The following is a 70577-nucleotide window of genomic DNA, read 5'->3' as shown; positions in this document are numbered from 1 at the left end:
GTGGGACTCATGGATAAATTCACAGGGCGAGGGGGAAAGAGCAGGGGAGTGGGACTAATGGATAAATTCACAGGGCGATGGGGAAAAGCAGGGGAGTGGGACTAATGGATAAATTCACAGGGCGATGGGGAAAGAGCAGGGGAGTGGGACTCATGGATGAATTCACAGGGTGATGGGGAAAGAGCAGGGGAGTGGGAATAATGGATAAATTCACAGGGTGATGGGGAAAGAGCAGGGGAGTGGGATTAATGGGTAAATTCACAGGGCGATGGGGAAAGAGCAGGGGAGTGGGACTAATGGATAAATTCACAGGGTGATGGGGAAAGAGCAGGGGAGTGGGACTAATGGATAAATTCACAGAGTGATGGGGAAAGAGCAGGCGAGTGGGAATAATTGTACAGCTTTTCCATGGAGCTGGCACAGGCACAATGGGCCGAATTGCCTTCTTTGCCCTCTGATTCTATGATGCAGCACCAATGACATTCAACCAGTGGAGGAGCAGCACAGGAGGAGGACTGACTGTCCACTGTGGGCAGGCAGACAGGGGAAGTTGTGGGAGAGTGTTGGGAAATGCTCATTGTTGGTGGCCTCCGCTTTCTGTGCTTTCCCAACGTATTGCAATGCCGTTGAGATCAGTCAATATTTCTTGATCAAGAACCGTCACTGAGCCTGCAGCAAAACCAGCTCTGCTGTGTCTCACCTCCTCGCGGGTGTGTATGAACAGGCTGGTGAGGGTGATGAGCAGCCCGCCACTCAAACCGGGGAGTTTGCTGCTGCAACAGCAGTCTCACCAATTGTATTGTGCATCTTCCAGCCACCCGCTCGCGAGTCAGAAGGGCCCTCCCTGAGAGGGAGGAGAAATGACCACCCTCAACTGAGGGGCCCACTCTCCAAAGGAGCATTAATTAGGGAGAATCAAACGAGTGGCAACGGTTTCCGCACATCTGGTGTAAGATTAAAGATTACTTCTGTCTATTGCTTATCAGTCCACCCCATATGGACCACCGATTACAGGGAGTGAGGTAAACGGACGGTACTTTGTCGGTTTCTCCAGAATGTTACCAGGGGTCCAAGGGATAGATTGTGAGGAGAGATTACATAAACTCGGCTTGAATTCCCTGGCATGGAGAAGGTTATGGGGTGATTCGATTGAGATTTTTACGATTTTGAAATGAATTGAGAGGGTAAGTAGAGGGAGAAACATATTCTGCTGGTGGAGGGAGTCTCGGACAAGGGCACATCACCTTAAAATCAGAGCCGGGACATTGAGGAGAGAATTTAGGAGACACTTCTTCACGCAAAGGATGGTGGAAGTGAGGAGCTCTCTCCCACAAAAAGCAGATGCGAGCTCAATTAATCATTTTAAATCTGAGATCGATAGATTTTTGCTAGCCGACGGTATTGAGAGATATGGAACCAAGACGGGTGGATGGAGTTCGGATATCGATCAGCCACGATCTCACTGAATGACGGAACAGGATCGAGAGGCTGAACGGTCTCCTCCAGTTCCTCAGTTTCTAATTCAAGATTAACTGTATTAACAAAGCCTCCACTCGTTACACAAGGAATGAATGAGAGTAATACAACCTTAACTTGGAGAGTGGTACGCCAGACCTGGGGTGATCAGATGCTCAGTCTCGGAAGCTGGCCGGAGGTATCGACATAGAATTATAGACTGGTTACAGCACAGCAGGAGGCCATTTGGCCCATCGAGTCCGCGCCAGCTCTATGCAAGAGCAATCCAGTTAGCCCCACTCCCCCCCACCCCCATTCCCGGAACCCTGCAAATTTTCTCCTTTCAAGTACTTATCCAGTTCCCTTTTGAAGGCCACGATTGAATCTGCCTCCACCACCCCCTCGGGCAGTGCATTCCAGATCCTAACCACTCGCTGTGTGAAAAAGTTTTTCCTCATGTCACCTTTGGTTCTTTTGCCAATCACCTCAAATCTATGCCCTCTGGTCCTTGACCCTTCCGCCAATGGGAACAGTTTCTCTCTATCTACTCTGTCTAGACCCTTCATGATTTTGAATACCTCGATCAAATCTCATCGCAACCGTCTCTGTTCCAAGGAGAACAACCCCAGCTTCTCCAGTCTGTCCACTAACTGAAGTCCCTCATCCCTGGAATCATTCCCTTCTGCACCCTCTCTAAGGCCTTCACATATTTCCTGAAGTGCGGTGCCCAGAACTGGACACAATACTCCAGTTGTGGCCAAACCAGTGTTTTATAAAGGTTCATTATGACTTCCTTGCTTTTGTACTCTATGCCTCTATTTATAAAGCCCAGGATCCCGTATGCTTTTTTAACCGCTTTCTCAACCTGCCCTGCCACTTCCAACAGTTTGTGCACATATACCTCCAGATCTCTCTGTTCCTGTACCCCTTTTAGAATTGTGCCCTCTAGTTTATATTGCCTCTCCTCGTTCCTCCCATCGAAATGTATCACTTCGCATTTTTCTGCCTTAAATTTCATCTGCCACGTGTCCGCCCATTCCACCAGCCTGTCGATATCCTCTTGAAGTCTATCACTATCCTCCTCACTGTTCACTACCCTTCCAAGTTTTGTGCATTCTGCAAATTTTGAAATTGTGCCCTGTACACCCAAGTCATTAATATATATCAAGAAAAGCAGTGGTCCCAGTACCGACCCCTGGGGATCACCACTGTACACCTCCCTCCAGTCCGAAAAACAACCGTTCACCACCACTCTCTGTTTCCTGTCACTGAGCCAATTCTGTATCCATATTGCTACTGTCCCCTTTATTCCATGGGCCGCAATCTTGATGATAAGCCTACCATGCAATACTTTATCAAATGCCTTTTGAAAGTCCAAATACACCACATCAACTGCATAGCCCTCATCTACCCTCTTTTATCTCATCAAAAAACTCTTATCAAGTTAGTTAAACATTGATTTGCCTTCAACAAATATGTGTAGGCTTTCCCTAATCAATTCACCCTCGTCCAAGTGACTGTTAATTCTGTCCCGGATTATCGTTTCTGAAAGTTTCCCCACCACCGAGGTTAAACTGACTGGCCTATAGTTGCTGGGTTTATCCCTACACCCTCTTTTGAACAAGGGTGTAACATTTGCAATTCTCCAGTCCTCTGGCACCACCCCCATATCTAAAGATGTTTGGGAGATTATGGCCAGTACCTCCGCAATTTCCACCCTTACTTCCCTCAGTAGGATGCATCCCATCTGGGCCGGGTAACTTATCTACTTTAAGTACAGCCAGCCTTTCTAGTACCTCTTCTTTATCAATTTTTAGCCCATCCAGTATCAACTATATCTTCCTTTACTGAGACTCTGGCAGCATCTTCTTCCTTGGTAAAGACAGATGCAAAGTAATCATTTAGTACTCATGCCCACTACTTCCATGAGCAGATCTCCTTTATGGTCCCTAATCGGCCCCACTCCTCCTCTTACTACCCGTTTACTATTTATATGCCTGTAAAAGACGTTTGGATTCCCTTTTATGTTGGCCGCCAGTCTATTCTCATACTCTCTCTTTGCCCCTCATTTCCTTTTTCACTTCCCCTCTGAACTTTCTATATTCACTTGTATTATCAACCTGACATCTGTCATATGCCCCTTTTTTCTGCTTCATTTTACTCTCTATCTCTTTTGTCATCCAGGGAGCTCTGGCTTTAGTTGCCCTACCTTTCCCCCTCGTGGGAATGTATCTAGACTGTACTCAAACCATCTCTTTAAAGGCCGCCCACTGTTCAATTACAGTTTTGCCTGCCAGTCTTTGATTCCAATTTACCCAGACCAGATCCGTTCTCATCCCATTGAAATTGGCCCTCCTCCAATTGAGTATTTTTACTTTAGAGTCTGTGTCCTTTTCCATAGCTATTCTAAACCTTGTGAAACTATGATCGCTGCTCCCTAAATGCTCCCCGCTGACACTTGGCCCATCTCATTCCCTAAAACCATGTCCAGCAATGCCTCCTTCCTTGTTCGGCCAGAAATGTCCTGGTCAGGAAAGTTATCCTGAACGCATTTCAAAAATTCCTCCCCCTCTTTGCCCCTTATTATTATCCCAGTCTATATTAGGAAGAGTTGAAGTCCCCTGTTATCACTATTCTATAGCTTTTGCACCTCTCTGTAATGTCCCTGCCCAGATTTATTCCTCTATATCCTTCCAGTAGTTGGTGGCCGATAGATTACACCCAGTAGTGTAATGGCACCTCTTTTTTTTCTTAATTCTAACCAAATAGATTCTGTCCTTGACCCCTCCAGGGCATCCTCTCTCTCCAGCACTGCAATATTCTCTTTAATCAATACTGCCACCCCCACCCCTCCTTTCTTCCCTTCCCTATCTTTCCTGAACACCTTGTATCCAGAAATATTTAATCCCCAATCCTGCCCTTTTTTGAGCCAGGTCTCCGTTATCGCCACAACATCATATTCCCATGTGGCTATTTGCGCCGACAGCTCACCAACCTTGTTTACCACGCTTCGTGTGTTTACACACGTGCACTGTGAACCTATCTTAGACTTTCTTGTACTCTCTCTTAGTCTGATCCCACCTAATGCCATACTATTACTTGCTCTAGTGCTATATTTCTCTCCCGATCCTTTGTGTCCCTTGTTTCTCCTTTCCAATGCTACACCCTAGTTCCCATCCCCCTGCCAAATTAGTTTTAAACCCCCCCTCCCACACAGCACTAGTGAACATCCCCGTGAGGACATTGGTCCCAGCTCCGTTGAGGTGCAACCCGTCCGGCCTGTACAGGTCCTCCCCCAGAACTGGTCCCAATGCCCCAGGAATCTAAAGCCCTCCCTCCTGCACCATCTCCCCAGCCACACATTCACCTGCTCTAGCCTCCTATTTCTATACTCCCTAGCACGTGGCACCGGGAGTAATCTGGAGATTGCTATCTTTGAGGTCCTGCATGTTAATCTCCTTCCTAACTCCTAAAAATCCGCCTGCAGAACTTCCAAGAACTTCCGTTCCTTCTTTACCGATATTCCTACACCTCCCCTTGAACTCTCCTCCTCTCCAGAGCCTCTTGATTCTGGATGCACACCTCAGCTTAGATGCCATGTCTTCTTTACACCTCATCTCTGCTTTCATGTTTACATCAAACAAGCTCCGATTAAGACGGGATTAGATTTTTCCAATCTAGTGGAGTGGTGTCAATTTAAAGACATGACTTCCCCACAGTCCTGGGTTTGATGACACAATTCCTGCTAAGTGTCGTATGTCCTACACCTATTTGCTTTGAATTCTCAGCTCACTGATAATGATTTTGATTTGAATTCTCAGCTACCTGATAATGATTTTGATTTGAATTCTCAGCTACCTGATAATGATTTTGATTTGAATTCTCAGCTCCCTGATAATGATTTTGATTTGAATTCTCAGCTCCCTGATAATGATTTTGATTTGAATTCTCAGCTCTTTGTTACTGATTTTGATTTGAATTCTTAGCTCTCTGTTACTGATTTTGATTTGAATTCTCAGCTCTTACTGATTTTGATTTGAATTCTCAGCTCCCTGATAATGATTTTGATTTGAATTCTTAGCTCCCTGATGATGATTTTGATTTGAATTCTCAGCTCCCTGATAATGATTTTGATTTGAATTCTCAGCTCCCTGATAATGATTTTGATTTGAATTCTCAGCTCTCTGTTACTGATTTTGATTTGAAGTCTCAGCTCCCTGATAATGATTTTGATTTGAATTCTTAGCTCTCTGTTACTGATTTTGATTTGAATTCTTAGCTCTCTGTTACTGATTTTGATTTGAATTCTCAGCTCCCTGATAATGATTTTGATTTGAATTCTCAGCTCCCTGATAATGATTTTGATTTGAATTCTCAGCTCCCTGATAATGATTTTGATTTGAATTCTCAGCTCTTTGTTACTGATTTTGATTTGAATTCTTAGCTCTCTGTTACTGATTTTGATTTGAATTCTCAGCTCTTACTGATTTTGATTTGAATTCTCAGCTCCCTGATAATGATTTTGATTTGAATTCTTAGCTCCCTGATGATGATTTTGATTTGAATTCTCAGCTCCCTGATAATGATTTTGATTTGAATTCTCAGCTCCCTGATAATGATTTTGATTTGAATTCTCAGCTCTCTGTTACTGATTTTGATTTGAAGTCTCAGCTCCCTGATAATGATTTTGATTTGAATTCTTAGCTCTCTGTTACTGATTTTGATTTGAATTCTTAGCTCTCTGTTACTGATTTTGATTTGAATTCTCAGCTCCCTGATAATGATTTTGATTTGAATTCTCAGCTCCCTGATAATGATTTTGATTTGAATTCTCAGCTCCCTGATAATGATTTTGATTTGAATTCTCAGCTCTTTGTTACTGATTTTGATTTGAATTCTTAGCTCTCTGTTACTGATTTTGATTTGAATTCTCAGCTCTTACTGATTTTGATTTGAATTCTCAGCTCCCTGATAATGATTTTGATTTGAATTCTTAGCTCCCTGATGATGATTTTGATTTGAATTCTCAGCTCCCTGATAATGATTTTGATTTGAATTCTCAGCTCCCTGATAATGATTTTGATTTGAATTCTCAGCTCTCTGTTACTGATTTTGATTTGAAGTCTCAGCTCCCTGATAATGATTTTGATTTGAATTCTTAGCTCTCTGTTACTGATTTTGATTTGAATTCTTAGCTCTCTGTTACTGATTTTGATTTGAATTCTCAGCTCCCTGATAATGATTTTGATTTGAATTCTCAGCTCCCTGATAATGATTTTGATTTGAATTCTCAGCTCCCTGATAATGATTTTGATTTGAATTCTCAGCTCTTTGTTACTGATTTTGATTTGAATTCTTAGCTCTCTGTTACTGATTTTGATTTGAATTCTCAGCTCTTACTGATTTTGATTTGAATTCTCAGCTCCCTGATAATGATTTTGATTTGAATTCTTAGCTCCCTGATGATGATTTTGATTTGAATTCTCAGCTCCCTGATAATGATTTTGATTTGAATTCTCAGCTCCCTGATAATGATTTTGATTTGAATTCTCAGCTCTCTGTTACTGATTTTGATTTGAAGTCTCAGCTCCCTGATAATGATTTTGATTTGAATTCTTAGCTCTCTGTTACTGATTTTGATTTGAAGTCTCGGGTCTCTGATGTTACTGCCCGACAGGGTGGTGGAAGCAGATTCATACAATCTTACAGCACAGAAGGAGATCATTCGGCCCATCGTGCTTGTGTCACTCTTTGAAAGAGCTATCCAGTTTAGTCCTACACTGTAGCTTTTTCCTCATATCCCTGAAAATTAGTCCACTTCAAGTACATGCCCAATTGCCTTTTGTTAATTCCAATGAAATCTGCTTCCACTGCCTTTTCAGGCAGTAATATCAGCGAGCTGAGACTTCAAATCAAAATCAGTAATATCAGCGAGCTGAGACTTCAAATCAAAATCAGTAATATCAGCGAGCTGAGAATTCTCTACACAGAGGTAGTGCATTCCAGAGCTTAGCAACCCTCTCTGAGAAAAAAATTGTCCTCATTTCCACTCTCGTTCTTTTGCCAATTATTTTAAATCTATGATCTCTGGTTACCGACCTACTTGCCAGAGGAAACGGTTTCTTCCTCCTTGCTCTATCAAAACCCCTCAGAATTGTGAACACCTCTATTAGGTCTCCCCATAGCCTTCTCTGCTCTAAGGAGAACAATCCCAGTTTTTCTAATCTCTGCACCCCATAACTGAAGTCCCTCATCCCTGATATCATCCCGATAAACCTCCTCTGTACCCTCTTCAAGGCCTTAACAGCAACAACTCCCATTAATACAGCACCTTTAACGTAGTAAAACCTCCCAAGGCACTTCACAGGAGCGATTATCAAAAAAAAATTGACACCAATCCACGTAAGGAAATATTAGGACAGGTGACCAAAAGCTTGGTCAAAGAGGGGTCGAGGGAGGTGGTGGTGAGGTAGAGCTGGGTGTCATCAGCGTACACATGGAACCTGATGTTGTGTTTTCGGATGAAGTCGCCAAGGGGCAGTGTGCAGATCAGAAATAGCAGGGGGCCAAGGATAGATCCTTGAGGAAATCCAGAGGTAACAGTATGGGAGCACTAAAGCAACCAGGGAGAGATAAAGAGACTGAATCATATGAGGGAGAGATAGACAGAGAGACAGACTGAGAAAATCAGGGAGAGAAAGAGACGGAGTAAACCAGGGAGAGAGAGAAAGAGACGGAGTAAACCAGAGAGAGAGAGAAAGAGACGGAGTAAACCAGAGAGAGAGAAAGAGACGGAGTAAACCAGGGAGAGAGAGAAAGAGACGGAGTAACCCAGAGAGAGAAAGAGACGGAGTAAACCAGGGAGAGAGAGAAAGAGATGGAGTAAACCAGAGAGAGAGAGAAAGAGACGGAGTAAACCAGGGAGAGAGAGAAAGAGATGGAGTTAACTGGGGGAGAGAGAGAGAGAGACGGAGTAAACCAGAGAGAGACAGAGACGGAGTAAACCAGGGAGAGAGGGAGAGAGATGGAGGAAATCAGGGAGAGAGAAAAAGAGACTGAGTAAACCAGGGAGAGAGAGAAAGAGAGAAACGGGGTAAACCAGGCAGAGAGAGAGAGAGACGGAGTAAACCAGGGAAAGAGAGAGAGAAAGAGATGGAGTAAACCAGGGAGGGAAGGAGACAGACTAAACCAGAGAGAGAGAGACGGAGTGTAAATGTGTTCCCTGTTGTGTGAATGTGTTCCCTGTTGTGTAAATGTGTTCCCTGTTGTGTCAAGACGTTCCCTGTTGTGTAAATGTGTTCCCTGTTGTGTTAATGTGTTCCCTGTTGTGTTAATGTGTTCCCTGTTGTGTGAATGTGTTCCCTGTTGCTCTCCGTGTCCTCCTCACTGTCCATTCGCGAAGGTTGAACTGTGGCCAACAGCACCACCTGCTGGTGGGGTGGGGGTGCTGCCGGAATGATTTGAATGAAAGGGCGAAAGTCGAGGCTGCTGTGTGTTTGCAGCATTTGCAGCTTGTGTTCCTGTGCGAATAAAAGTAATTGGAAAGTTCAGTCTCAGATAGAGCTGTTAATTGAAAGAAGTATAATGTGTGTGAAACAGTAAATGGTTGAGAGGTAAAACGTTGAGCTTAAGAAAAAAGTAAATAGCAGAGGATGGTTTCGATCCATCGACCTCTGGGTTATGGGCCGAGCACGCTTCCGCTGCGCCACTCTGCTGCAAAATGCCCGATCTCTATTAGTGCTGTGTGTTAGCGAGAGCAATGTTCCTCAGAATGCTGCTTCTTTTGGAAAGGCATTGCACTGAAATAGCTCACAGTCCCGTGTTGGGAGGCTGACCCTGGCTGCAGAATACGACAAGGATACTGAGTAACAGCACAGAGAAAGGGAGTGACAAAGAAAGGCACTGAGGAAACCAGGGAGAGACAGAGAAAGAGACTGAGTAACATAAGGGGGAGATGGAGGGACAGAGAAACATGAGGTGGGGAGTGGTGGAGAGAGACAGAGAAACAGATTGAGACTGAGGGAGAGACAGGGACTTTATGCAACGGTGGTCTCAATTGTGTAAGTATGTACTTTGCTATTGTGTAAATATGTTTATTTGTTCTTGTGTAAAGATGTTGCCTGTTGTGTAAAGGTGTTCCGTGTTGTGTAAAGATGTTCCCGGTTGTATAAAAATGTTCCCAGTTGTGTAAAACGTTCCCCGTTGCACAAAGATGTTTCCCTTGATTCCCAGTGATGCAAAAATCTATCGATCTCAGCCGTGAATATATTCAGCGACTCAGCATTCACAGTCCTCTGGGATAGATAATTCCAAATATTCACCACCCTCTGAGTGAGGAAATTCTTCCTCATTTCAGTCCTAACTGTCTGACCCCTTATCCTGAGACTTTGTACCTCGTTCTACACTCTCCAGAGTCCACTGCTGTGTAACGATATTCCCTGTCGTGTAAATTGTTCCTTGTTGTGTGAAGCTGTTCCCTGTTGTGCAAAGGTATTCCCTGTTATGGAATGTGCTCCTTATTGTGTGAATAATTTCCCTGTTTTGTAAAGATTGTCACCGTTGTGTAAACATGTTTCCTGTTATGTAAACATGTTTCCTGTTGTGTAAAGGTGTTCCCTGTTGTTTTAATACTTTCCCTCCCGTGTAAAAATGTTTTATGTTGTGTGAATGTGTTCCCTGTTGTGTCAAGACGTTCCCTGTTGTGTAAAGCCGTTCCCTGTTGTGTTAATGTGTTCCCTGTTGCTCTCCGTGTCCTCCTCACTCTGTCCATTCGCGAAGGTTGAACTGTGGCCAACAGCACCACCTGCTGGTGGGTGGGGGCGCTGCCGGAATGATTTGAATGAAAGGGCGAAAGTCGAGGCTGCTGTGTGTTTGCAGCATTTGCAGCTTGTGTTCCTGTGCGAATAAAAGTAATTGGAAAGTTGTGTTTCAGATTGAAGTGTTTATTTAAAGAAGTATAATTGAGTGTGAAACAGTAAATGGTTTAGAGGTAAAACGTTGAGCTTAAGAAGAAAGTAAAAAGCAGAAGATGGTTTTGTTTTTACGACTTTTGGGTTATGGGCCCAGCACGCTTCCACTGCGCCAATCTACTACCAAATCAGAGGTCTGTCCAGCTGTCTATTAGTGCTGTTTGTTAGCGGGAGCAATGTTTCTCACAATGCTGCTTCCTTTGGAAAAGCATTGCACTGAAGAAGGTCACAGTCCCGTGTGGGAGGCTGACCCTGGCTGCAGAATATGACAAGGATACTGAGTAACAGCACCGAGAAAGGGAGGGGCAGAGAAAGACACTGAGGAAACCAGGGAGAGACAGAGAAAGAGACTGAGTAACATGAGGGGGAGATGGAGGGACAGAGAAACATGAGGTGGGGAGCGGTGGAGAGAGAGAGAGAAACAGACTGAGAGTGAGGGAGAGACAGAGACTTTATGTAACGGTGGTCCCCGTTCTGTAAGTATGTACTTTGCTATTGTGTAAATATGTTTCTTTGTTCTTGTGGAAAGATGTTCTCTGTTGTGTAAAGGTGTTCTGTGTTGTGTAAAGATGTTCTCTGTTGTATGAAGATGTTCCCAGTTGTACAAAAATGTTCCCGGTTGTGTAAAACGTTCCCCGTTGCACAACGATATTTCCCTTGATTTCCAGTAATGCAAAAATCTATCGATCTCAGCCGTGAATATATTCAGCGACTCAGCATTTACAGTCCTCTGGGATAGATAATTCCAAATATTCACCACCCTCTGAGAGAAGAAATTCCTCCTCATTTCAGTCCTAAATGTCTGACCCCTTATCCTGAGACTATGTACCTCGTTCTAGACTCTCCAGAGTCCACTGTTGTGTAACGATATTCCCTGTTGTGTCAATTGTTCCATGTTGTGTGAAGGTGTTCCCTGTTGTATTAAGGTATTCCCTGTTATGGAATGTTCTCCTTATTGTGTAAATAATTTCCCTGTTTTGTAAAGATTGTCACTGTTGTGTAAACATGTTTCCTGTTGTTTTAATATTTTCCCTCCCGTGTAAAAATGTTTTATGTTGTGTTAATGTGTTCCCTGTTACTCTCCGTGTCCTCCTCACTCTGACCATGAGCGAAGGTTGAACTGTGGCCAAGAGCACCACCTGCTGGTGGGGTGGGGGCGCTGCCGGAATGATTTGAATGAAAGGGCGAAAGTCGAGGCTGCTGTGTGTTTGCAGCATTTGCAGCTTGTGTTCCTGTGCCAATAAAAGTAATTGGAAAGTTCTGTTTCAGATTGAAGTGTTTATTGAAAGAAGTATAATGAGTGTGAAACAGTAAATGGTTTAGAGGTAAAACGTTGAGCTTAAGAAGAAAGTAAATAGCACAAGATGGTTTCGATTTATCGACCTTTGCGTTGTGGGCCCAGCACGCTTCCGCTGCGCCACTCTACTACCAAATAGTGGCCTGACCAGCTGTCTATTAGTGCTGTTTGTTAGCGGGAGCAATGTTTCTCACAATGCTGCTTCCTTTGGAAAAGCATTGCACTGAAGAAGGTCACAGTCCCGTGTGGGAGGCTGACCCTGGCTGCAGAATATGACAAGGATACTGAGTAACAGCACCGAGAAAGGGAGGGGCAGAGAAAGACACTGAGGAAACCAGGGAGAGACAGAGAAAGAGACTGAGTAACATGAGGGGGAGATGGAGGGACAGAGAAACATGAGGTGGGGAGTGGTGGAGAGAGAGAGAGAAACAGACTGAGAGTGAGGGAGAGACAGAGACTTTATGTAACGGTGGTCTCTGTTGTGCAAGTATGTACTTTGCTATTGTGTAAATATGTTTCTTTGTTCTTGTGTAAAGATGTTCTCTGTTGTGTAAAGGTGTTCCGTGTTGTATAAAAATGTTCCCGGTTATGCAAAACGTTCCCCGTTGCGCAACGATATTTCCCTTGATTCCCAGTGATGCAAAAATCTATCGATCTCAGCCGTGAATATATTCAGCGACTCAGCATTTACAGTCCTCTGGTATAGATAATTCCAAATATTCACCACCCTCTGAGAGAAGAAATTCCTCCTCATTTCAGTGCTAAATGTCTGACCACTTATCCTGAGACTATGTACCTTGTTCTAGACTCTCCAGAGTCCACTGTTGTGTAACGATATTCCCTGTTGTGTCAATTGTTCCATGTTGTGTGAAGGTGTTCCCTGTTGTATTAAGGTATTCCCTGTTGTGGAATGTGCTCCTTATTGTGTAAATAATTTCCCTGTTTTGTAAAGATTGTCACTGTTGTGTAAACACGTTTCCTGTTGTGTAAAGGTGTTCCTTGTTGTTTTAATATTTTCCCTCTCGTGTAAAAATGTTCCCTGTTGTATAAATGTGTTCCCTGTTGTGTAAATGTGTTCCCTGTCACTCTCCGTCTGCTCCTCACTCTGACCATTTGCAAAGTTTGAACTGTGGCCAACAGCACCACCTGCTGGTGGGGTGGGGGCGCTGCCGGAATGATTTGAATGAAAGGGCGAAAGCCGAGGCTGCTGTGTGTTTGCAGCATTTGCAGCTTGTGTTCCTGTGCGAATAAAAGTAATTGGAAAGTTCTGTCTCAGATGGAAGTGTTAATTGAAAGAAGTATAATGTGTGTGAAACAGTAAATGGTTTAGAGGTAAAACATTGAGCTTAAGAAGAAAGTAAATAGCAGAGGATGGTTTCGATCCAACGACCTCTGGATTATGGGCCCAGCACGCTTCCGCTGCGCCACTCTGCTACAGAAAACCCGATCTCTTTTAGTGCTGTGTGTTAGCGAGAGCAATGTTCCTCAGAATGCTGCTTCTTTTGAAAAGGCATTGCACTGAAGGAGCTCACAGTCCGGTGTTGGGAGGCTGACCCTGGCGACAGAACATGACAAGGATACTGAGTAACAGCACCGAGAAAGGGAGGGACAAAGAAAGACACTGAGGAAACCAGGGAGAGACAGAGTAAGAGACTGAGTAACATAAGGGGGAGATGGAGGGACAGAGAAACATGAGGTGGGGAGTGGTGGAGAGGGACAGAGAAACAGACTGAGACTGAGGGAGAGACAGAGACTTTATGTAACGGTGGTCCCCGTTCTGTAAGTATGTACTTTGCTATTGTGTAAATATGTTTCTTTGTACTTGTGTAAAGATGTTGTCTGTTGTGTAGAGGTGTTCCGTGTTGTGTCAAGGTGTTCCGTGTTGTGTAAGGATGTTCCCCGTTGCATAAAGATGTTCCCAGTTGTGTAAAACGTTCCCCGTTGCACAAAGATGTTTCCCTTGATTCCCAGCAATGGAAAAATCTATCGATCTCAGCCGTGAATATATTCAGCGACTCAGCATTCACAGTCCTCTGGGTTAGATAATTCCAAATATTCACCACCCTCTGAGAGAAGAAATTCATCCTCATTTCAGTACTAACTGTCTGACCACTTATCCTGAGACTATGTACTTCGTTCGAGACTCTCCAGAGTCCACTGTTGTGTAACGATAGTCCCTGTTGTGTCAATTGTTCCATGTTGTGTGAAGGTGTTCCCTGTTGTTTTAATACTTTCCCTCCCGTGTAAAAATGTTTTATGTTGTGTGAATGTGTTCCCAGTTGTGTCAAGACGTTCCCTGTTGTGTAAAGCCGTTCCCTGTTGTGTTAATGTGTTCCCTGTTACTCTCCGTGTCCTCCTCACTCTGACCATCAGCGAAAGTTGAACTGTGGCCAACAGCACCACCTGCTGGTGGGGTGGGGGCGCTGCCGGAATGATTTGAATGAAAGGGCGAAAACCGAGGCTGCTGTGTGTTTGCAGCATTTGCAGCTTGTGTTCCTGTGCGAATAAAAGTAATTGGAAAGTTGTGTTTCAGATTGATGTGCTAATTGTAAGGAAGAGGTTTTTGAAAGAAATTGTAAAGTGTGTGAAAAAGTGTGAGCAGCAGAAAATGTTTCTTGTGGTGAATTGTTGAGCTTAAAATGAACGTTAATAACAGAAGATGGTTTCGATCCATCGACCTCTGGGTTATGGGCCCAGCACGCTTCCGCTGCGCCACTCTGCTGTACCGCTATTTTGCTCACCAGTTGCATATTAGTGCTGTGTGTTAGCGAGAGACATGCTCTTCACGTGGCTGTTTTTGAAGGAAAACCATTGCAGTGAAATCCCTCACAGTTCCGGACAGAGCAACACACGTTTTGGAAGGCTGACCCTGGCGACACAATATGACAAGGACACTGAGCACCAGCACCAAGAAAGAGAGGGACACAGAAAGGCACTCAGGAAACCAAGGAGAGAGAGAGAAAGAAAGAGACTGAGTAACAGGAGGGAGACAGGGAAAGAGACTGAAGAAACCAGAGAGAGACAGGGAAAGAGACTGATGAAACCAGGGGGAGACAGGGAAAGAGACTGAGTAACACGGGGGAGAGGTAGAAAGAGATGGAGCAAGACGAGGGCGAGAGGGAAAGACTGAGGGAGATTCAGAGAAAGGGACTGAGTAACACGAGCGAGGAACAGAGAAAGAGACCGCAGAAACGAGAGAGAGACAGAGAAAGAGACTGAGTAAGACGAGGAAGAAACAGAGAAAGAGACTGAAGAAACCATAGAGAGACAGAGAAAGAGACTGAAGAAACCAGGGAGAGTCAGTGACAGAGACTGAACAAACCAGGGAGAGACAGGGAATGAGACTGGGTAACACGAGGGAGAAACAGAGAGAGAGATTGAAGAAACCAAGAGAGACAGAGAAAGAGACTGTGTAACAAGAGGGAGAGACAGAGAAAAAGACTGAAGAAATCAAGGAGAGACAGAGAAAGAGACTAAAGAAACCAGGGAGAGACTTTCTAAATCAATGATCTACACCACAAAAAGCAAGGGACATCGTACTCTTGTTTTACACAATAAGAAACACATTTACACAACAGGGAACACAATTAAACAACAGGAAACATCTTGACACAGAAAGGCACTCAGGAAACCAAGGAGAGAGAGAGAAAGAAAGAGACTGAGTAACAGGAGGGAGACAGTGAAAGAGACTGAAGAAACCAGAGAGAGACAGGGAAAGAGACTGAAGAAACCAGGGGGAGACAGAGAAAGAGACTGAAGAAATCAAGGAGAGACAGAGAAAGAGACTAACGAAACCAGGGAGAGACTTTCTAAATCAATGATCTACACCACAAAAAGCAAGGGATCTCGTACTCTTGTTTTTAAGATTGTCCTTGAGTCAATATGTTTTCTCTTGTGTACAGATGTTCCATGTTGTGTGAAGGTGTTCCCTGTTGTGTAAATGTGTTCCCTGTTGTGTAAAGGTGTTCCGTGTTGATTAATGTGTTCCCTGCTGTGTAAAGATGTTGCCTGTTGTGTAAAGATATTTCCTGCTGTGTCAATGTGTTCCCAGTTGTGTAAATGTGTTCTTTGTTGTGTATTGATATTCCCTGTTGTGTAAATGTATTCCCTGTTGTGTCAAGATGTTAGCCGTTGTGTAAAGATGTTTCCGTTGTGTTAATGTTCCCTGTTGTGTAAATGTGTTCCCTCTTGGTTAATGTGTTCCCTGTTGTGCAAAGATGTTCCCTGGTGTGTAAAGATGTTTCCTGTTGTTTAATTGTGTTCCCTGTTGTGTAAATGTGTTTCTTATTGTGTAAAGATATTCCCTCTTGTGTAAATGTGTTCCCAGTTGTGTCAAGACGTTCCCTGTTGTGTAAAGTCGTTCCCTGTTGTGTGAATGTGTTCCCTGTTGCTCTCCGTGTCCTCCTCACTCTGTCCATTCGCGAAGGTTGAACTGTGGCCAACAGCACCACCTGCTGGTGGGGTGGGGGCGCTGCCGGAATGATTTGAATGAAAGGGCGAAAGCCGAGGCTGCTGTGTGTTTGCAGCATTTGCAGCTTGTGTTCCTGTGCGAATAAAAGTAATTGGAAAGTTGTGTTTCAGATTGATGTGCTAATTGTAAGGAAGAGGTTTTTGAAAGAAATTGTAAAGTGTGTGAAAAAGTGTGAGCAGCAGAAAATGTTTCTTGTGGTGAATTGTTGAGCTTCAAAAGAACGTTAACAGCAGAAAATGGTTTCGATCCATCGACCTCTGGGTTATGGGCCCAGCACGCTTCCGCTGCGCCACTCTGCTGTACCGCTACTTTGCTCACCAGTTGCATATTAGTGCTGTGTGTTAGCGAGAGACATGCTCTTCACGTGGCTGTTTTTGAAGGAAAACCATTGCAGTGAAATCCCTCACAGTTCCGGACAGAGCAACACACGTTTTGGAAGGCTGACCCTGGCGACACAATATGACAAGGACACTGAGCACCAGCACCAAGAAAGAGAGGGACACAGAAAGGCACTCAGGAAACCAAGGAGAGAGAGAGAAAGAAAGAGACTGAGTAACAGGAGGGAGACAGGGAAAGAGACTGAAGAAACCAGAGAGAGACAGGGAAAGAGACTGATGAAACCAGGGGGAGACAGGGAAAGAGACTGAGTAACACGGGGGAGAGGTAGAAAGAGATGGAGCAAGACGAGGGCGAGAGGGAAAGACTGAGGGAGATTCAGAGAAAGGGACTGAGTAACACGAGCGAGGAACAGAGAAAGAGACCGCAGAAACGAGAGAGAGACAGAGAAAGAGACTGAGTAAGACGAGGAAGAAACAGAGAAAGAGACTGAAGAAACCATAGAGAGACAGAGAAAGAGACTGAAGAAACCAGGGAGAGTCAGTGACAGAGACTGAACAAACCAGGGAGAGACATGGAATGAGACTGGGTAACACGAGGGAGAAACAGAGAGAGAGATTGAAGAAACCAAGAGAGACAGAGAAAGAGACTGTGTAACAAGAGGGAGAGACAGAGAAAAAGACTGAAGAAATCAAGGAGAGACAGAGAAAGAGACTAAAGAAACCAGGGAGAGACTTTCTAAATCAATGATCTACACCACAAAAAGCAAGGGACATCGCACTCTTGTTTTACACAATAACAAACACATTTACACAACAGGGAACACAATTAAACAACAGGAAACATCGTGACACAGAAAGGCACTCAGGAAACCAAGGAGAGAGAGAGAAAGAAAGAGACTGAGTAACAGGAGGGAGACAGGCAAAGAGACTGAAGAAACCAGAGAGAGACAGGGAAAGAGACTGATGAAACCAGGGGGAGACAGAGAAAGAGACTGAGTAACACGAGGGAGAGGTAGAAAGAGATGGAGCAAGACGAGGGCGAGAGGGAAAGACTGAGGGAGATTCAGAGAAAGGGACTGAGTAACACGAGCGAGGAACAGAGAAAGAGACCGTAGAAACGAGAGAGAGACAGAGAAAGAGTCTGATGAAACAAGGGAGAGACAGAGAAAGAGAATGAGTAAGACGAGGAAGAAACAGAGAAAGAGACTGAAGAAACCATAGAGAGACAGAGAAAGAGACTGAAGAAACCAGGGAGAGTCAGTGACAGAGACTGAACAAACCAGGGAGAGACAGGGAATGAGACTGGGTAACACGAGGGAGAAACAGAGAGAGAGATTGAAGAAACCAAGAGAGACAGAGAATGAGACTGAATAACAAGAGGGAGAGACAGAGAAAAAGACTGAAGAAATCAAGGAGAGACAGAGAAAGAGACTAAAGAAACCAGGGAGAGACTTTCTAAATCAATGATCTACACCACAAAAAGCAAGGGTCATCGTACTCTTATTTTACACAATAAGAAACACATTTACACAACAGGGCACACAATTAAACAACGGGAAACATCTTGACACAGAAAGGCACTCAGGAAACCAAGGAGAGAGAGAGAAAGAAAGAGACTGAGTAACAGGAGGGAGACAGGGAAAGAGACTGAAGAAACCAGAGAGAGACAGGGAAAGAGACTGAAGAAACCAGGGGGAGACAGAGAAAGAGACTGAGTAACAAGAGGGAGAGACAGAGAAAGAGACTGAAGAAATCAAGGAGAGACAGAGAAAGAGGCTAAAGAAACCAGGGAGAGACTTTCTAAATCAATGATCTACACCACAAAAAGCAAGGGACATCGTACTCTTGTTTTACACAATAAGAAACACATTTACACAACAGGGAACACAATTAAACAACTGGAAACATCTTGACACAGAAAGGCACTCAGGAAACCAAGGAGAGAGAGAGAAAGAAAGAGACTGAGTAACAGGAGGGAGACAGCGAAAAGAGACTGAAGAAACCAGAGAGAGACAGGGAAAGAGACTGAAGAAACCAGGGGGAGACAGAGAAAGAGACTGAGTAACAAGAGGGAGAGACAGAGAAAGAGACTGAAGAAATCAAGGAGAGACTTTCTAAATCAATGATGTACACCACAAAAAGCAAGGGACCTCGTACTCTTGTTTTTAAGATTGTTCTTGAGTCAATATGTTTTCTCTTGTGTACAGATGTTCCATGTTGTGTGAAGGTGTTCCCTGTTGTGTAAAGGTGTTCCGTGTTGATTAATGTGTTCCCTGCTGTGTAATGATGTTGCCTGTTGTGTAAAGATGTTTCCTGCTGTGTCAATGTGTTCCCCGTTGTGTAAATGTGTTCCCTCTTGGTTCATGTGTTCCCTGTTGTGCAAAGATGTTCCCTGGTGTGCAATGATGTTTCCTGTTGTTTAATTGTGTTCCCTGTTGTGTAAATGTGTTTCTTATTGTGTAAAGATATTCCCTCTTGTGTAAATGTGTTCCCAGTTGAGTCAAGACGTTCCCTGTTGTGTAAAGCCGTTCCCTGTTGTGTTAATGTGTTCCCTGTTGCTCTCCGTGTCCTCCTCACTCTGTCCATCAGCGAAGGTTGAACTGTGGCCAACAGCACCACCTGCTGGTGGGGTGGGGGCGCTGCCGGAATGATTTGAATGAAAGGGCGAAAACCGAGGCTGCTGTGTGTTTGCAGCATTTGCAGCTTGTGTTCCTGTGCGAATAAAAGTAATTGGAAAGTTGTGTTTCAGATTGATGTGCTAATTGTAAGGAAGAGGTTTTTGAAAGAAATTGTAAAGTGTGTGAAAAAGTGTGAGCAGCAGAAAATGTTTCTTGTGGTGAATTGTTGAGCTTAAAAAGAACGTTAATAGCAGAAGATGGTTTCGATCCATCGACCTCTGGGTTATGGGCCCAGCACGCTTCCGCTGCGCCACTCTGCTGCACTGTTGCATCTTAGTGCTGTGTGTTAGCGAGAGACAGGGAAAGAGACTGATGAAACCAGGGGGAGACAGGGAAAGAGACTGAGTAACACGAGGGAGAGGTAGAAAGAGATGGAGCAAGACGAGGGCGAGAGAGAAAGACTGAGGGAGATTCAGAGAAAGGGACTGAGTAACACGAGCGAGGAACAGAGAAAGAGACCGTAGAAACGAGAGAGAGACAGAGAAAGAGACTGATGAAACAAGGGAGAGACAGAGAAAGAGACTGAGTAAGACGAGGAAGAAACAGAGAAAGAGACTGATGAAACCATAGAGAGACAGAGAAAGAGAGTGAACAAACCAGGGAGAGACAGGGAATGAGACTGGGTAACACGAAAGAGAAACAGAGAGAGAGATTGAAGAAACCAAGAGAGACAGAGAAAGAGACTGAGTAACAAGAGGGAGAGACAGAGAAAAAGACTGAAGAAATCAAGGAGAGACAGAGAAAGAGACTAAAGAAACCAGGGAGAGACTTTCTAAATCAATGATCTACACCACAAAAAGCAAGGGACATCGTACTCTTGTTTTACACAATAAGAAACACATTTACACAACAGGGAACACAATTAAACAACAGGAAACATCTTGACACAGAAAGGCACTCAGGAAACCAAGGAGAGAGAGAGAAAGAAAGAGACTAAGTAACAGGAGGGAGACAGAGAAAGAGACTGAAGAAAGCAGAGAGAGACAGGGAAAGAGACTGAAGAAACCAGGGGGAGACAGAGAAAGAGACTGAGGAACAAGAGGGAGAGACAGAGAAAGAGACTGAAGAAATCAAGGAGAGACAGAGAAAGAGACGAAAGAAACCAGGGAGAGACTTTCTAAATCAATGATCTACACCACAAAAAGCAAGGGACCTCGTACTCTTGTTTTTAAGATTGTTCTTGAGTCAATATGTTTTCTCTTGTGTACAGATGTTCCATGTTGTGTGAAGGTGTTCCCTGTTGTGTAAAGGTGTTCCGTGTTGATTAATGTGTTCCCTGCTGTGTAAAGATGTTGCCTGTTGTGTAAAGATGTTTCCTGCTGTGTCAATGTGTTCCCCGTTGTGTAAATGTGTTCCCTCTTGGTTCATGTCTTCCCTGTTGTGCAAAGATGTTCCCTGGTGTGCAATGATGTTTCCTGTTGTTTAATTGTGTTCCCTGTTGTGTAAATGTGTTTCTTATTGTTTAATGATATTCCCTCTTGTGTAAATGTGTTCCCAGTTGTGTCAAGACGTTCCCTGTTGTGTAAAGTCGTTCCCTGTTGTGTGAATGTGTTCCCTGTTGCTCTCCGTGTCCTCCTCACTCTGTCCATCAGAGAAGGTTGAACTGTGGCCAACAGCACCACCTGCTGGTGGGGTGGGGGCGCTGCCGGAATGATTTGAATGAAAGGGCGAAAGCCGAGGCTGCTGTGTGTTTGCAGCATTTGCAGCTTGTGTTCCTGTGCGAATCAACGTAATTGGAAAGTTGTGTTTCAGATTGATGTGCTAATTGTAAGGAAAAGGTTTTTGAAAGAAATTGTAAAGTGTGTGAAAAAGTGTGAGCAGCATAAAATGTTTCTTGTGGTGAATTGTTGAGCTTCAAAAGAACGTTAACAGCAGAAAATGGTTTCGATCCATCGACCTCTGGGTTCTGGGCCCAGCACGCTTCCGCTGCGCCACTCTGCTGTACCGCTACTTTGCTCACCAGTTGCATATTAGTGCTGTGTGTTAGCGAGAGACATGCTCTTCACGTGGCTGTTTTTGAAGGAAAACCATTGCAGTGAAATCCCTCACAGTTCCGGACAGAGCAACACACGTTTTGGAAGGCTGACCCTGGCGACACAATATGACAAGGACACTGAGCACCAGCACCAAGAAAGAGAGGGACACAGAAAGGCACTCAGGAAACCAAGGAGAGAGAGAGAAAGAAACAGACTGAGTAACAGGAGGGAGACAGGGAAAGAGACTGAAGAAACCAGAGAGAGACAGGGAAAGAGACTGATGAAACCAGGGGGAGACAGGGAAAGAGACTGAGTAACACGGGGGAGAGGTAGAAAGAGATGGAGCAAGACGAGGGCGAGAGGGAAAGACTGAGGGAGATTCAGAGAAAGGGACTGAGTAACACGAGCGAGGAACAGAGAAAGAGACCGTAGAAACGAGAGAGAGACAGAGAAAGAGACTGATGAAACAAGGGAGAGACAGAGAAAGAGACTGAGTAAGACGAGGAAGGAACAGAGAAAGAGACTGAAGAAACCATAGAGAGACAGAGAAAGAGACTGAAGAAACCAGGGAGAGTCAGTGACAGAGACTGAACAAACCAGGGAGAGACAGGGAATGTGACTGGGTAACACGAGGGAGAAACAGAGAGAGAGATTGAAGAAACCAAGAGAGACAGAGAAAGAGACGGAGCAACAAGAGGGAGAGACAGAGAAAAAGACTGAAGAAATCAAGGAGAGACAGAGAAAGAGACTAAAGAAACCAGGGAGAGACTTTCTAAATCAATGATCGACACCACAAAAAGCAAGAGACATCGTACTCTTGTTTTACACAATAAGAAACACATTTACACAACAGGGAACACAATTAAACAACAGGAAACATCTTGACACAGAAAGGCACTCAGGAAACCAAGGAGAGAGAGAGAAAGAATGAGACTGAGTAACAGGAGGGAGACAGGGAAGGAGACTGAAGAAACCAGAGAGAGACAGGGAAAGAGACTGAAGAAACCAAGGGGAGACAGAGAAAGAGACTGAGTAACAAGAGGGAGAGACAGAGAAAGAGACTGAAGAAATCAAGGAGAGACAGGGAAAGAGACCAAAGAAACCAGGGAGAGACTTTCTAAATCGATGATCTGCACCACAAAAAGCAAGGGACCTCGTACTCTTGTTTTTAAGATTGTTCTTGAGTCAATATATTTTCTCTTATGTGCAGATGTTCCATGTTGTGTGAAGGTGTTCCCTGTTGTATAAATGTGTTCCCTGTTGTGTAAAGTTGTTCCGTGTTGATTAATGTGTTCCCTGCTGTGTAAAGATGTTGCCTGTTCTGCAAAGATGTTTCCTGCTGTGTCAATGTGTTCCCCGTTGTGTAAATGTGTTCCTTGTTGTGTATTGATATTCCCTGTTGTGTAAATGTATTCCCTGTTGTGTCAATATGTTAGCCGTTGTGTAAAGATGTTTCCGTTGTGTTAATGTTCCCTGTTGTGTAAATGTGTTCCCTCTTGGTTAATGTGTTCCCTGTTGTGCAAAGATGTTCCCTGGTGTGTAAAGATGTTTCCTGTTGTTTAATTGTGTTCCCTGTTGTGTAAATGTGTTTCTTATTGTGTAAAGATATTCCCTCTTGTGTAAATGTGTTCCCAGTTGTGTCAAGACGTTCCCTGTTGTGTAAAGCCGTTCCCTGTTGTGTGAATGTGTTCCTTGTTGCTCTCCGTGTCCTCCTCACTCTGTCCATTCGCGAAGGTTGAACTGTGGCCAACAGCACCACCTGCTGGTGGGGTGGGGGCGCTGCCGGAATGATTTGAATGAAAGGGCGAAAGTCGAGGCTGCTGTGTGTTTGCAGCATTTGCAGCTTGTGTTCCTGTGCGAATAAAAGTAATTGGAAAGTTGTGTTTCAGATTGATGTGCTAATTGTAAGGAAGAGGTTTTTGAAAGAAATTGTAAAGTGTGTGAAAATGTGTGAGCAGCAGAAAATGTTTCTTGTGGTGAATTGTTGAGCTTAAAAAGAACGTTAATAGCAGAAGATGGTTTCGATCCATCGACCTCTGGGTTATGGGCCCAGCACGCTTCCGCTGTGCCACTCTGCTGTACCGCTATTTTGTTCACCAGTTGCATATTAGTGCTGTGTGTTAACGAGAGACATGCTCTTCACGTGGCTGTTTTTGAAGGAAAACCATTGCACTGTCATACCTCACAGTCCCGGACAGAGCAACACACGTTTTGGAAGGCTGACCCTGGCGACACAATATGACAAGGACACTGAGCACCAGCACCAAGAAAGAGAGGGACACAGAAAGGCACTCAGGAAACCAAGCAGAGAGCGAGAAAGAAACAGACTGAGTAACAGGAGGGAGACAGGGAAAGAGACTGAAGAAACCAGAGAGAGACAGGGAAAGAGACTGATGAAACCGGGGGGAGACAGGGAAAGAGACTGAGCAACACGAGGGAGAGGTAGAAAGAGATGGAGCAAGACGAGGGCGAGAGGGAAAGACTGAGGGAGATTCAGAGAAAGGGACTGAGTAAAATGAGCGAGGAACAGAGAAAGAGACCGTAGAAACGAGAGAGAGACAGAGAAAGAGACTGATGAAACAAGGGAGAGACAGAGAAAGAGACTGAGTAAGACGAGGAAGGAACAGAGAAAGAGACTGAAGAAACCATCGAGAGACAGAGAAAGAGACTGAAGAAACCAGAGAGAGTCAGTGACAGAGACTGAACAAACCAGGGAGAGACAGGGAATGAGACTGGGTAACACGAGGGAGAAACAGAGAGAGAGATTGAAGAAACCAAGAGAGACAGAGAAAGAGACGGAGTAACAAGAGGGAGAGAGAGAGAAAAAGACTGAAGAAATCAAGGAGAGACAGAGAAAGAGACTAAAGAAACCAGGGAGAGACTTTCTAAATCAATGATCTACACCACAAAAAGCAAGGGACATCGTACTCTTGTTTTACACAATAAGAAACACATTGACACAACAGGGAACACAATTAAACAACAGGAAACATCTTGACACAGAAAGGCACTCAGGAAACCAAGGAGAGAGAGAGAAAGAAAGAGACTGAGTAACAGGAGGGAGACAGGGAAAGAGACCGAAAAAACCAGAGAGAGACAGGGAAAGAGACTGAAGAAACCAGGGGGAGACAGAGAAAGAGACTGAGTAACAAGAGGGAGAGGTAGAAAGAGATGGAGCAAGACGAGGGCGAGAGAGTAAGACTGAGGGAGATTCAGAGAAAGGGACTCAGTAACACGAGCGAGGAACAGAGAAAGAGACCGTAGAAACGAGAGAGAGACAGAGAAAGAGACTGATGAAACAAGGGAGAGACAGAGAAAGAGACTGAGTAAGACGAGGAAGGAACAGAGAAAGAGATTGAAGAAACCAAGAGAGACAGAGAAAGAGACGGAGTAACAAGAGGGAGAGAGAGAGAAAAATACTGAAGAAATCAAGGAGAGACAGAGAAAGAGACTAAAGAAACCAGGGAGAGACTTTCTAAATCAATGATCTGCACCACAAAAAGCAAGGGACATCGTACTCTTGTTTTGCACAATAAGAAACACATTGACACAACAGGGAACACAATTAAACAACAGGAAACATCTTGACACAGAAAGGCACTCAGGAAACCAAGGAGAGAGAGAGAAAGAAAGAGACTGAGTAACAGGAGGGAGACAGGGAAAGAGACTGAAGAAACCAGAGAGAGACAGGGAAAGAGACTGAAGAAACCAGGGGGAGACAGAGAAAGAGACTGAGTAACAAGAGGGAGAGACAGAGAAAGAGACTGAAGAAATCAAGGAGAGACAGAGAAAGAGACGAAAGAAACCAGGGAGAGACTTTCTAAATCAATGATCTACACCACAAAAAGCAAGGGACCTCGTACTCTTGTTTTTAAGATTGTTCTTGAGTCAATATGTTTTTTCTTGTGTACAGATGTTCCATGTTGTGTGAAGGTGTTCCCTGTTGTGTAAATGTGTTCCCTGTTGTGTAAAGGTGTTCCGTGTTGATTAATGTGTTCCCTGCTGTGTAAAGATGTTGCCTGTTGTGTAAAGATATTTCCTGCTGTGTCAATGTGTTCCCCGTTGTGTAAATGTGTTCCTTGTTGTGTGTTGATATTCCCTGTTGTGTAAATGTATTCCCTGTTGTGTCAAGATGTTAGCCGTTGTGTAAAGATGTTTGCGTTGTGTTAATGTTCCATGTTGTGTAAATGTGTTCCCTGTTGTGCAAAGATGTTCCCTGGTGTGTAAAGATGTTTCCTGTTGTTTGATTGTGTTCCCTGTTGTGTTAATGTGTTTCTTATTGTGTAAAGATATTCCCTCTTGTGTAAATGTGTTCCCAGTTGTGTCAAGACGTTCCCTGTTGTGTAAAGCCGTTCCCTGTTGTGTGAATGTGTTCCCTGTTTCTCTCCGTGTCCTCCTCACTCTGTCCATCAGCGAAGGTTGAACTGTGGCCAACAGCACCACCTGCTGGTGGGGTGGGGGCGCTACCGGAATGATTTGAATGAAAGGGCGAAAGCCGAGGCTGCTGTGTGTTTGCAGCATTTGCAGCTTGTGTTCCTGTGCGAATAAAAGTAATTGGAAAGTTGTGTTTCAGATTGATGTGCTAATTGTAAGGAAGAGGTTTTTGAAAGAAATTGTAAAGTGTGTGAAAAAGTGTGAGCAGCAGAAAATGTTTCATGTGGTGAATTGTTGAGCTTAAAAAGAACGTTAATAGCAGAAGATGGTTTCGATCCATCGACCTCTGGGTTATGGGCCCAGCACGCTTCCGCTGCGCCACTCTGCTTTACCGTTACTTTGTTCACCAGTTGCATATTAGTGCTGTGTGTTAGCAAGAGACATGCTCTTCACGTGGCTGTTTTTGAAGGAAAACCATTGCACTGAAATAACTCACAGTTCCGGACAGAGCAACACACGTTTTGGAAGGCTAACCCTGGCGACACAATGTGACAAGGACACTGAGTACCAGCACCAAGAAAGAGAGGGACACAGAAAGGCACTCAGGAAACCAAGGAGAGAGAGAGAAAGAAAGAGACTGAGTAACAGGAGGGAGACAGGGAAAGAGACTGAAGAAACCAGGGGGAGACAGGGAAAGAGACTGAGTAACACGAGGGAGAGGTAGAAAGAGATGGAGCAAGACGAGGGCGAGAGGGAAAGACTGAGGGAGATTCAGAGAAAGGGACTGAGTAACACGAGCGAGGAACAGAGAAAGAGACCGTAGAAACGAGAGAGAGACAGAGAAAGAGTCTGATGAAACAAGGGAGAGACAGAGAAAGAGACTGAGTAAGACGAGGAAGAAACAGAGAAAGAGACTGAAGAAACCATAGAAAGACAGAGAAAGAGACTGAAGAAACCAGGGAGATTCAGTGACAGAGACTGAACAAACCAGCGAGAGACAGGGAATGAGATTGGGTAACAAGAGGGAGAAACAGAGAGAGAGATTGAAGAAACCAAGATAGATGGAGAATGAGACTGGATAACAAGAGGGAGAGACAGAGAAAAAGACTGAAGAAATCAAGGAGAGACAGAGAAAGAGACTAAAGAAACCAGGGAGAGACTTTCTAAATCAATGATCTACACCACAAAAAGCAAGGGACCTCGTACTCTTGTTTTTAAGATTGTTCTTGAGTCAATATGTTTTCTCTTGTGTACAGATGTTCCATGTTGTGTGAAGGTGTTCCCTGTTGTGTAAATGTGTTCCCTGTTGTGTAAAGGTGTTCCGTGTTGATTAATGTGTTCCCTGCTGTGTAAAGATGTTGCCTGTTCTGCAAAGATGTTTCCTGCTGTGTCAATGTGTTCCCCGTTGTGTAAATGTGTTCCTTGTTGTGTATTGATATTCCCTGTTGTGTAAATGTATTCCCTGTTGTGTCAAGATGTTAGCCGTTGTGTAAAGATGTTTCCGTTGTGTTAATGTTCCCTGTTGTGTAAATGTGTTCCCTCTTGGTTAATGTGTTCCCTGTTGTGCAAAGATGTTCCCTGGTGTGTAAAGATGTTTCCTGTTGTTTAATTGTGTTCCCTGTTGTGTAAATGTGTTTCTTATTGTGTAAAGATATTCCCTCTTGTGTAAATGTGTTCCCAGTTGTGTCAAGACGTTCCCTGTTGTGTAAAGCCGTTCCCTGTTGTGTGAATGTGTTCCTTGTTGCTCTCCGTGTCCTCCTCACTCTTTCCATGAGCGAAGGTTGAACTGTGGCCAACAGCACCACCTGCTGGTGGGGTGGGGGCGCTGCCGGAATGATTTGAATGAAAGGGCGAAAGCCGAGGCTGCTGTGTGACTGCAGCATTTGCAGCTTGTGTTCCTGTGCGAATAAAAGTAATTGGAAAGTTGTGTTTCAGATTGATGAGCTAATTGTAAGCAAGAGGTTTTTGAAAGAAATTGTAAAGTGTGTGAAAATGTGTGAGCAGCAGAAAATGTTTCTTGTGGTGAATTGTTGAGCTTAAAAAGAACGTTAATAGCAGAAGATGGTTTCGATCCATCGACCTCTGGGTTATGGGCCCAGCACGCTTCCGCTGCGCCACTCTGCTGTACCGCTATTTTGTTCACCAGTTGCATATTAGTGCTGTGTGCTAACGAGAGACATGCTCTTCACGTGGCTGTTTTTGAAGGAAAACCATTGCACTGAAATACCTCACAGTCCCGGACAGAGCAACACACGTTTTGGAAGGCTGACCCTGGCGACACAATATGACAAGGACACTGAGCACCAGCACCAAGAAAGAGAGGGACACAGAAAGGCACTCAGGAAACCAAGGAGAGAGCGAGAAAGAAACAGACTGAGTAACAGGAGGGAGACAGGGAAAGAGACTGAAGAAACCAGAGAGAGACAGGGAAAGAGACTGATGAAACCGGGGGGAGACAGGGAAAGAGACTGAGCAACACGAGGGAGAGGTAGAAAGAGATGGAGCAAGACGAGGGCGAGAGGGAAAGACTGAGGGAGATTCAGAGAAAGGGACTGAGTAAAACGAGCGAGGAACAGAGAAAGAGACCGTAGAAACGAGAGAGAGACAGAGAAAGAGACTGATGAAACAAGGGAGAGACAGAGAAAGAGACTGAGTAAGACGAGGAAGGAACAGAGAAAGAGACTGAAGAAACCATAGAGAGACAGAGAAAGAGACTGAAGAAACCAGAGAGAGTCAGTGACAGAGACTGAACAAACCAGGGAGAGACAGGGAATGAGACTGGGTAACACGAGGGAGAAACAGAGAGAGAGATTGAAGAAACCAAGAGAGACAGAGAAAGAGACGGAGTAACAAGAGGGAGAGAGAGAGAAAAAGACTGAAGAAATCAAGGAGAGACAGAGAAAGAGACTAAAGAAACCAGGGAGAGACTTTCTAAATCAATGATCTACACCACAAAAAGCAAGGGACATCGTACTCTTGTTTTAAACAATAAGAAACACATTGACACAACAGGGAACACAATTAAACAACAGGAAACATCTTGACACAGAAAGGCACTCAGGAAACCAAGGAGAGAGAGAGAAAGAAAGAGACTGAGTAACAGGAGGGAGACAGGGAAAGAGACCGAAAAAACCGGAGAGAGACAGGGAAAGAGACTGAAGAAACCAGGGGGAGACAGAGAAAGAGACTGAGTAACAAGAGGGAGAGGTAGAAAGAGATGGAGCAAGACGAGGGCGAGAGAGTAAGACTGAGGGAGATTCAGAGAAAGGGACTCAGTAACACGAGCGAGGAACAGAGAAAGAGACCGTAGAAACGAGAGAGAGACAGAGAAAGAGACTGATGAAACAAGGGAGAGACAGAGAAAGAGACTGAGTAAGACGAGGAAGGAACAGAGAAAGAGAGTGAAGAAACCATAGAGAGACAGAGAAAGAGACTGAAGAAACCAGAGAGAGTCAGTGACAGAGACTGAACAAACCAGGGAGAGACAGGGAATGAGACTGGGTAACACGAGGGAGAAACAGAGAGAGAGATTGAAGAAACCAAGAGAGACAGAGAAAGAGACGGAGTAACAAGAGGGAGAGAGAGAGAAAAAGACTGAAGAAATCAAGGAGAGACAGAGAAAGAGACTAAAGAAACCAGGGAGAGACTTTCTAAATCAATGATCTACACCACAAAAAGCAAGGGACATCGTACTCTTGTTTTACACAATAAGAAACACATTGCCACAACAGGGAACACAATTAAACAACAGGAAACATCTTGACACAGAAAGGCACTCAGGAAACCAAGGAGAGAGAGAGAAAGAAAGAGACTGAGTAACAGGAGGGAGACAGGGAAAGAGACTGAAGAAACCAGAGAGAGACAGGGAAAGAGACTGAAGAAACCAGGGGGAGACAGAGAAAGTGACTGAGTAACAAGAGGGAGAGACAGAGAAAGAGACTGAAGAAATCAAGGAGAGACAGAGAAAGAGACTAAAGAAACCAGGGAGAGACTTTCTAAATCAATGATCTACACCACAAAAAGCAAGGGACCTCGTACTCTTGTTTTTAAGATTGTTCTTGAGTCAATATGTTTTTTCTTGTGTACAGATGTTCCATGTTGTGTGAAGGTGTTCCCTGTTGTGTAAATGTGTTCCCTGTTGTGTAAAGGTGTTCCGTGTTGATTAATGTGTTCCCTGCTGTGTAAAGATGTTGCCTGTTGTGTCAAGATGTTTCCTGCTGTGTCAATGTGTTCCCCGTTGTGTAAATGTGTTCCTTGTTGTGCGTTGATATTCCCTGTTGTGTAAATGTATTCCCTGTTGTGTCAAGATGTTAGCCGTTGTGTAAAGATGTTTCCGTTGTGTTAATGTTCCCTGTTGTGTAAATGTGTTCCCTCTTGTTTGATGTGTTCCCTGTTGTGCAAAGATGTTCCCTCGTGTGTAAAGAAGTTTACTGTTGTTTGATTGTGTTCCCTGTTGTGTAAATGTGTTTCTTATTGTGTAAAGATATTCCCTGTTGTGTAAATGTTTTCCCAGTTGTGTCAAGACGTTCCCTGTTGTGTAAAGCCGTTCCCTGTTGTGTGAATGTGTTCCCTGTTGCTCTCCGTGTCCTCCTCACTCTGTCCATGAGCGAAGGTTGAACTGTGGCCAACAGCACCACCTGCTGGTGGGGTGGGGGCGCTGCCGGAATGATTTGAATGAAAGGGCGAAAGCCGAGGCTGCTGTGTGACTGCAGCATTTGCAGCTTGTGTTCCTGTGCGAATAAAAGTAATTGGAAAGTTGTGTTTCAGATTGATGTGCTAATTGTAAGGAAGAGGTTTTTGAAAGAAATTGTAAAGTGTGTGAAAATGTGTGAGCAGCAGAAAATGTTTCTTGTGGTGAATTGTTGAGCTTAAAAAGAACGTTCATATCAGAAGATGGTTTCGATCCATCGATCTCTGGGTTATGGGCCCAGCACGCTTCCGCTGCGCCACTCTGCTGTATCGCTATTTTGTTCACCAGTTGCATATTAGTGCTGTGTGTTAGCGAGAGACATGCTCTTGACGTGGCTGTTTTTGAAGGAAAACCATTGCACTGAAATACCTCACAGTCCCGGACAGAGCAACACACGTTTTGGAAGGCTGACCCTGGCGACACAATATGACAAGGACACTGAGCACCAGCACCAAAAAAGAGAGGGACACAGAAAGGCACTCAGGAAACCAAGGAGAGAGAGAGAAAGAAAGAGACTGAGTAACAGGAGGGAGACAGGGAAAGAGACTGATGAAACCAGAGAGAGACAGGGAAAGAGACTGATGAAATCGGGGGGAGACAGGGAAAGAGACTGAGCAACACGAGGGAGAGGTAGAAAGAGATGGAGCAAGACGAGGGCGAGAGGGAAAGACTGAGGGACATTCAGAGAAAGGGACTGAGTAACACGAGCGAGGAACAGAGAAAGAGACCGTAGAAACGAGAGAGAGACAGAGAAAGAGACTGATGAAACAAGGGAGAGACAGAGAAAGAGACTGAGTAAGACGAGGAAGGAACAGAGAAAGAGAATGAAGAAACCATAGAGAGACAGAGAAAGAGACTGAAGAAACCAGAGAGAGTCAGTGACAGAGACTGAACAAACCAGGGAGAGACAGGGAATGAGACTGGGTAACACGAGGGAGAAACAGAGAGAGAGATTGAAGAAACCAAGAGAGACAGAGAAAGAGACGGAGTAACAAGAGGGAGAGACAGAGAAAAAGACTGAAGAAATCAAGGAGAGACAGAGAAAGAGACTAAAGAAACCAGGGAGAGACTTTCTAAATCAATGATCTACACCACAAAAAGCAAGGGACATCGTACTCTTGTTTTACACAATAAGAAACACATTGACACAACAGGGAACACAATTGAACAACAGGAAACATCCTGACACAGAAAGGCACTCAGGAAACCAAGGAGAGAGAGAGAAAGAAAGAGACTGAGTAACAGGAGGGACACAGGAAAAGAGACTTAAGAAATCAGAGAGAGACAGGGAAAGAGACTGAAGAAACCAGTGGGAGACGGAGAAAGAGACTGAAGAAATCAAGGAGAGACAGAGAAAGAGACTAAAGAAACCAGGGAGAGACTTTCGAAATCAATGATCTACACCACAAAAAGCAAGGGACCTCGTACTCTTGTTTTTAAGATTGATCTTGAGTCAATATGTTTTTTCTTGTGTACAGATGTTCCATGTTGTGTGAAGGTGTTCCCTGTTGTGTAAATGTGTTCCCTGTTGTGTAAAGGTGTTCCGTGTTGATTAATGTGTTCCCTGCTGTGTAAAGATGTTGCCTGTTGTGTAAAGATGTTTCCTGCTGTGTCAATGTGTTCCCCGTTGTGGAAATGTGTTCCCTCTTGGTTCATGTGTTCCCCGTTCTGTAAAGATGTTCCCTGGTGTGTCAAGATGTTTCCTGTTGTTTAATTCTGTTCCCTGTTGTGTAAATGTGTTTCTTATTGTTTAAAGATATTCCCTCTTGTGTAAATGTGTTCCCAGTTGTGTCAAGACGTTCCCTGTTGTGTAAAGCCGTTCCCTGTTGTGTGAATGTGTTCCCTGTTGCTCTCCGTGTCCTCCTCACTCTGTCGATTCGCGAAGGTTGAACTGTGGCCAACAGCACCACCTGCTGGTGGGTGGGGGCGCTGCCGGAATGATTTGAATGAAAGGGCGAAAGTCGAGGCTGCTGTGTGTTTGCAGCATTTGCAGCTTGTGTTCCTGTGCGAATAAAAGTAATTGGAAAGTTGTGTTTCAGATTGATGTGCTAATTGTAAGGAAGAGGTTTTTGAAAGAAATTGTAAAGTGTGTGAAAAAGTGTAAGCAGCAGAAAATTTTTCTTGTGGTGAATTGTTGAGCTTAAAAAGAACGTTAATAGCAGAAGATGGTTTCGATCCATCGACCTCTGGGTTATGGGCCCAGCACGCTTCCGCTGCGCCACTCTGCTGTACCACTATTTTGTTCACCAGTTGCATATTAGTGCTGTGTGTTAGCGAGAGACATGCTCTTCACGTGGCTGTTTTTGAAGGAAAACCATTGCACTGAAATACCTCACAGTCCCGGACAGAGCAACACACGTTTTGGAAGGCTGACCCAGGCGACACAATATGACAAGGACACTGAGCACCAGCACCAAGAAAGAGAGGGACACAGAAAGGCACTCAGGAAACCAAGGAGAGAGAGAGAAAGAAAGAGACTGAGTAACAGGAGGGAGACTGGGAAAGAGACTGAAGAAACCAGAGAGAGACAGGGAAAGAGACTGATGAAACCAGGGGGAGACAGGGAAAGAGACTGAGTAACACGGGGGAGAGGTAGAAAGAGATGGAGCAAGACGAGGGCGAGAGGGAAAGACTGAGGGAGATTCAGAGAAAGGGACTGAGTAACACGAGCGAGGAACAGAGAAAGAGACCGTAGAAACGAGAGAGAGACAGAGAAAGAGACTGATGAAACAAGGGAGAGACTGAGAAAGAGACCGAGTAAGACGAGGAAGAAACAGAGAAAGAGACTAAAGAAACCATCGAGAGACAGAGAAAGAGACTGAAGAAACCAGGGAGAGTCAGTGACAGAGACTGAACAAACCAGGAAGACACAGGGAATGAGACTGGGTAACACGAGGGAGAAACAGAGAGAGGGATTGAAGAAACCAAGAGAGACAGAGAAGGAGACTGAGTAACAAGAGGGAGAGACAGAGAAAAAGACTGAAGAAATCAAGGAGAGACAGAGAAAGAGACTAAAGAAACCAGGGAGAGACTTTCTAAATCAATGATCTACACCACAAAAAGCAAGGGACATCGCACTCTTGTTTTACACAATAAGAAACACATTTACACAACAGGGAACACAATTAAACAACAGGAAACATCATGACACAGAAAGGCACTCAGGAAACCAAGGAGAGAGAGAGAAAGAAAGAGACTGAGTAACAGGAGGGAGACAGGGAAAGAGACTGAAGAAATCAGAGAGAGACAGGGAAAGAGACTGAAGAAACCAGGGGGAGACAGAGAAAGAGACTGAAGAAATCAAGGAGAGACAGAGAAAGAGACTAAAGAAACCAGGGAGAGACTTTCTAAATCAATGATCTACACCACAAAAAGCAAGGGACCTCGTACTCTTGTTTTTAAGATTGTTCTTGAGTCAATATGTTCTTTCTTGTGTACAGATGTTCCATGTTGTGTGAAGGTGTTCCCTGTTGTGTAAATGTGTTCCCTGTTGTGTAAAGGTGTTCCGTGTTGATTAATGTGTTCCCTGCTGTGTAAAGATGTTGCCTGTTGTGTAAAGATGTTTCCTGCTGTGTCAATGTGTTCCCCGTTGTGTAAATGTGTTCCCTCTTGGTTCATGTGTTCCCCGTTGTGCAAAGATGTTCCCTGGTGTGTCAAGATGTTTCCTGTTGTTTAATTGTGTTCCCTGTTGTGTAAATGTGTTTCTTATTGTTTAAAGATATTCCCTCTTGTGTAAATGTGTTCCCAGTTGTGTCAAGACGTTCCCTGTTGTGTAAAGCCGTTCCCTGTTGTGTGAATGTGTTCCCTGTTGCTCTCCGTGTCCTCCTCACTCTGTCGATTCGCGAAGGTTGAACTGTGGCCAACAGCACCACCTGCTGGTGGGTGGGGGCGCTGCCGGAATGATTTGAATGAAAGGGCGAAAGTCGAGGCTGCTGTGTGTTTGCAGCATTTGCAGCTTGTGTTCCTGTGCGAATAAAAGTAATTGGAAAGTTGTGTTTCAGATTGATGTGATAATTGTAAGGAAGAGGTTTTTGAAAGAAATTGTAAAGTGTGTGAAAAAGTGTAAGCAGCAGAAAATTTTTCTTGTGGTGAATTGTTGAGTTTAAAAGGAACGTTATGGGTTATGGGCCCAGCACGCTTCCGCTGCGCCACTCTGATGTACCGCTATTTTGTTCACCAGTTGCATATTAGTGCTGTGTGTTAGCGAGAGACATGCTCTTCACGTGGCTGTTTTTGAAGGAAAACCATTGCACTGAAATACCTCACAGTCCCGGACAGAGCAACACACGTTTTGGAAGGCTGACCCAGGCGACACAATATGACAAGGACACTGAGCACCAGCACCAAGAAAGAGAGGGACACAGAAAGGCACTCAGGAAACCAAGGAGAGAGAGAGAAAAAAAGAGACTGAGTAACAGGAGGGAGACAGGGAAAGAGACTGAAGAAACCAGAGAGAGACAGGGAAAGAGACTGATGAAACCAGGGGGAGACAGGGAAAGAGACTGAGTAACACGAGGGAGAGGTAGAAAGAGATGGAGCAAGACGAGGGCGAGAGGGAAAGACTGAGGGAGATTCAGAGAAAGGGACTGAGTAACACGAGCGAGGAACAGAGAAAGAGACCGTAGAAACGAGAGAGAGACAGAGAAAGAGACTGATGAAACAAGGGAGAGACTGAGAAAGAGATTGAGTAAGACGAGGAAGAAACAGAGAAAGAGACTGAAGAAACCATAGAGAGACAGAGAAAGAGACTGAAGAAAGCAGGGAGAGTCAGTGACAGAGACTGAACAAACCAGGGAGAGACAGGGAATGAGACTGGGTAACACGAGGGAGAAACAGAGAGAGAGATTGAAGAAACCAAGAGAGACAGAGAAGGAGACTGAGTAACAAGAGGGAGAGACAGAGAAAAAGACTGAAGAAATCAAGGAGAGACAGAGAAAGAGACTAAAGAAACCAGGGAGAGACTTTCTAAATCAACGATCTACACCACAAAAAGCAAGGGACATCGCACTCTTGTTTTACACAATAACAAACACATTTACACAACAGGGAACACAATTAAACAACAGGAAACATCTTGACACAGAAAGGCACTCAGGAAACCAAGGAGAGAGAGAGAAAGAAAGAGACTGAGTAACAGGATGGAGACAGGGAAAGAGACTGAAGAAACCAGAGAGAGACAGGGAAAGAGACTGAAGAAACCAGGGGGAGACAGAGAAAGAGACTGAGTAACAAGAGGGAGAGACAGAGAAAGAGACTGAAGAAATCAAGGAGAGACAGAGAAAGAGACTAAAGAAACCAGGGAGAGACTTTCTAAATCAATGATGTACACCACAAAAAGCAAGGGACCTCGTACTCTTGTTTTTAAGATTGTTCTTGAGTCAATATGTTTTTTCTTGTGTACAGATGTTCCATGTTGTGTGAAGGTGTTCCCTGTTGTGTAAATGTGTTCCCTGTTGTGTAAAGGTGTTCCGTGTTGATTAATGTGTTCCCTGCTGTGTAAAGATGTTGCCTGTTGTGTAAAGATGTTTCCTGCTGTGTCAATGTGTTCCCCGTTGTGTAAATGTGTTCCCTCTTGGTTCATGTGTTCCCCGTTGCGCAAAGATGTTCCCTGGTGTGTCAAGATGTTTCCTGTTGTTTAATGGGTTCTGGGCCCAGCACGCTTCCGCTGCGCCACTCTGCTGTACCGCTATTTTGTTCACCAGTTGCATATTAGTGCTGTGTGTTAGCGAGAGATATGCTCCTCCCGTGGCTGTTTTTGAAGGAAAACCATTGCACTGTAATACCTCACAGTCCCGGACAGAGCAACACACGTTTTGGAAGGCTGACCCTGGCGACACAATATGACAAGGACACTGAGCACCAGCACCAAGAAAGAGAGGGACACAGAAAGGCACTCAGGAAACCAGGGAGAGAGAGAGAAAGAAACAGACTGAGGAACAGGAGGGAGACAGGGAAAGAGACTGAAGAAACCAGAGAGAGACAGGGAAAGAGACTGATGAAACCAGGGGGAGACAGGGAAAGAGACTGAGTAACACGAGGGAGAGGTAGAAAGAGATGGAGCAAGACGAGGGCGAGAGGGAAAGACTGAGGGAGATTCAGAGAAAGGGACTGAGTAACACGAGCGAGGAAAAGAGAAAGAGACCGTAGAAACGAGAGAGAGACAGAGAAAGAGACTGATGAAACAAGGGAGAGACTGAGAAAGAGATTGAGTAAGAAGAGGAAGAAACAGAGAAAGAGACTGAAGAAACCATAGAGAGACAGAGAAAGAGACTGAAGAAACCAGGGAGAGTCAGTGACAGAGACTGAACAAACCAGGGAGAGACAGGGAATGAGACTGGGTAACACGAGGGAGAAACAGAGAGAGAGATTGAAGAAACCAAGAGAGACAGAGAAGGAGACTGAGTAACAAGAGGGAGAGGCAGAGAAAAAGACTGAAGAAATCAAGGAGAGACAGAGAAAGAGACTAAAGAAACCAGGGAGAGACTTTCTAAATCAATGATCTACACCACAAAAAGCAAGGGACATCGCACTCTTGTTTTACACAATAAGAAACACATTTACACAACAGGGAACACAATTAAACAACAGGAAACATCTTGACACAGAAAGGCACTCAGGAAACCAAGGAGAGAGAGAGAAAGAAAGAGACTGAGTAACAGGATGGAGACAGGGAAAGAGACTGAAGAAACCAGAGAGAGACAGGGAAAGAGACTGAAGAAACCAGGGGGAGACAGAGAAAGAGACTGAGTAACAAGAGGGAGAGACAGAGAAAGAGACTGAAGAAATCAAGGAGAGACAGAGAAAGAGACTAAAGAAACCAGGGAGAGACTTTCTAAATCAATGATGTACACCACAAAAAGCAAGGGACCTCGTACTCTTGTTTTTAAGATTGTTCTTGAGTCAATATGTTTTTTCTTGTGTACAGATGTTCCATGTTGTGTGAAGGTGTTCCCTGTTGTGTAAATGTGTTCCCTGTTGTGTAAAGGTGTTCCGTGTTGATTAATGTGTTCCCTGCTGTGTAAAGATGTTGCCTGTTGTGTAAAGATGTTTCCTGCTGTGTCAATGTGTTCCCCGTTGTGTAAATGTGTTCGCTCTTGGTTCATGTGTTCCCCGTTGCGCAAAGATGTTCCCTGGTGTGTCAAGATGTTTCCTGTTGTTTAATGGGTTCTGGGCCCAGCACGCTTCCGCTGCGCCACTCTGCTGTACCGCTATTTTGTTCACCAGTTGCATATTAGTGCTGTGTGTTAGCGAGAGATATGCTCCTCCTGTGGCTGTTTTTGAAGGAAAACCATTGCACTGTAATACCTCACAGTCCCGGACAGAGCAACACACGTTTTGGAAGGCTGACCCTGGCGACACAATATGACAAGGACACTGAGCACCAGCACCAAGAAAGAGAGGGACACAGAAAGGCACTCAGGAAACCAAGGAGAGAGAGAGAAAGAAACAGACTGAGGAACAGGAGGGAGACAGGGAAAGAGACTGAAGAAACCAGAGAGAGACAGGGAAAGAGACTGATGAAACCAGGGGGAGACAGGGAAAGAGACTGAGTAACACGAGGGAGAGGTAGAAAGAGATGGAGCAAGACGAGGGCGAGAGGGAAAGACTGAGGGAGATTCAGAGAAAGGGACTGAGTAACACGAGCGAGGAACAGAGAAAGAGACCGTAGAAACGAGAGAGAGACAGAGAAAGAGACTGATGAAACAAGGGAGAGACTGAGAAAGAGATTGAGTAAGACGAGGAAGAAACAGAGAAAGAGACTGAAGAAACCATAGAGAGACAGAGAAAGAGACTGAAGAAACCAGGGAGAGTCAGTGACAGAGACTGAACAAACCAGGGAGAGACAGGGAATGAGACTGGGTAAAACGAGGGAGAAACAGAGAGAGAGATTGAAGAAACCAAGAGAGACAGAGAAGGAGACTGAGTAACAAGAGGGAGAGACAGAGAAAAAGACTGAGTAAGACGAGGAAGAAACAGAGAAAGAGACTAAAGAAACCATAGAGAGACAGAGAAAGAGACTGAAGAAACCAGGGAGAGTCAGTGACAGAGACTGAACAAACCAGGGAGAGACAGGGAATGAGACTGGGTAACACGAGGGAGAAACAGAGAGAGAGATTGAAGAAACCAAGAGAGACAGAGAAGGAGACTGAGTAACAAGAGGGAGAGACAGAGAAAGAGACTGAAGAAATCAAGGAGAGACAGAGAAAGAGACTAAAGAAACCAAGGAGAGACTTTCTAAATCTATGATCTACACCACAAAAAGCAAGGGACATCGCACTCTTGTTTTACACAATAAGAAACACATTTACACAACAGGGAACACAATTAAACAACAGGAAACATCTTGACACAGAAAGGCACTCAAGAAACCAAGGAGAGAGAGAGAAAGAAAGAGACTGAGTAACAGGAGGGAGACAGGGAAAGAGACTGAAGAAATCAGAGAGAGACAGGGAAAGAGACTGAAGAAACCAGGGGGAGACAGAGAAAGAGACTGAAGAAATCAAGGAGAGACAGAGAAAGAGACTAAAGAAACCAGGGAGAGACTTTCTAAATCAATGATCTACACCACAAAAAGCAAGGGACCTCGTACTCTTGTTTTTAAGATTGTTCTTGAGTCAATATGTTTTTTCTTGTGTACAGATGTTCCATGTTGTGTGAAGGTGTTCCCTGTTGTGTAAATGTGTTCCCTGTTGTGTAAAGGTGTTCCGTGTTGATTAATGTGTTCCCTGCTGTGTAAAGATGTTGCCTGTTGTGTAAAAATGTTTCCTGCTGTGTCAATGTGTTCCCCGTTGTGTAAATGTGTTCCCTCTTGTTTCATGTGTTCCCCGTTGTGCAAAGATGTTCCCTGGTGTGTCAAGATGTTTCCTGTTGTTTAATTGTGTTCCCTGTTGTGTAAATGTGTTTCTTATTGTTTAAAGATATTCCCTCTTGTGTAAATGTGTTCCCAGTTGTGTCAAGACGTTCCCTGTTGTGTAAAGCCGTTCCCTGTTGTGTGAATGTGTTCCCTGTTGCTCTCCGTGTCCTCCTCACTCTGTCGATTCGCGAAGGTTGAACTGTGGCCAACAGCACCACCTGCTGGTGGGTGGGGGCGTTGCCGGAATGATTTGAATGAAAGGGCGAAAGTCGAGGCTGCTGTGTGTTTGCAGCATTTGCAGCTTGTGTTCCTGTGCGAATAAAAGTAATTGGAAAGTTGTGTTTCAGATTGATGTGCTAATTGTAAGGAAGAGGTTTTTGAAAGAAATTGTAAAGTGTGTGAAAAAGTGTAAGCAGCAGAAAATTTTTCTTGTGGTGAATTGTTGAGCTTAAAAAGAACGTTAATAGCAGAAGATGGTTTCGATCCATCGACCTCTGGGTTATGGACCGAGCACGCTTCCGCTGCGCCTCTCTGCTGTACCGCTATTTTGTTCACCAGTTGCATATTAGTGCTGTGTGTTAGCGAGAGATATGCTCCTCCCGTGGCTGTTTTTGAAGGAAAACCATTGCACTATAATACCTCACAGTCCCGGACAGAGCAACACACGTTTTGGAAGGCTGACCCTGGCGACACAATATGACAAGGACACTGAGCACCAGCACCAAGAAAGAGAGGGACACAGAAAGGCACTCAGGAAACCAAGGAGAGAGAGAGAAAGAAACAGACTGAGGAACAGGAGGGAGACAGGGAAAGAGACTGAAGAAACCAGAGAGAGACAGGGAAAGAGACTGATGAAACCAGGGGGAGACAGGGAAAGAGACTGAGTAACACGAGGGAGAGGTAGAAAGAGATGGAGCAAGACGAGGGCGAGAGGGAAAGACTGAGGGAGATTCAGAGAAAGGGACTGAGTAACACGAGCGAGGAACAGAGAAAGAGACCGTAGAAACGAGAGAGAGACAGAGAAAGAGACTGATGAAACAAGGGAGAGACTGAGAAAGAGATTGAGTAAGACGAGGAAGAAACAGAGAAAGAGACTGAAGAAACCATAGAGAGACAGAGAAAGAGACTGAGTAACAAGAGGGAGAGACAGAGAAAAAGACTGAAGAAATCAAGGAGAGACAGAGAAAGAGACTAAAGAAACCAGGGAGAGACTTTCTAAATCAATGATCTACACCACAAAAAGCAAGGGACATCGCACTCTTGTTTTACACAATAAGAAACACATTTACACAACAGGGAACACAATTAAACAACAGGAAACATCTTGACACAGAAAGGCACTCAGGAAACCAAGGAGGGAGAGAGAAAGAAAGAGACTGAGTAACAGGATGGAGACAGTGAAAGATAGTGAAGAAACCAGAGAGAGACAGGGAAAGAGACTGAAGAAACCAGGGGGAGACAGAGAAAGAGACTGAGTAACAAGAGGGAGAGACAGAGAAAGAGACTGAAGAAATCAAGGAGAGACAGAGAAAGAGACTAAAGAAACCAGGGAGAGACTTTCTAAATCAATGATCTACACCACAAAAAGCAAGGGACATCGTACTCTTGTTTTACACAATAAGAAACACATTTACACAACAGGGAACACAATTAAACAACAGGAAACATCTTGACACAGAAAGGCACTCAGGAAACCAAGGAGAGAGAGAGAAAGAAAGAGACTGAGTAACAGAAGGGATACAGGGAAAGAGACTGAAGAAATCAAGGAGAGACAGAGAAAGAGACTAAAGAAACCAGGGAGAGACTTTCTAAATCAATGATCTACACCACAAAAAGCAAGGGACATCGCACTCTTGTTTTACACAATAACAAACACATTTACACAACAGGGAACACAATTAAACAACAGGAAACATCTTGACACAGAAAGGCACTCAGGAAACCAAGGAGAGAGAGAGAAAGAAAGAGACTGAGTAACAGGAGGGAGACAGGGAAAGAGACTGAAGAAACCAGAGAGAGACAGGGAAAGAGACTGAAGAAACCAGGGGGAGACAGAGAAAGAGACTGAGTAACAAGAGGGAGAGACAGAGAAAGAGACTGAAGAAATCAAGGAGAGACAGAGAAAGAGACTAAAGAAACCAGGGAGAGACTTTCTAAATCAATGATGTACACCACAAAAAGCAAGGGACCTCGTACTCTTGTTTTTAAGATTGTTCTTGAGTCAATATGTTTTTTCTTGTGTACAGATGTTCCATGTTGTGTGAAGGTGTTCCCTGTTGTGTAAATGTGTTCCCTGTTGTGTAAAGGTGTTCCGTGTTGATTAATGTGTTCCCTGCTGTGTAAAGATGTTGCCTGTTGTGTAAAGATGTTTCCTGCTGTGTCAATGTGTTCCCCGTTGTGTAAATGTGTTCCCTCTTGGTTCATGTGTTCCCCGTTGCGCAAAGATGTTCCCTGGTGTGTCAAGATGTTTCCTGTTGTTTAATTGTGTTCCCTGTTGTGTAAATGTGTTTCTTATTGTTTAAAGATATTCCCTCTTGTGTAAATGTGTTCCCAGTTTAGTCAAGACGTTCCCTGTTGTGTAAAGCCGTTCCCTGTTGTGTTAATGTGTTCCCTGTTGCTCTCCGTGTCCTCCTCACTCTGTCCATTCGCGAAGGTTGAACTGTGGCCAACAGCACCACCTGCTGGTGGGGTGGGGGCGCTGCCGGAATGATTTGAATGAAAGGGCGAAAGTCGAGGCTGCTGTGTGTTTGCAGCATTTGCAGCTTGTGTTCCTGTGCGAATAAAAGTAATTGGAAAGTTGTGTTTCAGATTGATGTGCTAATTGTAAGGAAGAGGTTTTTGAAAGAAATTGTAAAGTGTGTGAAAAAGTGTAAGCAGCAGAAAATTTTTCTTGTGGTGAATTGTTGAGCTTAAAAAGAACGTTAATAGCAGAAGATGGTTTCGATCCATCGACCTCTGGGTTATGGGCCCAGCACGCTTCCGCTGCGCCACTCTGCTGTACCGCTATTTTGTTCACCAGTTGCATATTATTGCTGTGTGTTAGCGAGAGATATGCTCCTCCCGTGGCTGTTTTTGAAGGAAAACCATTGCACTGTAATACCTCACAGTCCCGGACAGAGCAACACACGTTTTGGAAGGCTGACCCTGGCGACACAATATGACAAGGACACTGAGCACCAGCACCAAGAAAGAGAGGGACACAGAAAGGCACTCAGGAAACCAAGGAGAGAGAGAGAAAGAAACAGACTGAGGAACAGGAGGGAGACAGGGAAAGAGACTGAAGAAACCAGAGAGAGACAGGGAAAGAGACTGATGAAACCAGGGGGAGACAGGGAAAGAGACTGAGTAACACGAGGGAGAGGTAGAAAGAGATGGAGCAAGACGAGGGCGAGAGGGAAAGACTGAGGGAGATTCAGAGAAAGGGACTGAGTTACACGAGCGAGGAACAGAGAAAGAGACCGTAGAAACGAGAGAGAGACAGAGAAAGAGACTGATGAAACAAGGGAGAGACTGAGAAAGAGATTGAGTAAGACGAGGAAGAAACAGAGAAAGAGACTGAAGAAACCATAGAGAGACAGAGAAAGAGACTGAAGAAACCAGGGAGAGTCGGTGACAGAGACTGAACAAACCAGGGAGAGACAGGGAATGAGACTGGGTAACACGAGGGAGAAACAGAGAGAGAGATTGAAGAAACCAAGAGAGACAGAGAAGGAGACTGAGTAACAAGAGGGAGAGACAGAGAAAGAGACTGAAGAAATCAAGGAGAGACAGAGAAAGAGACTAAAGAAACCAGGGAGAGACTTTCTAAATCAATGATGTACACCACAAAAAGCAAGGGACCTCGTACTCTTGTTTTTAAGATTGTTCTTGAGTCAATATGTTTTTTCTTGTGTACAGATGTTCCATGTTGTGTGAAGGTGTTCCCTGTTGTGTAAATGTGTTCCCTGTTGTGTAAAGGTGTTCCGTGTTGATTAATGTGTTCCCTGCTGTGTAAAGATGTTGCCTGTTGTGTAAAGATGTTTCCTGCTGTGTCAATGTGTTCCCCGTTGTGTAAATGTGTTCCCTCTTGGTTCATATGTTCCCCGTTGCGCAAAGATGTTCCCTGGTGTGTCAAGATGTTTCCTGTTGTTTAATTGTGTTCCCTGTTGTGTAAATGTGTTTCTTATTGTTTAAAGATATTCCCTCTTGTGTAAATGTGTTCCCAGTTGAGTCAAGACGTTCCCTGTTGTGTAAAGCCGTTCCCTGTTGTGTTAATGTGTTCCCTGTTGCTCTCCGTGTCCTCCTCACTCTGTCCATTCGCGAAGGTTGAACTGTGGCCAACAGCACCACCTGCTGGTGGGGTGGGGGCGCTGCCGGAATGATTTGAATGAAAGGGCGAAAGTCGAGGCTGCTGTGTGTTTGCAGCATTTGCAGCTTGTGTTCCTGTGCGAATAAAAGTAATTGGAAAGTTGTGTTTCAGATTGATGTGCTAATTGTAAGGAAGAGGTTTTTGAAAGAAATTGTAAAGTGTGTGAAAAAGTGTAAGCAGCAGAAAATTTTTCTTGTGGTGAATTGTTGAGCTTAAAAAGAACGTTAATAGCAGAAGATGGTTTCGATCCATCGACCTCTGGGTTATGGGCCCAGCACGCTTCCGCTGCGCCACTCTGCTGTACCGCAATTTTGTTCACCAGTTGCATATTAGTGCTGTGTGTTAGCGAGAGATATGCTCCTCCTGTGGCTGTTTTTGAAGGAAAACCATTGCACTGTAATACCTCACAGTCCCGGACAGAGCAACACACGTTTTGGAAGGCTGACCCTGGCGACACAATATGACAAGGACACTGAGCACCAGCACCAAGAAAGAGAGGGACACAGAAAGGCACTCAGGAAACCAGGGAGAGAGAGAGAAAGAAACAGACTGAGGAACAGGAGGGAGACAGGGAAAGAGACTGAAGAAACCAGAGAGAGACAGGGAAAGAGACTGATGAAACCAGGGGGAGACAGGGAAAGAGACTGAGTAACACGAGGGAGAGGTAGAAAGAGATGGAGCAAGACGAGGGCGAGAGGGAAAGACTGAGGGAGATTCAGAGAAAGGGACTGAGTAACACGAGCGAGGAACAGAGAAAGAGACCGTAGAAACGAGAGAGAGACAGAGAAAGAGACTGACGAAACAAGGGAGAGATGAGAAAGAGATTGAGTAAGACGAGGAAGAAACAGAGAAAGAGACTGAAGAAACCATAGAGAGACAGAGAAAGAGACTGAAGAAACCAGGGAGAGTCAGTGACAGAGACTGAACAAACCAGGGAGAGACAGGGAATGAGACTGGGTAACACGAGGGAGAAACAGAGAGAGAGATTGAAGAAACCAAGTGAGACAGAGAAGGAGACTGAGTAACAAGAGGGAGAGACAGAGAAAAAGACTGAAGAAATCAAGGAGAGACAGAGAAAGAGACTAAAGAAACCAGGGAGAGACTTTCTAAATCAATGATCTACACCACAAAAAGCAAGGGACATCGCACTCTTGTTTTACACAATAACAAACACATTTACACAACAGGGAACACAATTAAACAACAGGAAACATCTTGACACAGAAAGGCACTCAGGAAACCAAGGAGAGAGAGAGAAAGAAAGAGACTGAGTAACAGGAGGGAGACAGGGAAAGAGACTGAAGAAACCAGAGAGAGACAGGGAAAGAGACTGAAGAAACCAGGGGGAGACAGAGAAAGAGACTGAGTAACAAGAGGGAGAGACAGAGAAAGAGACTGAAGAAATCAAGGAGAGACAGAGAAAGAGACTAAAGAAACCAGGGAGAGACTTTCTAAATCAATGATCTACACCACAAAAAGCAAGGGACCTCGTACTCTTGTTTTTAAGATTGTTCTTGAGTCAATATGTTTTTTCTTGTGTACAGATGTTCCATGTTGTGTGAAGGTGTTCCCTGTTGTGTAAATGTGTTCCCTGTTGTGTAAAGGTGTTCCGTGTTGATTAATGTGTTCCCTGCTGTGGAAAGATGTTGCCTGTTGTGTAAAGATGTTTCCTGCTGTGTCAATGTGTTCCCCGTTGTGTAAATGTGTTCCCTCTTGGTTCATGTGTTCCCCGTTGCGCAAAGATGTTCCCTGGTGTGTCAAGATGTTTCCTGTTGTTTAATTGTGTTCCCTGTTGTGTAAATGTGTTTCTTATTGTTTAAAGATATTCCCTCTTGTGTAAATGTGTTCCCAGTTGAGTCAAGACGTTCCCTGTTGTGAAAAGCCGTTCCCTGTTGTGTTAATGTGTTCCCTGTTGCTCTCCGTGTCCTCCTCACTCTGTCCATTCGCGAAGGTTGAACTGTGGCCAACAGCACCACCTGCTGGTGGGTTGGGGGCGCTGCCGGAATGATTTGAATGAAAGGGCGAAAGTCGAGGCTGCTGTGTGTTTGCAGCATTTGCAGCTTGTGTTCCTGTGCGAATAAAAGTAATTGGAAAGTTGTGTTTCAGATTGATGTGCTAATTGTAAGGAAGAGGTTTTTGAAAGAAATTGTAAAGTGTGTGAAAAAGTGTAAGCAGCAGAAATTTTTCTTGTGGTGAATTGTTGAGCTTAAAAAGAACGTTAATAGCAGAAGATGGTTTCGATCCATCGACCTCTGGGTTATGGACCCAGCACGCTTCCGCTGCGCCTCTCTGCTGTACCGCTATTTTGCTCACCAGTTGCATATTAGTGCTGTGTGTTAGCGAGAGATATGCTCCTCCCGTGGCTGTTTTTGAAGGAAAACCATTGCACTGTAATACCTCACAGTCCCGGACAGAGCAACACACGTTTTGGAAGGCTGACCCTGGCGACACAATATGACAAGGACACTGAGCACCAGCACCAAGAAAGAGAGGGACACAGAAAGGCACTCAGGAAACCAAGGAGAGAGAGAGAAAGAAACAGACTGAGGAACAGGAGGGAGACAGGGAAAGAGACTGAAGAAACCAGAGAGAGACAGGGAAAGAGACTGATGAAACCAGGGGGAGACAGGGAAAGAGACTGAGTAACACGAGGGAGAGGTAGAAAGAGATGGAGCAAGACGAGGGCGAGAGGGAAAGACTGAGGGAGATTCAGAGAAAGGGACTGAGTAACACGAGCGAGGAACAGAGAAAGAGACCGTAGAAACGAGAGAGAGACAGAGAAAGAGACTGATGAAACAAGGGAGAGACTGAGAAAGAGATTGAGTAAGACGAGGAAGAAACAGAGAAAGAGACTGAAGAAACCATAGAGAGACAGAGAAAGAGACTGAAGAAACCAGGGAGAGTCAGAGACAGAGACTGAACAAACCAGGGAGAGACAGGGAATGAGACTGGGTAACACGAGGGAGAAACAGAGAGAGAGATTGAAGAAACCAAGAGAGACAGAGAAGGAGACTGAGTAACAAGAGGGAGAGACAGAGAAAAAGACTGAAGAAATCAAGGAGAGACAGAGAAAGAGACTAAAGAAACCAGGGAGAGACTTTCTAAATCAATGATCTACACCACAAAAATCAAGGGACATCGCACTCTTGTTTTACACAATAAGAAACACATTTACACAACAGGGAACACAATTAAACAACAGGAAACATCTTGACACAGAAAGGCACTCAGGAAACCAAGGAGGGAGAGAGAAAGAAAGAGACTGAGTAACAGGATGGAGACAGTGAAAGATACTGAAGAAACCAGAGAGAGACAGGGAAAGAGACTGAAGAAACCAGGGGGAGACAGAGAAAGAGACTGAGTAACAAGAGGGAGAGACAGAGAAAGAGACTGAAGAAATCAAGGAGAGACAGAGAAAGAGACTTAAGAAACCAGGGAGAGACTTTCTAAATCAATGATCTACACCACAAAAAGCAAGGGACATCGTACTCTTGTTTTACACAATAAGAAACACATTTACACAACAGGGAACACAATTAAACAACAGGAAACATCTTGACACAGAAAGGCACTCAGGAAACCAAGGAGAGAGAGAGAAAGAAAGAGACTGAGTAACAGGAGGGAGACAGGGAAAGAGACTGAAGAAATCAAGGAGAGACAGAGAAAGAGACTAAAGAAACCAGGGAAAGACTTTCTGAATCAATGATCTACACCACAAAAAGCAAGGGACATCGTACTCTTGTTTTACACAATAAGAAACACATTTACACAACAGGGAACACAATTAAACAACAGGAAACATCTTGACACAGAAAGGCACTCAGGAAACCAAGGAGAGAGAGAGAAAGAAAGAGACTGAGTAACAGAAGGGAGACAGGGAAAGAGACTGAAGAAACCAGAGAGAGACAGGGAAAGAGACTGAAGAAACCAGGGGGAGGCAGAGAAAGAGACTGAGCAACAAGAGGGAGAGACAGAGAAAGAGACTGAAGAAATCAAGGAGAGACAGAGAAAGAGACTAAAGAAACCAGGGAGAGACTTTCTAAATCAATGATCTACACCACAAAAAGCAAGGGACCTCGTACTCTTGTTTTTAAGATTGTTCTTGAGTCAATATGTTTTTTCTTGTGTACAGATGTTCCATGTTGTGTGAAGGTGTTCCCTGTTGTGTAAATGTGTTCCCTGTTGTGTAAAGGTGTTCCGTGTTGATTAATGTGTTCCCTGCTGTGTAAAGATGTTGCCTGTTGTGTAAAGATGTTTCCTGCTGTGTCAATGTGTTCCCCGTTGTGTAAATGTGTTCCCTCTTGGTTCATGTGTTCCCCGTTGCGCAAATATGTTCCCTGGTGTGTCAAGATGTTTCCTGTTGTTTAATTGTGTTCCCTGTTGTGTAAATGTGTTTCTTATTGTTTAAAGATATTCCCTCTTGTGTAAATGTGTTCCCAGTTGAGTAAAGACGTTCCCTGTTGTGTAAAGCCGTTCCCTGTTGTGTTAATGTGTTCCCTGTTGCTCTCCGTGTCCTCCTCACTCTGTCCATTCGCGAAGGTTGAACTGTGGCCAACAGCACCACCTGCTGGTGGGGTGGGGGCGCTGCCGGAATGATTTGAATGAAAGGGCGAAAGTCGAGGCTGCTGTGTGTTTGCAGCATTTGCAGCTTGTGTTCCTGTGCGAATAAAAGTAATTGGAAAGTTGTGTTTCAGATTGATGTGCTAATTGTAAGGAAGAGGTTTTTGAAAGAAATTGTAAAGTGTGTGAAAAAGTGTAAGCAGCAGAAAATTTTTCTTGTGGTGAATTGTTGAGCTTAAAAAGAACGTTAATAGCAGAAGATGGTTTCGATCCATCGACCTCTGGGTTATGGGCCCAGCACGCTTCCGCTGCGCCACTCTGCTGTACCGCTATTTTGTTCACCAGTTGCATATTAGTGCTGTGTGTTAGCGAGAGATATGCTCCTCCCGTGGCTGTTTTTGAAGGAAAACCATTGCACTGTCATCCCTCACAGTCCCGGACAGAGCAACACACGTTTTGGAAGGCTGACCCTGGCGACACAATATGACAAGGACACTGAGCACCAGCACCAAGAAAGAGAGGGACACAGAAAGGCACTCAGGAAACCAAGGAGAGAGAGAGAAAGAAACAGACTGAGGAACAGGAGGGAGACAGGGAAAGAGACTGAAGAAACCAGAGAGAGACAGGGAAAGAGACTGAAGAAACCAAGGGGAGACAGAGAAAGAGACTGAGTAACAAGAGGGAGAGACAGAGAAAGAGACTGAAGAAATCAAGGAGAGACAGAGAAAGAGACTAAAGAAACCAGGGAGAGACTTTCTAAATCAATGATCTGCACCACAAAAAGCAAGGGACATCGTACTCTTGTTTTGCACAATAAGAAACACATTGACACAACAGGGAACACAATTAAACAACAGGAAACATCTTGACACAGAAAGGCACTCAGGAAACCAAGGAGAGAGAGAGAAAGAAAGAGACTGAGTAACAGGAGGGAGACAGGGAAAGAGACTGAAGAAACCAGAGAGAGACAGGGAAAGAGACTGAAGAAACCAGGGGGAGACAGAGAAAGAGACTGAGTAACAAGAGGGAGAGACAGAGAAAGAGACTGAAGAAATCAAGGAGAGACAGAGAAAGAGACGAAAGAAACCAGGGAGAGACTTTCTAAATCAATGATCTACACCACAAAAAGCAAGGGACCTCGTACTCTTGTTTTTAAGATTGTTCTTGAGTCAATATGTTTTTTCTTGTGTACAGATGTTCCATGTTGTGTGAAGGTGTTCCCTGTTGTGTAAATGTGTTCCCTGTTGTGTAAAGGTGTTCCGTGTTGATTAATGTGTTCCCTGCTGTGTAAAGATGTTGCCTGTTGTGTAAAGATATTTCCTGCTGTGTCAATGTGTTCCCCGTTGTGTAAATGTGTTCCTTGTTGTGTGTTGATATTCCCTGTTGTGTAAATGTATTCCCTGTTGTGTCAAGATGTTAGCCGTTGTGTAAAGATTTTTGCGTTGTGTTAATGTTCCATGTTGTGTAAATGTGTTCCCTGTTGTGCAAAGATGTTCCCTGGTGTGTAAAGATGTTTCCTGTTGTTTGATTGTGTTCCCTGTTGTGTTAATGTGTTTCTTATTGTGTAAAGATATTCCCTCTTGTGTAAATGTGTTCCCAGTTGTGTCAAGACGTTCCCTGTTGTGTAAAGCCGTTCCCTGTTGTGTGAATGTGTTCCCTGTTTCTCTCCGTGTCCTCCTCACTCTGTCCATCAGCGAAGGTTGAACTGTGGCCAACAGCACCACCTGCTGGTGGGGTGGGGGCGCTACCGGAATGATTTGAATGAAAGGGCGAAAGCCGAGGCTGCTGTGTGTTTGCAGCATTTGCAGCTTGTGTTCCTGTGCGAATAAAAGTAATTGGAAAGTTGTGTTTCAGATTGATGTGCTAATTGTAAGGAAGAGGTTTTTGAAAGAAATTGTAAAGTGTGTGAAAAAGTGTGAGCAGCAGAAAATGTTTCATGTGGTGAATTGTTGAGCTTAAAAAGAACGTTAATAGCAGAAGATGGTTTCGATCCATCGACCTCTGGGTTATGGGCCCAGCACGCTTCCGCTGCGCCACTCTGCTTTACCGTTACTTTGTTCACCAGTTGCATATTAGTGCTGTGTGTTAGCAAGAGACATGCTCTTCACGTGGCTGTTTTTGAAGGAAAACCATTGCACTGAAATACCTCACAGTTCCGGACAGAGCAACACACGTTTTGGAAGGCTAACCCTGGCGACACAATGTGACAAGGACACTGAGTACCAGCACCAAGAAAGAGAGGGACACAGAAAGGCACTCAGGAAACCAAGGAGAGAGAGAGAAAGAAAGAGACTGAGTAACAGGAGGGAGACAGGGAAAGAGACTGAAGAAAGCAGGGGGAGACAGGGAAAGAGACTGAGTAACACGAGGGAGAGGTAGAAAGAGATGGAGCAAGACGAGGGCGAGAGGGAAAGACTGAGGGAGATTCAGAGAAAGGGACTGAGTAACACGAGCGAGGAACAGAGAAAGAGACCGTAGAAACGAGAGAGAGACAGAGAAAGAGTCTGATGAAACAAGGGAGAGACAGAGAAAGAGACTGAGTAAGACGAGGAAGAAACAGAGAAAGAGACTGAAGAAACCATAGAAAGACAGAGAAAGAGACTGAAGAAACCAGGGAGATTCAGTGACAGAGACTGAACAAACCAGCGAGAGACAGGGAATGAGATTGGGTAACAAGAGGGAGAAACAGAGAGAGAGATTGAAGAAACCAAGATAGATGGAGAATGAGACTGAATAACAAGAGGGAGAGACAGAGAAAAAGACTGAAGAAATCAAGGAGAGACAGAGAAAGAGACTAAAGAAACCAGGGAGAGACTTTCTAAATCAATGATCTACACCACAAAAAGCAAGGGACATCGCACTCTTGTTTTACACAATAACAAACACATTTACACAACAGGGAACACAATTAAACAACAGGAAACATCTTGACACAGAAAGGCACTCAGGAAACCAAGGAGAGAGAGAGAAAGAAAGAGACTGAGTAACAGGATGGAGACAGGGAAAGAGACTGAAGAAACCAGAGAGAGACAGGGAAAGAGACTGAAGAAACCAGGGGGAGGCAGAGAAAGAGACTGAGTAACAAGAGGGAGAGACAGAGAAAGAGACTGAAGAAATCAAGGAGAGACAGAGAAAGAGACTAAAGAAACCAGGGAGAGACTTTCGAAATCAATGATCCACACCACAAAAAGCAAGGGACATCGTACTCTTGTTTTACACAATAAGAAACACATTTACACAACAGGGAACACAATTAAACAACAGGAAACATCTTGACACAAAAAGGCACTCAGGAAACCAAGGAGAGAGAGAGAAAGAAAGAGACTGAGTAACAGGAGGGAGACAGGGAAAGAGACTGAAGAAATCAAGGAGAGACAGAGAAAGAGACTAAAGAAACCAGGGAAAGACTTTCTGAATCAATGATCTACACCACAAAAAGCAAGGGACATCGTACTCTTGTTTTACACAATAAGAAACACATTTACACAACAGGGAACACAATTAAACAACAGGAAACATCTTGACACAGAAAGGCACTCAGGAAACCAAGGAGAGAGAGAGAAAGAAAGAGACTGAGTAACAGAAGGGAGACAGGGAAAGAGACTGAAGAAACCAGAGAGAGACAGGGAAAGAGAATGAAGAAACCAGGGGGAGGCAGAGAAAGAGACTGAGCAACAAGAGGGAGAGACAGAGAAAGAGACTGAAGAAATCAAGGAGAGACAGAGAAAGAGACGAAAGAAACCAGGGAGAGACTTTCTAAATCAATGATCTACACCACAAAAAGCAAGGGACCTCGTACTCTTGTTTTTAAGATTGTTCTTGAGTCAATATGTTTTTTCTTGTGTACAGATGTTCCATGTTGTGTGAAGGTGTTCCCTGTTGTGTAAATGTGTTCCCTGTTGTGTAAAGGTGTTCCGTGTTGATTAATGTGTTCCCTGCTGTGGAAAGATGTTGCCTGTTGTGTAAAGATGTTTCCTGCTGTGTCAATGTGTTCCCCGTTGTGTAAATGTGTTCCCTCTTGGTTCATGTGTTCCCCGTTGCGCAAAGATGTTCCCTGGTGTGTCAAGATGTTTCCTGTTGTTTAATTGTGTTCCCTGTTGTGTAAATGTGTTTCTTATTGTTTAAAGATATTCCCTCTTGTGTAAATGTGTTCCCAGTTGAGTCAAGACGTTCCCTGTTGTGTAAAGCCGTTCCCTGTTGTGTTAATGTGTTCCCTGTTGCTCTCCGTGTCCTCCTCACTCTGTCCATTCGCGAAGGTTGAACTGTGGCCAACAGCACCACCTGCTGGTGGGGTGGGGGCGCTGCCGGAATGATTTGAATGAAAGGGCGAAAGTCGAGGCTGCTGTGTGTTTGCAGCATTTGCAGCTTGTGTTCCTGTGCGAATAAAAGTAATTGGAAAGTTGTGTTTCAGATTGATGTGCTAATTGTAAGGAAGAGGTTTTTGAAAGAAATTGTAAAGTGTGTGAAAAAGTGTAAGCAGCAGAAAATTTTTCTTGTGGTGAATTGTTGAGCTTAAAAAGAACGTTAATAGCAGAAGATGGTTTCGATCCATCGACCTCTGGGTTATGGACCGAGCACGCTTCCGCTGCGCCTCTCTGCTGTACCGCTATTTTGTTCACCAGTTGCATATTAGTGCTGTGTGTTAGCGAGAGATATGCTCCTCCCGTGGCTGTTTTTGAAGGAAAACCATTGCACTGTAATACCTCACAGTCCCGGACAGAGCAACACACGTTTTGGAAGGCTGACCCTGGCGACACAATATGACAAGGACACTGAGCACCAGCACCAAGAAAGAGAGGGACACAGAAAGGCACTCAGGAAACCAAGGAGAGAGAGAGAAAGAAACAGACTGAGGAACAGGAGGGAGACAGGGAAAGAGACTGAAGAAACCAGAGAGAGACAGGGAAAGAGACTGATGAAACCAGGGGGAGACAGGGAAAGAGACTGAGTAACACGAGGGAGAGGTAGAAAGAGATGGAGCAAGACGAGGGCGAGAGGGAAAGACTGAGGGAGATTCAGAGAAAGGGACTGAGTAACACGAGCGAGGAACAGAGAAAGAGACCGTAGAAACGAGAGAGAGACAGAGAAAGAGACTGATGAAACAAGGGAGAGACTGAGAAAGAGATTGAGTAAGACGAGGAAGAAACAGAGAAAGAGACTGAAGAAACCATAGAGAGACAGAGAAAGAGACTGAAGAAACCAGGGAGAGTCAGTGACAGAGACTGAACAAACCAGGGAGAGACAGGGAATGAGACTGGGTAACACGAGGGAGAAACAGAGAGAGAGATTGAAGAAACCAAGAGAGACAGAGAAGGAGACTGAGTAACAAGAGGGAGAGACAGAGAAAAAGACTGAAGAAATCAAGGAGAGACAGAGAAAGAGACTAAAGAAACCAGGGAGAGACTTTCTAAATCAATGATCTACACCACAAAAAGCAAGGGACATCGCACTCTTGTTTTACACAATAAGAAACACATTTACACAACAGGGAACACAATTAAACAACAGGAAACATCTTGACACAGAAAGGCACTCAGGAAACCAAGGAGGGAGAGAGAAAGAAAGAGACTGAGTAACAGGATGGAGACAGTGAAAGATAGTGAAGAAACCAGAGAGAGACAGGGAAAGAGACTGAAGAAACCAGGGGGAGACAGAGAAAGAGACTGAGTAACAAGAGGGAGAGACAGAGAAAGAGACTGAAGAAATCAAGGAGAGACAGAGAAAGAGACTAAAGAAACCAGGGAGAGACTTTCTAAATCAATGATCTACACCACAAAAAGCAAGGGACATCGTACTCTTGTTTTACACAATAAGAAACACATTTACACAACAGGGAACACAATTAAACAACAGGAAACATCTTGACACAGAAAGGCACTCAGGAAACCAAGGAGAGAGAGAGAAAGAAAGAGACTGAGTAACAGGAGGGAGACAGGGAAAGAGACTGAAGAAATCAAGGAGAGACAGAGAAAGAGACTAAAGAAACCAGGGAGAGACTTTCTAAATCAATGATCTACACCACAAAAAGCAAGGGACATCGCACTCTTGTTTTACACAATAAGAAACACATTTACACAACAGGGAACACAATTAAACAACAGGAAACATCTTGACACAGAAAGGCACTCAGGAAACCAAGGAGAGAGAGAGAAAGAAAGAGACTGAGTAACAGGATGGAGACAGGGAAAGAGACTGAAGAAACCAGAGAGAGACAGGGAAAGAGACTGAAGAAACCAGGGGGAGACAGAGAAAGAGACTGAGTAACAAGAGGGAGAGACAGAGAAAGAGACTGAAGAAATCAAGGAGAGACAGAGAAAGAGACTAAAGAAACCAGTGAGAGACTTTCTAAATCAATGATCTACACCACAAAAAGCAAGGGACCTCGTACTCTTGTTTTTAAGATTGTTCTTGAGTCAATATGTTTTTTCTTGTGTACAGATGTTCCATGTTGTGTGAAGGTGTTCCCTGTTGTGTAAATGTGTTCCCTGTTGTGTAAAGGTGTTCCGTGTTGATTAATGTGTTCCCTGCTGTGTAAAGATGTTGCCTGTTGTGTAAAGATGTTTCCTGCTGTGTCAATGTGTTCCCCGTTGTGTAAATGTGTTCCCTCTTGGTTCATGTGTTCCCCGTTGCGCAAAGATGTTCCCTGGTGTGTCAAGATGTTTCCTGTTGTTTAATTGTGTTCCCTGTTGTGTAAATGTGTTTCTTATTGTTTAAAGATATTCCCTCTTGTGTAAATGTGTTCCCAGTTGAGTCAAGACGTTCCCTGTTGTGTAAAGCCGTTCCCTGTTGTGTTAATGTGTTCCCTGTTGCTCTCCGTGTCCTCCTCACTCTGTCCATTCGCGAAGGTTGAACTGTGGCCAACAGCACCACCTGCTGGTGGGGTGGGGGCGCTGCCGGAATGATTTGAATGAAAGGGCGAAAGTCGAGGCTGCTGTGTGTTTGCAGCATTTGCAGCTTGTGTTCCTGTGCGAATAAAAGTAATTGGAAAGTTGTGTTTCAGATTGATGTGCTAATTGTAAGGAAGAGGTTTTTGAAAGAAATTGTAAAGTGTGTGAAAAAGTGTAAGCAGCAGAAAATTTTTCTTGTGGTGAATTGTTGAGCTTAAAAAGAACGTTAATAGCAGAAGATGGTTTCGATCCATCGATCTCTGGGTTATGGGCCCAGCACGCTTCCGCTGCGCCACTCTGCTGTACCGCTATTTTGTTCACCAGTTGCATATTAGTGCTGTGTGTTAGCGAGAGATATGCTCCTCCCGTGGCTGTTTTTGAAGGAAAACCATTGCACTGTCACACATCACAGTCCCGGACAGAGCAACACACGTTTTGGAAGGCTGACCCTGGCGACACAATATAACAAGGACACTGAGCACCAGCACCAAGAAAGAGAGGGACACAGAAAGGCACTCAGGAAACCAAGGAGAGAGAGAGAAAGAAACAGACTGAGGAACAGGAGGGAGACAGGGAAAGAGACTGAAGAAACCAGAGAGAGACAGGGAAAGAGACTGATGAAACCAGGGGGAGACAGGGAAAGAGACTGAGTAACACGAGGGAGAGGTAGAAAGAGATGGAGCAAGACGAGGGCGAGAGGGAAAGACTGAGGGAGATTCAGAGAAAGGGACTGAGTAACACGAGCGAGGAACAGAGAAAGAGACCGTAGAAACGAGAGAGAGACAGAGAAAGAGACTGATGAAACAAGGGAGAGACTGAGAAAGAGATTGAGTAAGACGAGGAAGAAACAGAGAAAGAGACTGAAGAAACCATAGAGAGACAGAGAAAGAGACTGAAGAAACCAGGGAGAGTCAGTGACAGAGACTGAACAAAGCAGGGAGAGACAGGGAATGAGACTGGGTAACACGAGGGAGAAACAGAGAGAGAGATTGAAGAAACCAAGAGAGACAGAGAAGGAGACTGAGTAACAAGAGGGAGAGACAGAGAAAAAGACTGAAGAAATCAAGGAGAGACAGAGAAAGAGACTAAAGAAACCAGGGAGAGACTTTCTAAATCAATGATCTACACCACAAAAAGCAAGGGACATCGCACTCTTGTTTTACACAATAACAAACACATTTACACAACAGGGAACACAATTAAACAACAGGAAACATCTTGACACAGAAAGGCACTCAGGAAACCAAGGAGGGAGAGAGAAAGAAAGAGACTGAGTAACAGGATGGAGACAGTGAAAGAGACTGAAGAAACCAGAGAGAGACAGGGAAAGAGACTGAAGAAACCAGGGGGAGACAGAGAAAGAGACTGAGTAACAAGAGGGAGAGACAGAGAAAGAGACTGAAGAAATCAAGGAGAGACAGAGAAAGAGACTAAAGAAACCAGGGAGAGACTTTCTAAATCAATGATCTACACCACAAAAAGCAAGGGACATCGCACTCTTGTTTTACACAATACCAAACACATTTACACAACAGGGAACACAATTAAACAACAGGAAACATCTTGACACAGAAAGGCACTCAGGAAACCAAGGAGAGAGAGAGAAAGAAAGAGACTGAGTAACAGGAGGGAGACAGGGAAAGAGGCTGAAGAAACCAGAGAGAGACAGGGAAAGAGACTGAAGAAACCAGGGGGAGACAGAGAAAGAGACTGAGTAACAAGAGGGAGAGACAGAGAAAGAGACTGAAGAAATCAAGGAGAGACAGAGAAAGAGACTAAAGAAACCAGGGAGAGACTTTCTAAATCAATGATCTACACCACAAAAAGCAAGGGACATCGTACTCTTGTTTTACACAATAAGAAACACATTTACACAACAGGGAACACAATTAAACAACAGGAAACATCTTGACACAGAAAGGCACTCAGGAAACCAAGGAGAGAGAGAGAAAGAAAGAGACTGAGTAACAGGAGGGAGACAGGGAAAGAGACTGAAGAAACCAGAGAGAGACAGGGAAAGAGACTGAAGAAACCAGGGGGAGACAGAGAAAGAGACTGAGTAACAAGAGGGAGAGACAGAGAAAGAGACTGAAGAAATCAAGGAGAGACAGAGAAAGAGACTAAAGAAACCAGGGAGAGACTTTCTAAATCAATGATCTGCACCACAAAAAGCAAGGGACATCGCACTCTTGTTTTACACAATAACAAACACATTTACACAACAGGGAACACAATTAAACAACAGGAAACATCTTGACACAGAAAGGCACTCAGGAAACCAAGGAGAGAGAGAGAAAGAAAGAGACTGAGTAACAGGAGGGAGACAGGGAAAGAGACTGAAGAAACCAGAGAGAGACAGGGAAAGAGACTGAAGAAACCAGGGGGAGACAGAGAAAGAGACTGAGTAACAAGAGGGAGAGACAGAGAAAGAGACTGAAGAAATCAAGGAGAGACAGAGAAAGAGACTAAAGAAACCAGGGAGAGACTTTCTAAATCAATGATCTACACCACAAAAAGCAAGGGACCTCGTACTCTTGTTTTTAAGATTGTTCTTGAGTCAATATGTTTTTTCTTGTGTGCAGATGTTCCATGTTGTGTGAAGGTGTTCCCTGTTGTGTAAATGTGTTCCCTGTTGTGTAAAGGTGTTCCGTGTTGATTAATGTGTTCCCTGCTGTGTAAAGATGTTGCCTGTTGTGTAAAGATGTTTCCTGCTGTGTCAATGTGTTCCCCGTTGTGTAAATGTGTTCCCTCTTGGTTCATGTGTTCCCCGTTGCGCAAAGATGTTCCCTGGTGTGTCAAGATGTTTCCTGTTGTTTAATTGTGTTCCCTGTTGTGTAAATGTGTTTCTTATTGTTTAAAGATATTCCCTCTTGTGTAAATGTGTTCCCAGTTGAGTCAAGACGTTCCCTGTTGTGTAAAGCCGTTCCCTGTTGTGTTAATGTGTTCCCTGTTGCTCTCCGTGTCCTCCTCACTCTGTCCATTCGCGAAGGTTGAACTGTGGCCAACAGCACCACCTGCTGGTGGGGTGGGGGCGCTGCCGGAATGATTTGAATGAAAGGGCGAAAGTCGAGGCTGCTGTGTGTTTGCAGCATTTGCAGCTTGTGTTCCTGTGCGAATAAAAGTAATTGGAAAGTTGTGTTTCAGATTGATGTGCTAATTGTAAGGAAGAGGTTTTTGAAAGAAATTGTAAAGTGTGTGAAAAAGTGTAAGCAGCAGAAAATTTTTCTTGTGGTGAATTGTTGAGCTTAAAAAGAACGTTAATAGCAGAAGATGGTTTCGATCCATCGACCTCTGGGTTATGGGCCCAGCACGCTTCCGCTGCGCCACTCTGCTGTACCGCTATTTTGTTCACCAGTTGCATATTAGTGCTGTGTGTTAGCGAGAGATATGCTCCTCCCGTGGCTGTTTTTGAAGGAAAACCATTGCACTGTCATACCTCACAGTCCCGGACAGAGCAACACACGTTTTGGAAGGCTGACCCTGGCGACACAATATGACAAGGACACTGAGCACCAGCACCAAGAAAGAGAGGGACACAGAAAGGCACTCAGGAAACCAAGGAGAGAGAGAGAAAGAAACAGACTGAGGAACAGGAGGGAGACAGGGAAAGAGACTGAAGAAACCAGAGAGAGACAGGGAAAGAGACTGATGAAACCAGGGGGAGACAGGGAAAGAGACTGAGTAACACGAGGGAGAGGTAGAAAGAGATGGAGCAAGACGAGGGCGAGAGGGAAAGACTGAGGGAGATTCAGAGAAAGGGACTGAGTAACACGAGCGAGGAACAGAGAAAGAGACCGTAGAAACGAGAGAGAGACAGAGAAAGAGACTGATGAAACAAGGGAGAGACTGAGAAAGAGATTGAGTAAGACGAGGAAGAAACAGAGAAAGAGACTGAAGAAACCATAGAGAGACAGAGAAAGAGACTGAAGAAACCAGGGAGAGTCAGTGACAGAGACTGAACAAAGCAGGGAGAGACAGGGAATGAGACTGGGTAACACGAGGGAGAAACAGAGAGAGAGATTGAAGAAAACAAGAGAGACAGAGAAGGAGACTGAGTAACAAGAGGGAGAGACAGAGAAAAAGACTGAAGAAATCAAGGAGAGACAGAGAAAGAGACTAAAGAAACCAGGGAGAGACTTTCTAAATCAATGATCTACACCACAAAAAGCAAGGGACATCGCACTCTTGTTTTACACAATAACAAACACATTTACACAACAGGGAATACAATTAAACAACAGGAAACATCTTGACACAGAAAGGCACTCAGGAAACCAAGGAGAGAGAGAGAAAGAAAGAGACTGAGTAACAGGATGGAGACAGGGAAAGAGACTGAAGAAACCAGAGAGAGACAGGGAAAGAGACTGAAGAAACCAGGGGGAGACAGAGAAAGAGACTGAGTAACAAGAGGGAGAGACAGAGAAAGGGACTGAAGAAATCAAGGAGAGACAGAGAAAGAGACTAAAGAAACCAGGGAGAGACTTTCTAAATCAATGATCTACACCACAAAAAGCAAGGAACATCGCACTCTTGTTTTACACAATAACAAACACATTTACACAACAGGGAACACAATTAAACAACAGGAAACATCTTGACACAGAAAGGCACTCAGGAAACCAAGGAGAGAGAGAGAAAGAAAGAGACTGAGTAACAGGAGGGAGACAGGGAAAGAGACTGAAGAAACCAGAGAGAGACAGGGAAAGAGACTGAAGAAACCAGGGGGAGACAGAGAAAGAGACTGAGTAACAAGAGGGAGAGACAGAGAAAGAGACTGAAGAAATCAAGGAGAGACAGAGAAAGAGACTAAAGAAACCAGGGAGAGACTTTCTAAATCAATGATCTACACCACAAAAAGCAAGGGACCTCGTACTCTTGTTTTTAAGATTGTTCTTGAGTCAATATGTTTTTTCTTGTGTACAGATGTTCCATGTTGTGTGAAGGTGTTCCCTGTTGTGTAAATGTGTTCCCTGTTGTGTAAAGGTGTTCCGTGTTGATTAATGTGTTCCCTGCTGTGTAAAGATGTTGCCTGTTGTGTAAAGATGTTTCCTGCTGTGTCAATGTGTTCCCCGTTGTGTAAATGTGTTCCCTCTTGGTTCATGTGTTCCCCGTTGCGCAAAGATGTTCCCTGGTGTGTCAAGATGTTTCCTGTTGTTTAATTGTGTTCCCTGTTGTGTAAATGTGTTTCTTATTGTTTAAAGATATTCCCTCTTGTGTAAATGTGTTCCCAGTTGTGTCAAGACGTTCCCTGTTGTGTAAAGCCGTTCCCTGTTGTGTGAATGTGTTCCCTGTTGCTCTCCGTGTCCTCCTCACTCTGTCCATTCGCGAAGGTTGAACTGTGGCCAACAGCACCACCTGCTGGTGGGGTGGGGGCGCTGCCGGAATGATTTGAATGAAAGGGCGAAAGTCGAGGCTGCTGTGTGTTTGCAGCATTTGCAGCTTGTGTTCCTGTGCGAATAAAAGTAATTGGAAAGTTGTGTTTCAGATTGATGTGCTAATTGTAAGGAAGAGGTTTTTGAAAGAAATTGTAAAGTGTGTGAAAAAGTGTAAGCAGCAGAAAATTTTTCTTGTGGTGAATTGTTGAGCTTAAAAAGAACGTTAATAGCAGAAGATGGTTTCGATCCATCGACCTCTGGGTTATGGGCCCAGCACGCTTCCGCTGCGCCACTCTGCTGTACCGCTATTTTGTTCACCAGTTGCATATTAGTGCTGTGTGTTAGCGAGAGATATGCTTCTCCCGTGGCTGTTTTTGAAGGAAAACCATTGCACTGTCATGCCTCACAGTCCCGGAAAGAGCAACACACGTTTTGGAAGGCTGACCCTGGCGACACAATATGACAAGGACACTGAGCACAAGCACCAAGAAAGAGAGGGACACAGAAAGGCACTCAGGAAACCAAGGAGAGAGAGAGAAAGAAACAGACTGAGGAACAGGAGGGAGACAGGGAAAGAGACTGAAGAAACCAGAGAGAGACAGGGAAAGAGACTGATGAAACCAGGGGGAGACAGGGAAAGAGACTGAGTAACACGAGGGAGAGGTAGAAAGAGATGGAGCAAGACGAGGGCGAGAGGGAAAGACTGAGGGAGATTCAGAGAAAGGGACTGAGTAACGCGAGCGAGGAACAGAGAAAGAGACCGTAGAAACGAGAGAGAGACAGAGAAAGAGACTGATGAAACAAGGGAGAGACTGAGAAAGAGATTGAGTAAGACGAGGAAGAAACAGAGAAAGAGACTGAAGAAACCATAGAGAGACAGAGAAAGAGACTGAAGAAACCAGGGAGAGTCAGTGACAGAGACTGAACAAAGCAGGGAGAGACAGGGAATGAGACTGGGTAACACGAGGGAGAAACAGAGAGAGAGATTGAAGAAACCAAGAGAGACAGAGAAGGAGACTGAGTAACAAGAGGGAGAGACAGAGAAAAAGACTGAAGAAATCAAGGAGAGACAGAGAAAGAGACTAAAGAAACCAGGGAGAGACTTTCTAAATCAATGATCTACACCACAAAAAGCAAGGGACATCGCACTCTTGTTTTACACAATAACAAACACATTTACACAACAGGGAACACAATTAAACAACAGGAAACATCTTGACACAGAAAGGCACTCAGGAAACCAAGGAGGGAGAGAGAAAGAAAGAGACTGAGTAACAGGATGGAGACAGTGAAAGAGACTGAAGAAACCAGAGAGAGACAGGGAAAGAGACTGAAGAAACCAGGGGGAGACAGAGAAAGAGACTGAGTAACAAGAGGGAGAGACAGAGAAAGAGACTGAAGAAATCAAGGAGAGACAGAGAAAGAGACTAAAGAAACCAGGGAGAGACTTTCTAAATCAATGATCTACACCACAAAAAGCAAGGGACATCGTACTCTTGTTTTACACAATAACAAACACATTTACACAACAGGGAACACAATTAAACAACAGGAAACATCTTGACACAGAAAGGCACTCAGGAAACCAAGGAGAGAGAGAGAAAGAAAGAGACTGAGTAACAGGATGGAGACAGGGAAAGAGACTGAAGAAATCAAGGAGAGACAGAGAAAGAGACGAAAGAAACCAGGGAGAGACTTTCTAAATCAATGATCTACACCACAAAAAGCAAGGTACATCGTACTCTTGTTTTACACAATAAGAAACACATTTACACAACAGGGAACACAATTAAACAACAGGAAACATCTTGACACAGAAAGGCACTCAGGAAACCAAGGAGAGAGAGAGAAAGAAAGAGACTGAGTAACAGAAGGGAGACAGGGAAAGAGACTGAAGAAACCAGAGAGAGACAGGGAAAGAGACTGAAGAAACCAGGGGGAGACAGAGAAAGAGACTGAGTAACAAGAGGGAGAGACAGAGAAAGAGACTGATGAAATCAAGGAGAGACAGAGAAAGAGACTAAAGAAACCAGGGAGAGACTTTCTAAATCAATGATCTACACCACAAAAAGCAAGGGACCTCGTACTCTTGTTTTTAAGATTGTTCTTGAGTCAATATGTTTTTTCTTGTGTACAGATGTTCCATGTTGTGTGAAGGTGTTCCCTGTTGTGTAAATGTGTTCCCTGTTGTGTAAAGGTGTTCCGTGTTGATTAATGTGTTCCCTGCTGTGTAAAGATGTTGCCTGTTGTGTAAAGATGTTTCCTGCTGTGTCAATGTGTTCCCCGTTGTGTAAATGTGTTCCCTCTTGGTTCATGTGTTCCCCGTTGCGCAAAGATGTTCCCTGGTGTGTCAAGATGTTTCCTGTTGTTTAATTGTGTTCCCTGTTGTGTAAATGTGTTTCTTATTGTTTAAAGATATTCCCTCTTGTGTAAATGTGTTCCCAGTTGAGTCAAGACGTTCCCTGTTGTGTAAAGCCGTTCCCTGTTGTGTTAATGTGTTCCCTGTTGCTCTCCGTGTCCTCCTCACTCTGTCCATTCGCGAAGGTTGAACTGTGGCCAACAGCACCACCTGCTGGTGGGGTGGGGGCGCTGCCGGAATGATTTGAATGAAAGGGCGAAAGTCGAGGCTGCTGTGTGTTTGCAGCATTTGCAGCTTGTGTTCCTGTGCGAATAAAAGTAATTGGAAAGTTGTGTTTCAGATTGATGTGCTAATTGTAAGGAAGAGGTTTTTGAAAGAAATTGTAAAGTGTGTGAAAAAGTGTAAGCAGCAGAAAATTTTTCTTGTGGGGAATTGTTGAGCTTAAAAGGAACGTTAATAGCAGAGGATGGTTTCGATCCATCGACCTCTGGGTTATGGGCCCAGCACGCTTCCGCTGCGCCACTCTGCTGTACCGCTATTTTGTTCACCAGTTGCATATTAGTGCTGTGTGTTAGCGAGAGATATGCTCCTCCCGTGGCTGTTTTTGAAGGAAAACCATTGCACTGTAATACCTCACAGTCCCGGACAGAGCAACACACGTTTTGGAAGGCTGACCCTGGCGACACAATATGACAAGGACACTGAGCACCAGCACCAAGAAAGAGAGGGACATAGAAAGGCACTCAGGAAACCAAGGAAAGAGAGAGAAAGAAACAGACTGAGGAACAGGAGGGAGACAGGGAAAGAGACTGAAGAAACCAGAGAGAGACAGGGAAAGAGACTGATGAAACCAGGGGGAGACAGGGAAAGAGACTGAGTAACACGAGGGAGAGGTAGAAAGAGATGGAGCAAGACGAGGGCGAGAGGGAAAGACTGAGGGAGATTCAGAGAAAGGGACTGAGTAACACGAGCGAGGAACAGAGAAAGAGACCGTAGAAACGAGAGAGAGACAGAGAAAGAGACTGATGAAACAAGGGAGAGACAGAGAAAGAGACTGAGTAAGACGAGGAAGAAACAGAGAAAGAGACTGAAGAAACCATAGAGAGACAGAGAAAGAGACTGAGTAACAAGAGGGAGAGACAGAGAAAGAGACTGAAGAAACCAGGGGGAGACAGAGAAAGAGACTGAGTAACAAGAGGGAGAGACAGAGAAAGAGACTGATGAAATCAAGGAGAGACAGAGAAAGAGACTAAAGAAACCAGGGAGAGACTTTCTAAATCAATGATCTACACCACAAAAAGCAAGGGACATCGTACTCTTGTTTTACACAATAAGAAACACATTTACACAACAGGGAACACAATTAAACAACAGGAAACATCTTGACACAGAAAGGCACTCAGGAAACCAAGGAGAGAGAGAGAAAGAAAGAGACTGAGTAACAGGAGGGAGACAGGGAAAGAGACTGAAGAAACCAGAGAGAGACAGGGAAAGAGACTGAAGAAACCAGGGGGAGACAGAGAAAGAGACTGAGTAACAAGAGGGAGAGACAGAGAAAGAGACTGAAGAAATCAAGGAGAGACAGAGAAAGAGACTAAAGAAACCAGGGAGAGACTTTCTAAATCAATGATGTACACCACAAAAAGCAAGGGACCTCGTACTCTTGTTTTTAAGATTGTTCTTGAGTCAATATGTTTTTTCTTGTGTACAGATGTTCCATGTTGTGTGAAGGTGTTCCCTGTTGTGTAAATGTGTTCCCTGTTGTGTAAAGGTGTTCCGTGTTGATTAATGTGTTCCCTGCTGTGTAAAGATGTTGCCTGTTGTGTAAAGATGTTTCCTGCTGTGTCAATGTGTTCCCCGTTGTGTAAATGTGTTCCCTCTTGGTTCATGTGTTCCCCGTTGCGCAAAGATGTCCCCTGGTGTGTCAAGATGTTTCCTGTTGTTTAATTGTGTTCCCTGTTGTGTAAATGTGTTTCTTATTGTTTAAAGATATTCCCTCTTGTGTAAATGTGTTCCCAGTTGAGTCAAGACGTTCCCTGTTGTGTAAAGCCGTTCCCTGTTGTGTTAATGTGTTCCCTGTTGCTCTCCGTGTCCTCCTCACTCTGTCCATTCGCGAAGGTTGAACTGTGGCCAACAGCACCACCTGCTGGTGGGGTGGGGGCGCTGCCGGAATGATTTGAATGAAAGGGCGAAAGTCGAGGCTGCTGTGTGTTTGCAGCATTTGCAGCTTGTGTTCCTGTGCGAATAAAAGTAATTGGAAAGTTGTGTTTCAGATTGATGTGCTAATTGTAAGGAAGAGGTTTTTGAAAGAAATTGTAAAGTGTGTGAAAAAGTGTAAGCAGCAGAAAATTTTTCTTGTGGTGAATTGTTGAGCTTAAAAAGAACGTTAATAGCAGAAGATGGTTTCGATCCATCGACCTCTGGGTTATGGGCCCAGCACGCTTCCGCTGCGCCACTCTGCTGTACCGCTATTTTGTTCACCAGTTGCATATTAGTGCTGTGTGTTAGCGAGAGATATGCTCCTCCCGTGGCTGTTTTTGAAGGAAAACCATTGCACTGTGATACCTCACAGTCCCGGACAGAGCAACACACGTTTTGGAAGGCTGACCCTGGCGACACAATATGACAAGGACACTGAGCACCAGCACCAAGAAAGAGAGGGACACAGAAAGGCACTCAGGAAACCAAGGAGAGAGAGAGAAAGAAACAGACTGAGGAACAGGAGGGAGACAGGGAAAGAGACTGAAGAAACCAGAGAGAGACAGGGAAAGAGACTGATGAAACCAGGGGGAGACAGGGTAACACGAGGGAGAGGTAGAAAGAGATGGAGCAAGACGAGGGCGAGAGGGAAAGACTGAGGGAGATTCAGAGAAAGGGACTGAGTAACACGAGCGAGGAACAGAGAAAGAGACCGTAGAAACGAGAGAGAGACAGAGAAAGAGACTGATGAAACAAGGGAGAGACTGAGAAAGAGATTGAGTAAGACGAGGAAGAAACAGAGAAAGAGACTGAAGAAACCATAGAGAGACAGAGAAAGAGACTGAACAAACCAGGGAGAGACAGGGAATGAGACTGGGTAACACGAGGGAGAAACAGAGAGAGAGATTGAAGAAACCAAGAGAGACAGAGAAGGAGACTGAGTAACAAGAGGGAGAGACAGAGAAAAAGACTGAAGAAATCAAGGAGAGACAGAGAAAGAGACTAACGAAACCAGGGAGAGACTTTCTAAATCAATGATCTACACCACAAAAAGCAAGGGACATCGCACTCTTGTTTTACACAATAAGAAACACATTTACACAACAGGGAACACAATTAAACAACAGGAAACATCTTGACACAGAAAGGCACTCAGGAAACCAAGGAGGGAGAGAGAAAGAAAGAGACTGAGTAACAGGATGGAGACAGTGAAAGATACTGAAGAAACCAGAGAGAGACAGGGAAAGAGACTGAAGAAACCAGGGGGAGACAGAGAAAGAGACTGAGTAACAAGAGGGAGAGACAGAGAAAGAGACTGAAGAAATCAAGGAGAGACAGAGAAAGAGACTAAAGAAACCAGGGAGAGACTTTCTAAATCAATGATCTACACCACAAAAAGCAAGGGACATCGTACTCTTGTTTTACACAATAAGAAACACATTTACACAACAGGGAACACAATTAAACAACAGGAAACATCTTGACACAGAAAGGCACTCAGGAAACCAAGGAGAGAGAGAGAAAGAAAGAGACTGAGTAACAGGAGGGAGACAGGGAAAGAGACTGAAGAAATCAAGGAGAGACAGAGAAAGAGACTAAAGAAACCAGGGAGAGACTTTCTAAATCAATGATCTACACCACAAAAAGCAAGGGACATCGTACTCTTGTTTTACACAATAAGAAACACATTTACACAACAGGGAACACAATTAAACAACAGGAAACATCTTGACACAGAAAGGCACTCAGGAAACCAAGGAGAGAGAGAGAAAGAAAGAGACTGAGTAACAGGAGGGAGACAGGGAAAGAGACTGAAGAAACCAGAGAGAGACAGGGAAAGAGACTGAAGAAACCAGGGGGAGACAGAGAAAGAGACTGAGCAACAAGAGGGAGAGACAGAGAAAGAGACTGAAGAAATCAAGGAGAGACAGAGAAAGAGACTAAAGAAACCAGGGAGAGACTTTCTAAATCAATGATCTACACCACAAAAAGCAAGGGACCTCGTACTCTTGTTTTTAAGATTGTTCTTGAGTCAATATGTTTTTTCTTGTGTACAGATGTTCCATGTTGTGTGAAGGTGTTCCCTGTTGTGTAAATGTGTTCCCTGTTGTGTAAAGGTGTTCCGTGTTGATTAATGTGTTCCCTGCTGTGTAAAGATGTTGCCTGTTGTGTAAAGATGTTTCCTGCTGTGTCAATGTGTTCCCCGTTGTGTAAATGTGTTCCCTCTTGGTTCATGTGTTCCCCGTTGCGCAAAGATGTTCCCTGGTGTGTCAAGATGTTTCCTGTTGTTTAATTGTGTTCCCTGTTGTGTAAATGTGTTTCTTATTGTTTAAAGATATTCCCTCTTGTGTAAATGTGTTCCCAGTTGAGTCAAGACGTTCCCTGTTGTGTAAAGCCGTTCCCTGTTGTGTTAATGTGTTCCCTGTTGCTCTCCGTGTCCTCCTCACTCTGTCCATTCGCGAAGGTTGAACTGTGGCCAACAGCACCACCTGCTGGTGGGGTGGGGGCGCTGCCGGAATGATTTGAATGAAAGGGCGAAAGTCGAGGCTGCTGTGTGTTTGCAGCATTTGCAGCTTGTGTTCCTGTGCGAATAAAAGTAATTGGAAAGTTGTGTTTCAGATTGATGTGCTAATTGTAAGGAAGAGGTTTTTGAAAGAAATTGTAAAGTGTGTGAAAAAGTGTAAGCAGCAGAAAATTTTTCTTGTGGTGAATTGTTGAGCTTAAAAAGAACGTTAATAGCAGAAGATGGTTTCGATCCATCGACCTCTGGGTTATGGGCCCAGCACGCTTCCGCTGCGCCACTCTGCTGTACCGCTATTTTGTTCACCAGTTGCATATTAGTGCTGTGTGTTAGCGAGAGATATGCTCCTCCCGTGGCTGTTTTTGAAGGAAAACCATTGCACTGTAATACCTCACAGTCCCGGACAGAGCAACACACGTTTTGGAAGGCTGACCCTGGCGACACAATATGACAAGGACACTGAGCACCAGCACCAAGAAAGAGAGGGACACAGAAAGGCACTCAGGAAACCAAGGAGAGAGAGAGAAAGAAACAGACTGAGGAACAGGAGGGAGACAGGGAAAGAGACTGAAGAAACCAGAGAGAGACAGGGAAAGAGACTGATGAAACCAGGGGGAGACAGGGTAACACGAGGGAGAGGTAGAAAGAGATGGAGCAAGACGAGGGCGAGAGGGAAAGACTGAGGGAGATTCAGAGAAAGGGACTGAGTAACACGAGCGAGGAACAGAGAAAGAGACCGTAGAAACGAGAGAGAGACAGAGAAAGAGACTGATGAAACAAGGGAGAGACTGAGAAAGAGATTGAGTAAGACGAGGAAGAAACAGAGAAAGAGACTGAAGAAACCATAGAGAGACAGAGAAAGAGACTGAAGAAACCAGGGAGAGTCAGTGACAGAGACTGAACAAACCAGGGAGAGACAGGGAATGAGACTGGGTAACACGAGGGAGAAACAGAGAGAGAGATTGAAGAAACCAAGAGAGACAGAGAAGGAGACTGAGTAACAAGAGGGAGAGACAGAGAAAAAGACTGAAGAAATCAAGGAGAGACAGAGAAAGAGACTAAAGAAACCAGGGAGAGACTTTCTAAATCAATGATCTACACCACAAAAAGCAAGGGACATCGCACTCTTGTTTTACACAATAACAAACACATTTACACAACAGGGAACACAATTAAACAACAGGAAACATCTTGACACAGAAAGGCACTCAGGAAACCAAGGAGAGAGAGAGAAAGAAAGAGACTGAGTAACAGAAGGGAGACAGGGAAAGAGACTGAAGAAACCAGAGAGAGACAGGGAAAGAGAATGAAGAAACCAGGGGGAGGCAGAGAAAGAGACTGAGCAACAAGAGGGAGAGACAGAGAAAGAGACTGAAGAAATCAAGGAGAGACAGAGAAAGAGACGAAAGAAACCAGGGAGAGACTTTCTAAATCAATGATCTACACCACAAAAAGCAAGGGACCTCGTACTCTTGTTTTTAAGATTGTTCTTGAGTCAATATGTTTTTTCTTGTGTACAGATGTTCCATGTTGTGTGAAGGTGTTCCCTGTTGTGTAAATGTGTTCCCTGTTGTGTAAAGGTGTTCCGTGTTGATTAATGTGTTCCCTGCTGTGGAAAGATGTTGCCTGTTGTGTAAAGATGTTTCCTGTTGTGTCAATGTGTTCCCCGTTGTGTAAATGTGTTCCCTCTTGGTTCATGTGTTCCCCGTTGCGCAAAGATGTTCCCTGGTGTGTCAAGATGTTTCCTGTTGTTTAATTGTGTTCCCTGTTGTGTAAATGTGTTTCTTATTGTTTAAAGATATTCCCTCTTGTGTAAATGTGTTCCCAGTTGAGTCAAGACGTTCCCTGTTGTGTAAAGCCGTTCCCTGTTGTGTTAATGTGTTCCCTGTTGCTCTCCGTGTCCTCCTCACTCTGTCCATTCGCGAAGGTTGAACTGTGGCCAACAGCACCACCTGCTGGTGGGGTGGGGGCGCTGCCGGAATGATTTGAATGAAAGGGCGAAAGTCGAGGCTGCTGTGTGTTTGCAGCATTTGCAGCTTGTGTTCCTGTGCGAATAAAAGTAATTGGAAAGTTGTGTTTCAGATTGATGTGCTAATTGTAAGGAAGAGGTTTTTGAAAGAAATTGTAAAGTGTGTGAAAAAGTGTAAGCAGCAGAAAATTTTTCTTGTGGTGAATTGTTGAGCTTAAAAAGAACGTTAATAGCAGAAGATGGTTTCGATCCATCGACCTCTGGGTTATGGACCCAGCACGCTTCCGCTGCGCCTCTCTGCTGTACCGCTATTTTGTTCACCAGTTGCATATTAGTGCTGTGTGTTAGCGAGAGATATGCTCCTCCCGTGGCTGTTTTTGAAGGAAAACCATTGCACTGTAATACCTCACAGTCCCGGACAGAGCAACACACGTTTTGGAAGGCTGACCCTGGCGACACAATATGACAAGGACACTGAGCACCAGCACCAAGAAAGAGAGGGACACAGAAAGGCACTCAGGAAACCAAGGTGAGAGAGAGAAAGAAAGAGACTGAGTAACAGGAGGGAGACAGGGAAAGAGACTGAAGAAACCAGAGAGAGACAGGGAAAGAGACTGATGAAACCAGGGGGAGACAGGGAAAGAGACTGAGTAACACGAGGGAGAGGTAGAAAGAGATGGAGCAAGACGAGGGCGAGAGGGAAAGACTGAGGGAGATTCAGAGAAAGGGACTGAGTAACACGAGCGAGGAACAGAGAAAGAGACCGTAGAAACGAGAGAGAGAGACAGAGAAAGAGACTGATGAAACAAGGGAGAGACTGAGAAAGAGATTGAGTAAGACGAGGAAGAAACAGAGAAAGAGACTGAAGAAACCATAGAGAGACAGAGAAAGAGACTGAAGAAACCAGGGAGAGTCAGTGACAGAGACTGAACAAACCAGGGAGAGACAGGGAATGAGACTGGGTAACACGAGGGAGAAACAGAGAGAGAGATTGAAGAAACCAAGAGAGACAGAGAAGGAGACTGAGTAACAAGAGGGAGAGACAGAGAAAAAGACTGAAGAAATCAAGGAGAGACAGAGAAAGAGACTAAAGAAACAAGGGAGAGACTTTCTAAATCAATGATCTACACCACAAAAAGCAAGGGACATCGCACTCTTGTTTTACACAATAAGAAACACATTTACACAACAGGGAACACAATTAAACAACAGGAAACATCTTGACACAGAAAGGCACTCAGGAAACCAAGGAGGGAG

General features: G+C 44.4%; 10 non-coding genes across 10 annotated transcripts; all 10 read right to left on the bottom strand.

Moving 5' to 3' along the window:
* Positions 1-19396: 19396 nt before the first annotated feature.
* trnam-cau (transfer RNA methionine (anticodon CAU)) lies at positions 19397-19468 on the bottom strand. The gene has a single exon. It is a non-coding gene; the product is annotated as a tRNA-Met (tRNA).
* Positions 19469-25874: 6406 nt separating this feature from the next.
* Positions 25875-25946, bottom strand: trnam-cau (transfer RNA methionine (anticodon CAU)). Its single transcript has one exon. It is a non-coding gene; the product is annotated as a tRNA-Met (tRNA).
* A 1664-nt stretch (positions 25947-27610) lies between these two features.
* Positions 27611-27682, bottom strand: trnam-cau (transfer RNA methionine (anticodon CAU)). The gene has a single exon. It is a non-coding gene; the product is annotated as a tRNA-Met (tRNA).
* Positions 27683-32404: 4722 nt separating this feature from the next.
* Positions 32405-32476, bottom strand: trnam-cau (transfer RNA methionine (anticodon CAU)). The gene has a single exon. It is a non-coding gene; the product is annotated as a tRNA-Met (tRNA).
* Positions 32477-42027: 9551 nt separating this feature from the next.
* Positions 42028-42099, bottom strand: trnam-cau (transfer RNA methionine (anticodon CAU)). Its single transcript has one exon. It is a non-coding gene; the product is annotated as a tRNA-Met (tRNA).
* Positions 42100-43678: 1579 nt separating this feature from the next.
* trnam-cau (transfer RNA methionine (anticodon CAU)) lies at positions 43679-43750 on the bottom strand. Its single transcript has one exon. It is a non-coding gene; the product is annotated as a tRNA-Met (tRNA).
* A 4511-nt stretch (positions 43751-48261) lies between these two features.
* Positions 48262-48333, bottom strand: trnam-cau (transfer RNA methionine (anticodon CAU)). The gene has a single exon. It is a non-coding gene; the product is annotated as a tRNA-Met (tRNA).
* A 1648-nt stretch (positions 48334-49981) lies between these two features.
* On the bottom strand, positions 49982-50053 carry trnam-cau (transfer RNA methionine (anticodon CAU)). The gene has a single exon. It is a non-coding gene; the product is annotated as a tRNA-Met (tRNA).
* An 8105-nt stretch (positions 50054-58158) lies between these two features.
* On the bottom strand, positions 58159-58230 carry trnam-cau (transfer RNA methionine (anticodon CAU)). Its single transcript has one exon. It is a non-coding gene; the product is annotated as a tRNA-Met (tRNA).
* A 4858-nt stretch (positions 58231-63088) lies between these two features.
* Positions 63089-63160, bottom strand: trnam-cau (transfer RNA methionine (anticodon CAU)). Its single transcript has one exon. It is a non-coding gene; the product is annotated as a tRNA-Met (tRNA).
* Positions 63161-70577: the final 7417 nt, after the last annotated feature.

This window comes from Heptranchias perlo, unplaced genomic scaffold (assembly GCF_035084215.1).
Source record: "Heptranchias perlo isolate sHepPer1 unplaced genomic scaffold, sHepPer1.hap1 HAP1_SCAFFOLD_242, whole genome shotgun sequence".
Taxonomy (NCBI): domain Eukaryota; kingdom Metazoa; phylum Chordata; class Chondrichthyes; order Hexanchiformes; family Hexanchidae; genus Heptranchias; species Heptranchias perlo.
This window is presented reverse-complemented; position numbering and strand designations above follow the sequence as displayed.